We start from the raw sequence: 72,089 nt of genomic DNA, 5'->3' as shown, positions 1-72,089 counted from the left end.
CAGCATTATATTATGATGGTCTATATCAAAAAACAACCCTTACTTCTAGAGAATATGTAGATTTAATGGATAACAATCTTGAAACAAAAATTGATGGTAAAATACAGAATAAGGCTGATCTTAGTACCAATAATGAACAAACGTTTAACAGCATAATAAATGTCCCGAATTTCGATCAAGGCTATAGCAATATGTCTAACGTGATGAATAAAGAATATATTGACTCCAGAGACGCGCTTAATAAAACATATGCCGACAATACATATTTAACGAAGAAATCAGGAGGTGTCTTAGCTCAAAGCCTTCAAAACAAAGCAGACAAATCGTACGTTGATAACACTTTTTTAAAGAAGGTCGTAGGACGCGTTTTGACTCAAAAAATTCTAAGCAAGCTTGATATTCACGGTAGTAACATGATGCAGGCAAATCTCGATATGAACGATAATCGCATAACAAATCTAAGCAAACCAATATATGGAACCGATGGTGTAAAAAAATTGTATGTTGACAGTTCACATATTACCTCTATTGATAAAGGAAACGTTTTCAATAATATAATGATTGACAGTGATAATCAACTTAGTGAAGAGAATGATATCGAGCTTGGAGATTTAATTCATCATCCAAATCCTGTTCATCAAATCAATAAAAAGGTAATAGATACAAAATTACTTCTCGATAGTTCGAAAAATTACTACTCAAGCAGATTAGGTATCAACATGTACCCTATACCAATTAATTATTATACAATGGCATTTGAACTCTATTTTCCAGTTGAAATAGATGAGAATAGTGTTGATATCAGTGTTGTGTCATTGATTGATACTGTTAATAAAGTAACTACACGAGTTTATAACGGTTATAGTCGAACAATAGCTCAAGTTCATAAGTATCAACAACATAACAACAACTATCTCTATGTCGATATCGTTTTAAAAATGAAGTCAGGACACTCGTATGTACCAAAACTGCAAACTTATATTATAATATATGGGATTAAGAATTATGAAAGTAATGTTGAACCCAGTATATACGATCAGCTATATTATGTTGAAAATGATAGAATAGCTTTCAATGCATCAATTGATATGAAAACACAGGCCATTCATGGTATTGCAGAAGGTACTACGGATGATCAAGCTGTTAATTATAAACAGTTGGTAAGTCAAATCAATATTCTCAAAACAACTCTTGAAAATCAGATTAAATTATTACAGTCCAAGAGTTTTTATAGTGAAATATTTGAGTACTATTTCGATCTAACGGATGCCTCTAAATTCATTATGTCAGATAGCAACGGAGCTGTATTGTCTGGATTAAATGATAATTTTGTCTTTAATCCCACAAAATTGTTAGCAGATTTTGATCCGAAGAATGGTTTTTTTGGTGTTTTTAAAATTAATTTAAATACAAATATCACTCACTCCGATAACTGGACTATTTATATGGGATTTAAATATGACTATAAAACTGGTGATAATAAAAGAATTAAAATTGAATTTATCGAGGGTGATAGCTTTAGTTTTCCGTGGGTTAAAGTGGAGCATAATAAGCTATTCATCGATTATGATCTAGATTCATATACAGAGCAAATAAGAGGAACATATTTTGATAAATATTTGAATCTCTGGTATACTAAAATAGGGAATCAATTTAGAATCGCTGTTTGCAATAATGCTATGAGTATTGATCAAACATTGTCTGGGTTTAATAACAATGCATCCAACATTAAAATCAGTTCAGATTACTATGTACAAAGAATCGCTTTTAGTAACACAGCAATGTCAGTGAATAGTCGAGAGTATCACAAAGTCCAATTTTTAGATAAAACAATGGGTATATTCTTCGAATAAATTATCTAACTCACTATTATATGAAAACTGCTGAATTGATAACTGAGATACTGAAAAGTATTGATCGATTGATTCAAAATATCAGGAAATTAATCAACTCAATGAAAAAAAGAAAATCGAAAGAAAAAAACATAGTCTAAGCATATAATATATATGCCGAAACAACGCAAAAATATATTCGAATGGAACCATATTTCAGCCAAGTTAAATGAGGACCAAGTCACAGAATTAAAAGCCTATTACAGCGCCTATCATAGAAAATGCTGGGCTTACAAGCAGGCCGTAAAGCGCTTGAAAAGACTGAAATTACTGGGCAACTCTTTGTCTATTATCTTTGCATCCGGCTCCCTTGCATCAAGTATTGCTACAGGAGGTATTAGTTTGGTTGCAATTAGTACAATAGCGCTTTTAATACAAGGCTGGATGCATCATCAAAATCTCGATTTAAAAATTCAAAATAGTACATATGCATATCAGAGCTACCAGCATTTACTCAACTCAATTAAAAACACGATGAGATGCGGTGATTACAATCCGTCTAGCGTCATAATTTCAATGAAGAACATTGACGATTATGTGACGGATACCGGTCCGATAATCGACAAGTACCTACGAAAATATGATAAGAAATTTATTGGATGATCCGATTTATTTCGCCAAATTTTAATTCTAAAATCTCATTCCAATACAATTGATAAAAGGCTAACGTTTTCTTGCTTTTGCTAATTTTGATAAATTCACAAGGTAGATTCATCATCAAAAAAAGCTGTTTAATTATGAATTTGGTTGATATGAGTCTTTTTCTACCTTTGTTTACAACAGGAATAGCGGATTCGATAATATCAAACACTTTATAAATTCGATTCCTTTGATCACTAGTCAATTGTACCCTATTTCCATAGCATATGCTAAATAGTATATTTTCAATATGATACTTACGATGATATACCGATTTTCGGCGTATTTTATCCATATTTGCATAAAAATCAATGTACTCATTGTAATAAATAGAACCATGAACCAAACCGCAATTAATACAAACATTTATACCGTTTTGATTTGACATATCCTGCTTACTACAGCATGGCTCAGCATCCTTGTTACCTTCTATCAATAGTTGATCGCAGAAAGGGCATATAGGTTCTTTTAAAATTTTTAATTCATCGTGGATTTCAGAATTACAAACCATTATATTATATAACACATAACTTCACGGCACAGCTGTGTTTGGCAGTAAATTTCAGAATAAACTTTTTGAGTAAACTTTTGAGTAAACTTTTGAGTAAACTTTTGAGTAAACTTTTGAGTAAACTTTTGAGTAAACTTTTTGAGTAAAATTTGTTGAAATATGATTGGTCAATAGAAATCACGTCATTAAAAACATTGTACTCATTAATCATTTATAACTTATGGCTAAAACCGTAAACTGAATAATTATGTATTTAATGTTGATCCTTACGAGGCCTTCCCCGTCGTCGTTTCTGGTCTTCAGGTATATTTAAACGTACATGATTTTTGTCTTCATTTGATATGTCTGAAGATAGCATTTTAATAATACAAATATTTGTTTTAAGGATGCTCTGAATACAATACATTTTATTAATGAAGGCTATATCATTCGAGCTTTGATCAGATTCTAAAAGGTGTTTGATATTTAATGTTATATCAGTCATTCTATATATATATTAAAGAAAATAATTATCTGTTTATATCTAAACGCACTATAATATATAAAGACAAGTTATGTAACATATATTGAAGAAGGCTATAAGGCTGGTTACACAGTATTGATATGATACTGTTATTGTTGTTTAGGCAACCAATAATATTTTATTACTGGTTATTTTTAAACGCACAATATATTTTTACTATAATCGACTTAAAGAAATAATATATAGTATATATTAATGGGGAGAAATATTAAATACGATAACGATGTTGATAGAAGAAACGCTATAAAAAATTCTAAAACAAAGTACATGTTAAATAAACTATGGAGATGTGAGATATGTGATTACGATAGTTCATTAGCAGCTAAATGGACGCATTTAAAATCAAAAAAACATATCAAAAATGCTGTTATAAAAGCAATAGAAGATGATGACAGATTTGAAATAATTGATAATAACAATACACAATAAAACACTTTCATGCACTTTAACAATGACTAAATATACAAATATATCTAGTTATTCAAAAACATGAAATTAAAAAAATATAAAAAAAATAATTTTACTATAAGACACTTAAAGAAATAATAATTTTATATAGTATAAAAAAAATGGAAACAAAAAAATTATCAAACGTCAAAACCCGCTCTCAAAACTCGCTAAAAAATAATACGATCTCACCAGAACTCGTATTATTTAAAAATATATTCTCTAATAATATTAATATGAATAAAACAAATCAAAGCTATTTGAAAAAATTATCATCTCAATATTTAGAAGAGGCCAAAGCTTTAGGTCATAAATGGAAAGATTTATTAAATAAAAAAACACGTCAGAATGTAATAAACGATATCAAATATCACAGAAAGATAAAACAAACTATCGGAACAGAACTAAAATTAAGTAAAATATACAAAACACAAAATACTCTTTTCAACAAGAAATACAATGAAATTATCGAAAAAGAAAAACAACACAGACATTACAAGCCTACACCAATGCCAACTCCTCGTAAGAGTGTAAAACAGAGGGTTCAGGATTATGAAGACAACATAATTCTTCCACCATTAGAATTTAGGGATGATTACAAACCTGTCCCCATGCCAAGGACCAAAAAACCAGTTCCAATGCCAAGAACTAATGTCTCAAATGAATTCAATTTCGATGACAACATTTTTGATACAACATCTAATGATCAACCTCTATTCAAAATAAGTGAAATTGGGAATACGGTTAATAAAAAATTCAATGCTTTCACTAACGAATTTCAAATAAATGTACGCAAAAATTTCACTGGTGATAAAAATGATGTTTTCAGTGTATTTGAAAAAATGGTTGAAATGACAATAAAGAAAAGGCAGTTAAAAGGTAATGATAGATTCAGATTGGTAATTTTAAATGATGAATTAACTAATCCTATATCAACAAAAATGATAAAAATTTCTGATTTCAAGTTAAATCAACTTTCAGATATAATCAATACGTTGGAGTATAAAGAAATAGATTTAGAAAATTGCAAAATAATTATTCAATCTGTTAAAATACCTGCAGGAAAAGGGCGGTTATATTTATCAAAACAAACAGTGAATAGAAAACAATGTATTATTACGATAAAAAATAATGATACATTATGCTTAGCAAGAGCCATTGTAACAGCTTATGCTAATTTACACCCTGAGAATTACACCACAACTCAGTTGAAAGATGGATTCAATAAAAGTCGAAAACTACAACAAATTCAAGCCAAAGAGCTTCATAATAATGCTAATGTCGAAATAAACGATTATGGGAATTCTTTAGAAGATGTAAATAGCTTTGCATCACATTTAGATGTAGAAATAAATATAATCGATAGTGAGCAATTCAATGAGATTATATATACTTCCAATAAGGGAAAAGCTGATAAAATTTATCTATACAAAACACGAAATCATTTTGATGTTATAAAATCAATGACAGCTTTTTTAAATGTAGCATATTTCTGTCATTCTTGTAAAAAAACTTATACGAAACGTGATAAACATAAATGTCCTCAGAAATGCTTATGTTGTTTTAAATACTTTTCAGATGGTAATAAATGTGATGGTAAAGACGTAACCTGCAATCACTGCAATCGTGTTTTCCATGGTAATAGTTGTTTTAAAAACCATACTAGTAACCGATCGAAAAAAGATGGAAATGATTCAGTATGTAGCAGTGTAGCAAAATGTTTAAAATGCAATCAAATTATACTAAAACCATACATTAAAATACATAAATGTGGTTACAAAATGTGTAATAATTGTAATAGCTATTGTGAAAGCAAACATAAATGTTTCATGAAAAAGATCAAGTGTAAGGGTGGAAATTGCATCAAAAATAGCAAAAAACCATGCCGATTAAATAAAAACATTCTCAAAAAAGATTATTGCTACTCATGTAAAACGTATAATGAAAAATATTTATTTTTTGATTTCGAATGTACCCAAAACACTGGAATACACGAAGTCAATTTAGCTATCTGTCATGATTTCGATGGTAATGAAACAATCTTCAATGATATTAATAGTTTTTGTAATGGAATTCTCAATGAGAAATATAAAGGATATACACTTTTGGCACACAATTCCAAAGGTTACGATTCCCATTTTATTCTTAAATGGTGTATAGATAATGGGCTCAAACCTTATTGTATTTACAATGGTGCAAAAATTATGATGATGGAAATAGCACAGTTAAGGATCAAAATAATCGATAGTTTAAATTTTATTCAGCAACCATTATCATCGTTTCCTAAAACGTTTGGTTTAAAAGAGTTGAAAAAAGGGTATTTTCCACATTATTTCAACAAAAATTGTAATCAAAACTATATCGGAAATATGCCTTCTAAAAAGCACTATGGCTATAATCAAATGAAAACACAAGAAAGAGAAAAATTTTTACAATGGTATGACGATCGTGTTAATGAAAATTATGTTTTCGATTTCAAAAAAGAATTAATTGAATACTGTAGGTCAGATGTTGACATATTAAGAAGATGTATGTTAAAATTCAGACAAGATTTCATAAACCAAGAAAATATTGATCCACTAAAATACATCACAATAGCTGGTGTTTGTATGGCTATTTATAGAGGTAATTATATGCCTAAAAATACCATAGCTGTGGTTGATAATGTTGTTCAAACAGAAAACCATAGTGCAGTTAGTATTGCATGGCTTGATTACATAAGTAATAAAAATAAAATTAAAATTCAACATGCCTTGGAAGGTGGTGAAAAAGTTATCAAATGCAACAATAACAAATTAAAAGTAGATGGTTTTTGTGCATCTACAAATACTATTTATGAATTTCAAGGCTGTTTCTGGCATGGCTGTCAAGATTGTTACAAGCCTGATATAATCAATAATAAGAATCAATGCGATATGGGCACTTTGTATAATAAAACACAAGCTAAAAATAACAAAATAACATCTGCTGGTTACAATCTTATTGAAATGTGGGAATGTAAATTAAAAAATGATAAATGTTTCCAAAAATATTATAAAAATGATTGGAATAGAGAAGTGGTTACCCCACTAAATCCTAGAGATGCATTTTTTGGAGGTAGGACTAATGCTTCCAAGCTCTTATACAAATTCAAAGATGGTGAATGTGGTAAATATGTTGATTTCTGCTCGTTATATCCAACAGTACAGTTCTACAAAAAATATCCTATAGGTCATCCTAAAAAAATAATAACACCTGATAAATACGATGATAAATATTATGGATTCATAAAATGTAAAATTTTACCCCCAAGAGAATTATACCATCCTGTTTTACCTCAGAAAATAAAATGTGAAAAATCTGAAAAATTGATGTTTCCTCTGTGTTTATCATGCGCGAAAACAAAGCAACAAGAAAAATGCCAACATAGTGAAAGTGAGCGAGCATTTATAGGCACATGGACAACAGATGAACTAAATAAGGCCATTGAAAAAGGCTATAAAATTATAAAAATATATGAGGTTTGGCATTTTGAGAAGTCATCCGATGATCTATTCAAAGGTTATATAAAAAAATTCATGAAGCTAAAACTTGAATCAACAAAATATAATTTTAAAAATAACAATGACGAGATGATTTTTAGAAATAAAGTTAAAAAGAATTTAGACATTGAATTAGGTGAATTACATGAAAATTCAGGTTTACGAGCTATTGCAAAAATGTGCTTAAACTCACTATGGGGGAAATTTGGTCAACGAAATAACATGAATCAATGCAAATACGTAACTGATATAAATGAATTTTATCAAGTAGTTCTCGACGATACTATTGGTAATTTAAACATGAATTTCATAACTGATGAGATGGTACAGATGAGTTACACTTATAAGGATCAGTTTGTTGATAATTCCTATAATACAAATATCTATGTAGCCTCTTTCACGACTAGCAGTGCACGGTTAATGTTGTATGAAAAACTTGACTATTTGGATAAACAGGTATTATATTTTGATACAGATAGTATTGTGTATATCGAATCCCAGAATGGTAAGACAATAGAAACAGGCGATATGCTAGGCGATTTAACAGATGAGTTAGACGGTGAGGTTATAAAAGGTACCTTCGTAAGCGGTGGCCCTAAAAACTACAGTTTCATATATGGCGATAATAAACAGAAATGTGTTATTAAAGGTTTTTCTCTTAATCATGAAAATTCACAAATACTAAATCACACAAATATGATTAAGATGGTTAAGGGCGATATCAAAGAACTCACATTAGTAAATGAAAATAAGATAACCAGACAGAGTAAACAAATTGTTAACAAATATGAGGAAAAAGTATACAGCTTTGGATATGACAAGCGCACAATAAAATACATATCGGATAGCTGTATAGAAACATATCCTTATGGATATTAAAGACAAACTCATCTGTTTATCCTAGGTTATGATCCTAGGTTTTGATTTTCATAATGTCAACGAGGTTTGTTTTAAACGCACTATAAAAGAGATATAAAAAATAATGTATAATAAATATTATAATGACATCAAATTACATCAAAGAAAAATTCGTTGAGATGATGAATATCATAGAAAAACATTGCATTAAAGACAATACACTTTTCTTACAATTAAGTGAAAAGGAACAATCAAATAGATTAGTTAACATTTGTACTGATCTCGGTATTATATCAAATATGATCCTACATAAAAACATGTTCAAAAATCTGATAAAAATACAAAAATATTATATTGAAAATGTAATATAAGACGTTCATTTTAAACGCACTATAAAACATCACATAAGAAAATAAAAATATATAAAGTATTTGTATAAATGGTTAGATTTCAAAGATATTTTTGTGAAAAAGATAGACAGGATGCTATTAGGAGAAGCAAGACTCGTTACATGCGGTATAAATCATGGGTATGTGATATATGTGATGGATATGACTACAGATTGGCAGGTAAATGGAGACATCTTTTAACACAAAAACATATCAACAATAGCATTATCCATAACATAGATACTGACAATAGAATTTTAAAAGCATAGAATAAAGAATTTTGAAAGGTATAAGAGATTTTTTTAAACGCACTAAGATGCAAGATTTTTAAAAAAGAGTATAAGAAGTTTTTTTTAAATATTGTCAAAAATAATCAAAGATTATTTTTATCATTTAATCAAGGTTTAGTTTATAGATTTGGCTTCAAGGTTTGGTTTCCATTTTTTGACCTTGGGTTGACCTAGGGTTGATTCTGAGATTTGATTTCAGTTTAGGTTTTTCACTTTGGCTTCAGATTTAGTTTTTCAGATTTAGTTTTTCAGATTTGGCTTCAGTTTTGGTTTCAGATTTGGCTTCAGTTTTTGGAACCCAGTGCTGATAGTAGTTATGTACTAAATCCTCTGAGGCAAAAAATTTTTTGCCTCAGAGTGTAGTACATTACTACTGATGATCTCGAACAGTATTCGAGAAAAATTCATTGCAAATAGACGGAATACCTGAAGAATGCTACACGTCCACAGAAGAAGTGGTTTTAAAAGTGGGAAATGCGCTCAACGTCGAAATATCACCTCAAGACATTGAGATCTCGCATAGAATAAATCGCCGTTGCAGCAACCCGATCATAGTGAAGTTCATTAGCCACAAAGTCAAGACACGTTTGTACAAAGAAAGAGTTAAACTGAAAAACGTTAACTTGAAAGATCTAGTGATGCCTCCGATGAATGTTATAATCTAGTCACGTGCGATTCATGTTATCGGTAATCGGATATCCCTGTTGTGCAATGTACAATTTCAATTCTTTCTTCTTCGTGATTATTAAAGCATGTAGATCTACAATATTCGCGTCCTTGGTTTATTACATTGGCGACGAGGAAAAACATGGCAACCTTCGGGAACGTAGGTGAATTTAAGGAGTCAGAGGAATCGTGGACTCAATACGCGGAAAGGCTCGAGCAGTACTTCGCCGCAAACGAAATTAAAGACGAGAAGAAACAAAGAGCTATCCTGCTAAGCGTTTGTGGAAGCAAAACGTACGGGTTAATTCGCGATTTGTTACAACCCGAGAAACCGGGCGAGGTGGATTTAAAAGAGATCTTGGAAAAGCTGGAGAACCACTTCTCGCCGAAGCCAAGTGTGATCGTCGAGCGATTTAAATTCCATAGCAGGAGTCGCCTCGAAGGGGAAAATGTTGCAGAGTTCGTCGCAGGACTCAGAAGGCTTTCAGAGCATTGCCAGTTTGCAAAACAAGAGTGCTATCGCTGCGGTGGAAACCACGATCCCTCGAGCTGCAAGTTTAAGAATGAAGTGTGCTACAAGTGCCAAAAGAAAGGCCACATGGCTAAAGTGTGTCAAGGAAAGAAAAAATCGCAAAAACAAGCCAAACGTGGGCGCCGGCCAGATGGCAAAAGAACGCATTTTGTCGAAGAAAGCGCCGATCAAGATGATGTCTATGCCATGTATCATTTGTCCAGCGATCGGAAGAAATCGTTCAAAGTGGATCTAGAACTTTGTGGACGGAAAAACACGATGGAAATCGACACGGGTGCGTCGAAGACGATACTAAACGAAGCAACTTACGAAAGATTGCGTGACGCATTGGGTCCACTTCAAACATCAAAAGCAGTCCTAACTACTTATACAGGAGAAAGGATTCCAGTACTCGGAGCAGTCATGGTTCCAGTGAAATATGAAGGCCAGCACAAGAATTTAAACGCCATCATTGTCAAAGGCGACGGACCAAATTTACTTGGTCGAGATTGGTTGGAGAAAATCCGCTTAGATTGGAACACAATCTTTCACGTGGCAAGCGAGATAAGCCCCCCATCGGCAGTTCAAAATGTGCTTTCGAAATACCCCGATGTATTCATGGAAGGATTGGGCACGCTAAAAGGAGTAAAGGCGAAGATCTACGTCGATCAAGACGCCGAACCCAAATATATCAAAGCAAGATCAGTGCCGTACGCATTGAAAACTAATGTCGAACTTGAACTCGAACGATTGGAGCGTGAAGGGATTATATCGCCGGTGGAATTTTCCGAATGGGCTGCACCCATTGTACCAGTCGCTAAGCCAAACGGGACTGTAAGGATCTGTGGCGATTATAAACTCACAGTCAATCAAGTGTCCAAACTGGACAATTACCCAATACCGAAGACAGAAGATCTTCTGGCTACTCTGGGAGGTGGTGAGAAATTTACCAAGCTAGACATGTCGCAGGCATATCAGCAAATGACGCTAGATGAGGAGTCACGAAAGTTTACCACCATAAACACTCATAAAGGGCTATTTCAGTACAATAGACTGCCTTTCGGAGTCTCTTCTGCACCTGGTATCTTTCAGAGGACAATGGAAAACCTCTTGCAAGGCATTCCTCATGTCATTGTGCGAATGGACGACATTCTCATCAGCGGGAAGGACGACAACAATCACATTGCCAATTTAGAAGCAGTACTCAAGAAGCTATCAGAAGCTGGGCTGCGGTTGCGAAAAGAAAAGTGTTTCTTCATGGTGCCGGAAGTCACCTATTGTGGTTATGTGATCAATGGTCGTGGTATCAAGCCAGTAGAAGCTAAGGTGGAAGCAATACAGAATGCCCCAGTGCCTGAGAATGTTACACAGCTGCGAGCATTTCTGGGAATGCTGAATTATTATCATCGTTTCTTACCAGACATCGCCACAGTACTTGAACCACTGCACAAGCTCCTTAGACAAGGTACAAAGTGGTCTTGGAAGACCGAGCAGCAGGTGGCCTTCAACAAATCCAAGAAACTACTTCAGTCTGCAAACCTCCTGGTGCATTTCCAGCCAGATCTGGAACTGATGTTGGCGAGTGATGCCTCCGATTATGGAGTAGGGGCGGTACTTTCCCACCGGATGGCAGATGGAACAGAGCGCCCAATTGGTTATGTCTCAAGATCGTTGAACACAGCTGAGCGTGGTTATTCCACTATTGAAAAAGAGGCTTTGGCCATTATCTTCGGAGTGAAGAAGTTTAATCAGTTCTTGTACGGTCAGAAGTTCACCATACAGACTGATCACAAGCCGCTGGAAGGGCTCTTTAACGAGAAGAAAGGAGTACCTCAACAAGCCTCTCCGAGAGTTCAGCGGTGGGCCCTTACCTTGGCAGCATACGAGTACAAGATTGCCTATAAAGCAGGGAACACAAACGCCAATGCGGATGCATTAAGTCGACTTCCCTTGTCCAAGATGCCAGAGTCAGTTCCTGTACCTGGAGAGACAGTTTTGCTGTTAGAACATCTGGACCACACCCCAGTCAGCTCACGACATATCCAAGAATGGACAAGGCGCGATCCTGTTCTCTCAAAAGTGCACCAGTTTACACTTAATGGATGGCCAAACCACTGCCAGGATGTACAGCTACACCCATATTTAAGCCGGAAAGCGGAGTTAACCATAGAAGGTGGATGCGTTCTATGGGGGAACAGGGTGATAGTTCCACCTCAAGGACGACAGCAAGTCATAGCCGAGCTTCACGAAGCCCATCCGGGCATATCAAGAATGAAAGCCCTTGCACGTGGTTATGTGTGGTGGCCAAATATGGATCGTGAACTAGAAGATGCCGTGAAGAAGTGTCAGCAATGCCAGCTACACCAGAAGGCCCCAGCAGAAGCACCTCTCCACCCATGGGAGTGGCCCGGTCAACCCTGGTCAAGAGTGCACATTGATTATGCAGGGCCATACAAAGGCAACATGTATTTAGTGGTGATCGATGCACATTCCAAATGGATGGATGTCCAGATAATGCGAAGTACAACATCAGCCGCCACCATTGTGAAGTTAAGGGAAATTTTCGCGACCCATGGTCTCCCAGAAACCATCGTCAGCGACAATGGGCCCAATTTCACAAGTGCAGAATTTGAGAATTTCCTCTCAAAAAACGGCATCAAACACACTAAAGTAGCACCATACCATCCAGCTTCGAATGGCCAGGCAGAGCGAGCAGTGAGAGCCTTCAAAGAAGGGATAGAGAAGATGGAAGAGGGAACCATGCAAGACAAGTTGTCACGTTTTCTGCTAAAGTACAGAACAACGCCACACACGACAACAGGGGTTTCACCAGCGGAGCTGCTGATGAAGAGAAAGCTGAGAACTAAGCTCGACCTCATAGTTCCCAACACTGCAAGTCTGGTGAGACAGAAGCAAGAAAATCAAAAACAGACCCACGACCACCATGCCAAACACAGGAATTTTGAAGCCAGTGATCCTGTGTTCATAAAGGACTTCAGTTCCCCCAAGTCCTGGCAGAAAGGAACTGTGGTGCAGGCAACTGGCCCAGTCTCAGCCCTAGTAGAATTACCGGATGGTCGAGTTGTTCGACGACATCAGGACCATTTGCGGAAAAACCACAATCAAGACCCAACAATGACAAATCCTGAGATCTTGGTACCAGGAGTGGTGCCCGAGGCAGATTACACGGCAGACACAACCCAACCGAGTAGTCCTCCCAAGCCGGTCGCCGCGAGTTCGTCTGACACACAAGAGGCTGAACCATCACGCCCAGTCCGTAACCGACGTTTACCGGAACGTTTCAAGGACTATGAACTTTAAAAATTTCTGAGACATTGCTCATGAACATTGATTAGCAATCAACGAGAGTTATTGCGTGACATACATTGCGTGAAAATCATTAATGATTGTTTTTGTTATACTTCAGTTCAGCGTTTTTGTGTACTTTTTTAAATGGAAATAGCAAAAGTCTTAAGGGGGAGGAATGTTATAATCTAGTCACGTGCGATTCATGTTATCGGTAATCGGATATCCCTGTTGTGCAATGTACAATTTCAATTCTTTCTTCTTCGTGATTATTAAAGCATGTAGATCTACAATATTCGCGTCCTTGGTTTATTACAGATCTATTCCCGAGCTATGCCAGTGCAGCAAGAGGCGAGAGCACAAGAATCTTCATAAATGAAAACTTGACCAACTATAGACGATTCCTCGTCGGAACGGCGAACAAGATGAAACGTGATGGAATCTTTGTGAGTGTATGGACAATCGACGGTAAGATTTTTGCAAAAACTTCGCCGGATGGAGCCCTATCAAAATCCGATGCGAGGAGGACCTTGAGGCAATTTAATCTGTCATCGTCTTTGAAAACTTTCAATTTTAACTTGTGTTTACGATTTTTTGAACTATTTATAAATATATCAATTAGACACTGATCTTACTCGTTGTTCAGTCTAAAAAGGATGGGGACAGGCTTAGGTGAAGGAGGTAAGAGGCTCACAGTAGACTTTTTTTATTACTCCATTTTCTATATAAGGTATATAGAAATAATTATTATTATTTTCCCCGTGTTTTTTTTTTTTGTCCTTGTGATCGGTTTTTGTTATTGTCGTTTTTGTAAACATGTGTAGCAAGCCAGTATGCAGAATCACTCCTTCAGTTAGTAAAAAAGCGACCTTTAAAAGGAAACCCAAAAAAGTGTTTGTACCAAGGTTTCAAAGGTTTAAAAAAAAATATTGCGTTGCGAAAAAGATCTCGGCTGGAACTGTCAACAGAGATTGGGATGTCAGCCAGAAATTTGCAATGGAAATTTAAAACACAGAAATGTCACGTAAATTTAAAATCATTTCTCTAAATGTGAGAGGATTACGAAATCAGAACAAAAGAGGAGCGATATTTTCCTATTTGAAATCACAAAAGGCAACCTTGTATTGTCTTCAGGAATCTTACTCTCAATCTAATGATGAACAGGTGTGGTCCCTGGAGTGGGGCGGACAAATGATCTTTTCTCACGGGACTGCACACTCAAAAGGTGTGTGCATGTTACTAAATCCCAATTCAACCTTTCAGCTTTGCAATATCCAAACCGATCCCCAGGGGCGATATATAATTGCAAAAATTACAATCGACGAGCTGCCCTTTTTTGTCGTTAATATTTATGCTCCTAATGACAACCGCGAACAAGAAAGGTTCATTCACAATTTAACCGAATACATTATATCAAAGTCAGATACCTCTAGACTTATTGTCTCCGGCGATTGGAATGTTGCTCTTAATCAAACAGATAAACGCGGTGGCCTACCATGGAAAGCAACAGCGTACAGAAATGCCGTTGTTGATCTAATGGACGAACTTAACCTAATTGACATATATCGACATTTACATCCGAATGCTAAAACATTTACATATGAATCAAAACCTTTAAAGTTAAAATCAAGAATCGATTTTTTTCCTTGTCTCTCATGCGTTATCTCTCGATGTGCTTAAATCCGAAACCCGCACGTCCATTGCTTCCGACCATAAATCAATATTTCTATGCTTAGAAATCAAAAGTGATTTCAAAAGAGGACCCGGTTTGTGGAAATTTAACAACACTCTGTTAGATGACGAAAGCTATAAAGTACTTATCGAATTTAAATATCCGCTGATACAAGCAAAATACTCTGAGCTTTCAGACAAGCAATTATTATGGGAACTAATACAAATGGAGCTCCGATCCGCAACCATTAAATATTCAAAACAAAAAAGAAGTGAACTAAAGACCAAAGAGCAATCTCTTCAGAAAGAATTACAAGAACTTGACTTTAAAATTTGCAACGACGATGTGCTAGATGAGGTCATATACTTGACAGATACGAAACTGCTAAAGAAGAATTGAAAAAAATTCACGAATCCAGAGGAATTTAGAGAAGACTAATTATGATAAAAAATGTATCCGCGAGATTAAATTAGAAAATGAGGAGATCACTTCGAATTTCACGATGATAAACAAGGAAATCGAAAACTTCTATAAAAATATGTATACTTCAAAGGTTGATAATATACAAACATCGCAGCCAAGTTAAAGTTTCAGCGATTACATCTAGGATATTAATACACCCCGATTGAGCAAGGAAGAACAAGAGGATCTGGATCAAAGTTTATCATGTCAAGAACTAAAAGATGCACTGAACTTTTTTGCTGAAAACAAAACTCCAGGTGAAGATGGCTTCACAAAAGAATTTTACGTCGCTTTCTTTGACCTTCTATGGTGCGACCTTCTTAATTCGTATAACGAAGCTTTCAGCAAAGGCATACTATCCATCTCCCAGAGAAGAGGGACAATAACACTCCTTCCTAAAGGTGATACTTACCTGATAGATCTGACGAACTGGCGACCTATATCTCTTCTAAACATCGACTACAAAATTCTGACTAAGATTCTGGCATTGAGACTAGAAAAATATTTACCCAAGTTGATTCATGGCGACCAAACGGGATTCGTTAAAGGGAGATACATAGGTCAAAATATAAGACTCATGAGTGACTTAATGGAAGAACTAGATCAAAAGAATCTCTCTGGAATTTTTCTATTTATCGATTTTGAAAAGGCTTTCGACACTTTAGAATGGAGTTTTATTCTGGATACTCTCTTAAAGTTTTTAACTTCGGTTCAAACTTCATCAAATGGTTCTCTACTATTTATAATGGCTCTCAAAGCGCCGTATTGAATGGTGGCTACCTGACAGATTACTTTGAAATATCTAGGGGGATAAGACAGGGCTGTCCTCTAAGTCCTTTTCTTTTTATTCTTGCGGTTGAGTTACTAGGTTTAAAGATCCGTCGAGACCCAACTTGCACAGGCATACTACTCCCAAATAATACGGTTGCAAAAATTTCACAGTTTGCGGATGACACAACTATTATTGTCGACAATACGACTTCTCTTAAGTCTTGCTTACAAATTTTAAATTGGTTCGAGTCCCTCTCTGGACTTAAATTTATTTAAAAGAAAACTCAAGCAATGTGGCTAGGATCTATGAAAACAAAGTAATTTAAAGATTCTTGATTTTAGAACTACCAAGGATCCGATTAAAGTTCTCGGAGCCTTTTTACCTTACAATCAAGGAAAGAACATCGAAGCTAATTTTTTCGCAAAAATCCGGAAAATGAAAACCAAATTGAACTTGTGGCTATCAAGAGGTCTCACCCTTTATGGAAAGTCACTTCTAGCTAAATCACTAGGTGTCTCTCAACTTATATATGCAGCATCTATGCTTTCTGTCCCAGGGAACGTCATCAAAATGGCTCAGTCTCAGTTATTCTCTTTTTTGTGGAACAACAAAAAAGATAAAATCAAGAGAACTGTCATGTACCAACCGCTTAAGCATGGAGGTGTAAATTTTGTCAACTTTGAAACTGTTGTTAAATCCCTCCGCCTGGCCTGGATTAGCAGACTATTGAGTAACTCTGAAGATGTATGGAAAGCAATCCCAAATCACTACCTTTCACAATATGGGGGTTTGTCATTTCTTCTCCGTAGTAATTTTAATCCTGTCTCCATAGACAAAAAAATGCCTCTCTTTTACAGAGAACTTCTGTTTTACTTTCAGGAATTAAAACAAGGTAAAGGCCTTTTCCCGTATGGCGAATATATACTTTGGAATAACGAGACTATAACTATAGAAAATAATCCTTTATTTTGGAAACCCTGGTTTGACCAAGGGATTTACTTTGTTCAAGACCTCTTAGACTCAAGCGGAAACTTCCTGTCTTTCAGCGAATTTCAAAATAAATTTCAGATTAAGACAAACTATTTACACTACTTTCAGTTGATTGCAGCAATTCCTTCAAATTTAAAAAAGAAAGCTAAATACTATAAGCCGTCCTCAGATAGTCTGTATTCGACCATCATAGCTCTTTCTCCAGCTGGGTCGGAAATAACTGTAGATTTAGCAAACATGCGCTGCAAAAACTACTATAAACTCTTCAATGAAAACTGCAACATTGTACCTACCGGTATCAAAAAATGGAAAGATAAGTTCCCTGAAGACTTTTCTGAATGGAAGAACAAATTTTCCTTCATCTATAGATCTTCACGAGATAACAAGCTAAGGCAGTTTTCCTTCAAACTACTACATAGAATAATCGTTACAAAGAAAGAACTTAAAAACTATGGTCTAGCCAATAACGCAACATGCATTTTTTGTCAAAATCCCGATTCCGTCACTGGTGAGGATATGGACAATACGCCGCTACGGTTCCGGATGTAATTTCGTATGAATTCGATCAATAGACCATTTGCATTATGACGTAAATGCGCAAAGACTAGGTAGTTGGTAGTTGTAGTTATGTTCGCGGGAAATTTTGAATCGTCATCAAGCCCGCTTGGCCAAGAAATCGTGATGGAGATAAAGAAAATTACCCTCGCCGAAGAAGACGTCCCTGTTGCTTCATTTAAAGGGCAAAAAGCAAGCTCTCATTATAAAACCAAGTCCGTTAAAATGAAAAAAGTTATGCAAGATATCGTTTTATTTGCTTGGTTGCGTTTTGTAGTGAAGTTTCAACGAGTGTTTCAAATTCCTCCAGTGGAGTCTCATGTCGCGCGGTTATTTATTTAAGTTCCTAAAACTTTTTCTTGCAAGGTAATATGTATATTTTTTATTTTCAAAAAATTTACGAAGACGCAATATTTTACCCTTTCTAAACATAGGGAAGTACATGATGTCTACACTCGTTAAAATCTTTGAGGCTCATCGTTCGAGTCTCACAAGTAATCACTCATCAACAAAATTATGTAAATAAAATTGTATTGCTCAGCAGGGCCCTCGCTCGTATTGAAACCACAACTCCTAATCGACGAGTCAGGGGCACCCATCGAGAATATAGTTCAAAACCACTTAAACATAGCACCGTTGAATGTATTTTAGTAGTTAAACGGTAGATATAGGCATATTTTTATCCCCTAAAAATTTTTTATCTGTTCGGATTTCCTCGCTGAAAGTCTAGTGATCCGAAAGTTAAAGGGATCAAAACTTACCTTTTCGAAAAAATTCCAACCAGAGAAGGGCTCCCGAAAATTCTAGGTGACCTTTTTAGAGTAAAAAGCCGTTAAAAATGAACAATTATACCATATTTTAGATATTCGAAAATCCTAGGAAAGGCAGGCAAGCAAAAAAAATTACAATGAATGTTCCGAAAATTCTACATCTCAAATCGTCTTCCGAACAGATATTTTAACGAAATTTTCCGTTGGGTGCCCCTGACGAGTTGACATTTCCTGTACAAAAAACAAGAAAGCTTCTTTGTTAAAGAATATTGCAATTACAGTTCTAATTTGACGAAAAAAAAGAAATACAATTTTAAGATAAAAAACAAATAATCTGTACTGTCACCTGCAAAGGGAAGTTTTGATTGATCAGCTTGAAAATCCTTTATGATTGACCCTTCATGATTCATCGATGAAGCTCGATCGAAAGGGGAAAATTATTTGACTCGTTTCTCTGTCTCACTGCAAAAATAAATTAAACTGACCGTCCCGCCGAGTCGACGCCGAGCAATCATGATATATGGTAAATTTTCTAAGCTTTTCAGTCAAGAATTAATACACCTGCGATCGATGGAAGCGATCGTTTGTTGAGCGTCTGAAAATAGATGATGAACAAAGTCAATGGCTTGCCTTCCTTTCACTTGATTCCACACAAATTTAGTCATATCCTAGACTCGCCCTTTCAAGCATTCTGTTTCCAGTGCGCGATTTTTTGAAGCTGTGATTTTAGGCTAAAATTATTTACGAAGAGAAGTTGTCGGCCGGGATGAATGAAATTCTACCAAGTCAACTCCGCCACACAACGTACATAACTTACTTCAACACGAACAACATTTGCCAGTCAATTGTCATTCCAAAGCTATCATCCTGTTTTCTATATTTTTGACAGGTAACTGAAATATAAATGTATAAGCAAATTTCGAAGCGACAAGAGCGTAAACTTTAGCAGCTCAGCTTCAAATAAATGTCCACCTTCCCGCTTGGCTGCCCTTAGCCAATCACAAGCCAGAAATGGTTTTTCCCGCGAACTTAAGTACAACTACCAGAAGTCTTTGCGATTTTACGTCATAATGCAAATGGTCTATTGGCTATTTTCCAGTATAACACTTGCGTCTACATAATAATAACGATTCCAGAAGACTTTTCGCACAGAAACACAAGTAAAACGATGCAAGTAATGGAATACGCTTACAAGTATGTTTGCTAATTTCCACTGGTTGGAGCCTTTACTATAGATCGCGTTAGATAGTATTTTATTTACTGATATCTACTTACTTTTACCATTGACTGTAACCTCCACCGTGTGACTTACAGTTCCTGCAGAGTTGGATACTTCACATTCATAACTCCCCGCGTCTTCAATACTAGCGTCATCAATGATGAAGTCAGTTTTATTGATGCTACTTTGAAGCACCTTGCCATTTTTTCTCCAACTAACATGCGGTGTGGGAGAGCCCTCAGCTTGACATACCAAGAAAAGTATGTTTCCTTCGACAACAACCACTTCACTTTTGCTTTTCTTATATATTGTTGGTGGCGCTATAAACAGCAAAGGAACGTATTAAGAAATATAAAAACTGCATGTATTTGTCAGCCAAAGCCAATCATCATCAAGAGAGTTAATTCCATTTTATTGAAACGCATCTGGTAAGTATCAGACAACGCTCGCTTTATTTTGACAAATAATACGGTGTATATATGCAAGATATCTCCTATGTTTGGAACACTCCAATCTGTTAGAATCATTCATTAAAATCTGATTCCTAACGTTTTTTGTATAGGTGCAGTTGACAGAGACATTTTGCCTAGATTTCCAGGGGGTCTAGCGATTACAAATACTCCAAAGTGAACCATTACTTTTATAGAATTTATTTCAAATTTATTTCTAGTGTTTCAGTGACGTTTTTAAGCGTATACTACTCCGGGCGTTAAAATGGAACACACCTAATGTCTTGATTCTCTGGATCTTTCCGTCTTCTTTGCGACTTTCACCAAATTCGTTTGTCGCAGTGACCACAAATTCATATGTCTTGCCTTTCTCCAACTCAACTTTTAATTGTCTAACTGAGTTATCAGTAATTGTCTGTAATTTGTTCATTGGCCGACAGCCACCACGTGTTCTGCAAGTAACCTCTATAGAAATAATGGTCTGCCTGTTTGCATTGCCGTCCGACCGTGGTCGTACCGGTTTAGTCCTGCTGAGCCGCACATGAATTGCGATATGAGTACTGACATTTGAACAACAGTTCAGAGCTTAAGGCAAGTTTTGATGTTACTAATAAGCCGGCGATGTCTTTTTTTATATTCATCTTGCATTGAACTACGCACCGTCTACATTCTTGTGTTGCAAGAAGTCTTATATTTATTCAAAACGTGTTCTTCTACTATAAAACAATTGTCTTGCTGAATGGTAACGAATAACAGAAACCATACTTTCTGTGCACTCAATTTGTCGTTGTACGGTAGGTTGGGAGGATATATACTTTGAAATGTTTTTTTTTCTTAAAAAAAAGTGCTAAAATGTTTTCTCGTTTAGCGAAACGTTTCGGGAATAACTCCTTCATCAGTCGCAAAGTAAAAACCGTTGAGCGGTTTTTACTTTTTCAATGACGGGGATGATCGAAGGATTTTTTTGGGTTTGAAATTTTCGATTCCGGGATTTTTTTGGGTTGGAAAATTTGGCAAGTATTTTTTTGGGTGACTTGATTTAGACAGGGGATTTTCTTGGGTATTAAAAACGAACTAAAGTGCCTTGGCGCGGCCTTGGCGTATTTATGGTATGATGAATAAACAAAACGAGCGTTTTCTGTGTTATGTTATTGCCCCTCCTGGCAATTTAGGGGTAATTTGACAAGGGATTTTTTTGGGGGGTTATTTTTGGTCTAGGGATTTTTTTGGGGTAATGTCAGAAGACTAAGGGATTTTTTTGGGGTAATTCGCTTTTTTCACGATCCCATAATACATCTTGTTTACCCCCCAAATTTTTTACATAAGCATTGTTTTCAATTTCTCCTGGGACGATTGTACGTCATTGTAAATCCCAAGAGAAATTGAAAACAATGCTTATGCAAATATTTTGGGGGGTAAACAAGATGTATTATGGGAACGGTGAAAACAGCGAATGTCAGAAGACTTAGGGATTTTTTTGGGTCCTGAGTTTTGCCTCCATTCGATCATCCCCGTCATTTACAATCCGGAGTACCCCCCCCCCCCCCCCCTGGGAGTCGCGCGCGTCTATTCAGAACACAGTACTCATCGGTGGACGTACGTAGCTTTGTGTGAAGTCGGGTTCTAGAAAGATTGATCCAGTAATTTGTCTGTATGCGTCGGTTTTCTGTACACTGCTCAAAGTCCGCTGTAAAGTTCGTTGTTTCGTGTAGTCGCAGTTTACCAACAAGTCTAGGGAGTTTTCATTTACTTCAATCTCTCAATGAAACTGGATGTCGGCGTTCTGTCGTTAAGGTGTTTGTTCATGAAAAATGTAACGTCAGTCTTATCTTTGTGTACGGTAAATGTGTCGTTAACGTTGCGAAGTCAAAGCGGTATTAAATGAAACTCACCTTCAACTTCCAAATACACAGAGTCAAATACTCGACGAGAAAAAGAATAATATGGATAAATCATACAGCCATAAAATCTTTGATCACTCTGTCTGATTAGGCTTAGGGTGAAGATGACCTGACCAGAGGATACATCACCACTTCCACTCACACGTCCACTGTATGCTGAAGGGGCTGTAACATAACCTGAGCCTCCTCTGTATAGAGAAACCAGTATTCCACTATTCTCAAAGCCATTTACTCCATCTTTCTTCAGTCCCCAGTAAACTCTCATAGCATCACCAAAGAAGCTCCAGGTGAAGTTCACAGACGAGCCAACCAATCCTGTCACAGTCTTTCCGTTATACTTTGAAGTGAAACTAAAACGATAAGCTGAAAAATACACACCGCAACCAAAATCAATTCTTGTACCTCACAGCAACTGACAAGGAAAATACCCAAGATATTGTTTCGCGTTTATCTTCTTCCCCCAACTCAATCATACGAGTTTTTAATCTATATATAGGAAATGACTGCTTATGAGAAAGGCTCTCGCGCGCTAAAGACGCACTTGAGCCGAGCGACATACCTAAAAAAAGTTGGTTATCCTGTCCGTATGTACGTGTGTCAGACCATCCGTACGCCACTTGCGCTGCGCGTGCGCGAGTTGAGCCCGTAATTAAACAGAAACATTTTGGACATTTCAGATTGATCTAAACGAAGCGATTATATGGGGCTGTTGCGGAAAAGTTTCTGACACGACGTGAAGAAAGCGAGACGTGAAGAAAGCGAGCAGAAGAAATATGTCTACGTTAATATTTCTTGCCCTATATTCGTTTGACACATGATTTAGGTTAATGGGAAGATCCGAAATAACTACGGAGCTGGACCATGAACGTTATTGTAACAATCTTGGCATTAAGGTGGCTTGTAATGGTTCACACATGTCCGTCTTTAGTGTTCTATCGCAACTATACCAATAATGTGGAGGATAATCTTTTAGACCAAAGTTGTACTAAAGAACAAGGAACAAAGTTTTAACAATAAGCAAATTGAGGTCGCTATTTCGTCAAAATTCGTTACCATGGCAACGTCAAAAGGGATCTAATATATAGAGGATAATAAATTGTTGCTTGGAGATATGAAATTTATCTTCTTGTGTTCAAATCGATATCTCACGAGTGAGCGCAGCCGAAGATGTTTCGACTTAATGGCTGCGGTCACATCTACGCTACTAACTATTCTTAGTTTTCACGTTACGTCATCAAATTTCTAAAACAAAGAAACGCAAGAACCCTAAGTTTTTATCTTTTACTGGCTATTAGACGTCCTCAATACATCTCTTGTTGAAGGTTTCTAGCTTGATAGCACTCGCCGTCTTCAAGATAGAGCATTTTGAGTTTTAGAGTTTCACGCCACAAGAGATCAAAGATGGCCGCCAGAACGCTGTCACGTTTTCTTAGAAAAATGCCTTATCGGTCGATTTTTAACAATCTTAACAGTTGAGGTTTTGCGAGAAGTGTTTATGTGAATGTTTACTTGTTCATCAGGGTGATCTGACCGCTTTTTGTAGCAAAATTTAATGCCAGATGTTTTCATTGATTTCCGGCCGCCATGTTGGAGCCCAAGCAGTTGGGCTCCAACATGGCGTTTCCATACTGTGCTCTCTAAATTTGCGTGAAATATTTTGACGGATAACTCGAGTACGGAATAACGTACAGACCTGAGACTTAGACAAGTAGTTTATATAGTAGTTGTCTACAACCTGGAATATTCTTGATTTTTTTGACTCAATAGTTTTGGATTTATTTTTCGCGGCGTGACAGTGGCGTGACAGCGAAAACCACCTATAAAGTCAAGACGGGGATAACTACAGTTAGCTATTTCGGTAGTGTGACCGTTGCTCTGTTCACTCTATCTATAGTTAGAAAATTAACGCCTCGGTGATCCAAAACAATACAGACTAACTAAAGTTATACTCAAGCAGGGTTCATGGGTTAGTCTAAAGTTTACAAACGAACAACCAATCAGAATGTGACAGCTCTTTTCGCACGTGCGAGATTTTTTAAATTTAAATTTTTAAATTTATTACAATTTAATGGCAATTAAAACTAAGTCTAAAGGCATACAGACAAGCAAAGCCATAAGGATAATCTGTAAAAAAGTGGAACACTCCATGCGAGACAGATCACCATGTAGCTAATCTAAATAAGTAATCATGTAATAGCAAACAAGAAAAAAATAGAATAATAATAATAATAATAATAATAATAATAATAATAATAATAACAATAATAATAATCTGGATAAAAGCAGACAAACTACTATTTTTAAAAAATGTACAACAACTTTTAGTTTGCAAGACATGTTTCGATCGTTCCAACGATCATCTTCAGTTGTGGGATCGTTTACAGTTGAAGTTGAATTTTTTACAAGCAATGGCGTAACATGCGTGATACGCAACATTCGTGATACATTTTAAATTTAACGTGCAGCATTTAAATGCGCGAGACATGGAACAATGCGCGCGAGTATAAATACACAACAAAGATATTAAACAGTAAAAATAACTTAGTAAATTACGTTAAATCAAATATTCATTCCTCAATTAAAAACTTCTTCATTCCCGACTTAAAAACTGCACAACTAGGAGATAATTTAATATCTAAGGGTATCGAATTCCACATCTCAACAATTCTATTGAAATAAGTGTTTTTAAAGTTAGTCGTTCTAGCAAAATTTGTCTTCAATGAAAATGGACATAATGAACATAAATATGCAAAATAAAGCGTGAAGCGAGGGGAAAAAAAGAAAAAACAACATGCCAAGAAAATACAAATAACCAGTGTTAGCAAAAATAAAGCTTGAATTCTTTGGCGTCTAGCATCCGTTAAAAGTTTTACTTTATTTCGTTTTTTTCTACAACGCCGAGTTGCCGTACAAAACTTAAAAAAAAACTAGACACAGCTTTTGCCAGTCCACTTTTTTACATTTAACGGATCAACAACAAGGGCTGCCATGCAATAATTTTAATTCGAAATTATCCAAAGGGTAATCAGAACTAACTGTAGTTAACTGCATTGGTGTGACCCAGGGGGGGGGGGGGGGGGAAGAAAGTCGGCACTTTTCTTTGGAGACATAGCGGTGCCTGGAAACGGTGCGAGTCTGTATCAATCAAGCCGTTGCTAAGAAAGACGTCACCGAAAGTTTTGTTTTCTCAGAAAGATTTATATATCAATGACTGCATGCGTGTGAAATGCGAATAGTGGCGGTGTTTGAGTTTGATGTTTCACGCCACTGATTTCTCACACGTCACTGAGAATGTTTTGGCGGCGTGGAATACCAAGCGAAAAATTGGTCACGGTTGACATTTAACAACCAAAAAATGGCAAACCATTTCAGAATCATTGGAGTTAGTTTTAATTGGTATAATTCGCAGGCCCTACTTTTGCAAGACTGGACACCGTTATCACTGTTTGTTGTTGTGATGTCCGGCAAACTTCAAAAGAATACAAAAAATGCAAATAGCTATTGTGTTTTGTGCACGGTCAAGACCAAGACATGCGAACTAGACAATGACTTTGTCAAGCTATTCACTAAGCCCTTAGCAACCATTCGATAGCTACTGCTCACATTCGGTTGCCCGGCACCGCTATGTCCCCTTTTTCAGTCGTGTAACAAAGGGAGTTTCTCCCCCCCCCCCCCCCCTGGTGTGACCGCAAAGTCGACCGAAAGCACCAACTAAAGTTAGATATGACGTCACCTAACTTGAGACTAACTAAAGTTAAACTTTAGTTACGTCGTAGATGTGACTGCAGCCAATATCGATAAACTTTGGCTGATTGAGCATTGAAACATGGCAAACTCTGCGAGCTTATTGGACAAAAATGATATCACACATGTGTGGATATCATTTTTATCAACACATGTGTAATACCATTTTTATCGATTTGCTACCACTCGCTATACCACTGCAGTTTATAGAATAAACACTTTTTTTGACCTTTTTAGGTCAATAACTTAAAAAACTACGAGAGTGAAAGTGCTTGTTTTTATCTTACCGACAAAAGAGATATTTGTATTTATATTTTTTTATAAAATCTGTTGCCAGGATTCCGAGATAGCGGACGTTATTTTTTTAATAAAACTAAAGGTGGCTCTGAACCCTGCTTACAGAATTTGTAAAAAAAAAATTGTAACAGGGTTTGTTTTGTCGGTTAGTTTTTGTTCTTTGTTTGTTTGTGGACTGGAGGCAAACCGGGGAGCGCGGTGAAAAACCCTCGTAGCAAAAACGAGATCAGAACCAACAACGAACTCAACCCACATATGACGCCGGGTCCGGGAATAGATCCCGGGCCACATTGGTGGGACGCGAGCGCTTTCACCACTGCGCTATCCCTGCTCCCCCTGCTCCCCTATCACAAGGGAATGAAATAGCTTAAGACCATTTTATTTAGAAATTGTTGAAAATTATCTGTATTGGCGACTAAGCATTAGATGGTTTGCGACGCAGGCTAATGACAGTGCGGCGAGATATTTGAATAAATGCGTCTATCGAGAATCATACTAACTGTTAGCTGTCTGTAAGAACCGATGAGAAACTTTCAAGCACTAACAAGACTCTGGTAACTAATAATATCCGGAATCGATTGAAACTACAAAGTGTTGCTCGTTGAAATTATATTAACTTTTACTGCTTCTGCAGAAACATGTTTAACCGTGTTTCGTGAAAAAAAAATTAATAGAATATATATTTAGTGCTACTCGAGTGTCTGCTGAAACGCTTGGAATACCTAAAGATTGTTCCCGAATATTGTTTCAATAACGGCGCTTCAGTAAAAGTAATGTACGTAATGTACGTAATGTTATCTAAATTCGGTCGATGGCAGTGGAAAAACTAATATTTCTGCCTTATTATTTACTGGAAAACTTTGTTTTTGTGGTTTAAAAAATCTTCTTATAACGCGTAACAAGCAGATCGGATGGATTTCGTCAATTAATTAAAATGTGATGCTAAAATGCAAATTAATGGGAAATGTCGTGCTCTGATGCGGCACAATATACTTGTGGAACTTTCATAAGATTCATATAACCGTTAACTGTGGTAGATGTTGCCGATAAAAGCACTAGAAAGTTGCCTTTAAAAGCATTTAACATTAATCTAAGGATAGTGTAACCTCTAAGTAGTTGATGCGAAAATAAAACTGTGCAACAGTCTTTGATATGCAGCTCAGAATGATCCAATATCGCACACGAGTAGATACTAAAGAAACGCGACACATTATTGTAATCTTATGGGGAACTTAAGACACAGACATAAATTGACTTCTATGAATATATTTTACCAAGTATTTTATATTTCCTTACTCACGCATACTCAAGTCTTAACAAGAATTCTACAAAGTACATTTCATCGATTTAAAATTTGTAAAAATGATGCATGCATCATTTGAAACAGTATCGCATCGATAGCGCAAGCGGAACAGCCGAGCAGAAGGACACACGTTTGCTTGGACTAAAAACTGCTTAGTTGAAGTATATAAGAGAGATCAAGAATACTGAATTGTTTTCTTATTACAGGTAACACAATTAGGAAGGGATCATTACATGTTTGAATAAAGGCCCAAGATAGCCTGAAATATTGGATTTATAGAATGATACATACCTGCATGCGGAGGCAACAGCAAAACTAGAAAAACACAGCAGTATGAACAAATTCGTAGTGAGTTTGTAAAACTCATCTTATGCCTATCGAAGTTACAGACAAAGTAACAAAGTCGTTGTAAGATGTCTCATTAAAACCGAGCTATCAAGCACGAAATCAAGACTGAATTGGTTTACTTTGTGAAGGTTTGCCACAAAGCCATCGTGTGCTAAGCACTGGGGGAGTCGGGTAGGGGGTTGAGAACTCACTGAAGCATTTTATGCTGAGAGGCTTCACCTCAAACACTTTTCTTTCATATACAATTTTTGACAGAAAAAAGTGACCCTTTCATTTACCTCCAATAGAAAATGGTACCCCTTTCACATAACTACAGAAAGGATACTACCTCTCTTTTCTTAATTTTTCACTTGAACATGTTGAAAAACCCCTCAAAATACTTAATACAAAATGGTTGTTATGGATGACTTATAACCGTCATATCTAGGGCTCCCTTTGTATCCTGGGTTTAGTTTTTGGCCATGTTTGTTTTATTGGAGGTTGCCTCGATTTCAGTAGTCATGACCATATTTGGTAACTCACGTCACAGTCACGTCACGCACTGAACGTGCACTGTCCAAAAAAATCGACCTCTCATTGGCGGGATAACTTGGGGAAACTTGACCACCCTACAATACACCAAGGGTTTTTAATATACCTGGGAAAATTACGATTGTTCGTTATGATTGTCTCGCTAAATTCGTTACGCGTGAAAAACGTACTTGCCGCAGGTAAATCTTGTATTTCCCTAGCTAGGTAAAATGATCTCGTGTAACCGCAGCTATTACCTAAAAATGTTAAACAAGACTACGTTCTTGATTCTTAATATGGCTTAGTGTTTCTTAGACATAAGCAAAGTTTTATTGTTTATTCTTTAAAATCGGATTAAATTTTTTTTTAATCAATACAAATAAATCCAAAATCTAGCTAAGTGCTGAAGTAAAACTTGATTAATCGTCCACAACAATGTGGTACGATTTACAATGCAACCTTTTTTCCTGTTACTTCTTGTAAGAAAAGCACAAAATGACATTTCGCAATATTCATAACCTAAAAAAAATTCAGAACTGGGTCTCCGCACGATCGATTTTTTTCTAAAAATCTCAGTTTCTATATAACAACATTCAAACTATTTTCCCTTCACTACAGTTTAATTGCCTACCACTAGAATGAAGTAGATAAAGTGAATAAGAACTCTCTTTTCCAGCAGTGTACAATTGCTTCTCTGAGGTACAAAGGAAATCAGTTGTAGTAGATTCTTCTTGATATCTTCGGTAATAAACTACATTGTAAATATGGTTTTTAATTCTACATAATGTTTTGTTCGTGGGAGTTTTTGAGTGGGTTTAAATTCCTGGGCACTTTTTTTTGTGGGGAGGGGGGGGGGGTTATATACTTTATTTCTATACCTAATCTTAACATTAAGCTACATGATCTTGCGATAATAAGACAAGTTATTATTCAACAAATGCGCGCGCTGTCCATTTATGATCAAAATGTTAACGTTATCTGTCATCCGTACATAACAGATATCCTGCGATATACGTAGGTTGCGATTATTCGTCCGAATTCTTGTAAAGCGCTGCATAAGTTCAGTTTTTCTTTCTGCAGAATGTGCTTCGTTGGCAATTTGTTGAATAATAAAACAATTATCCTGCTCAATCTTGCGGAATATCGTCTGATTTTAGCCAACTCGGCCTACGGCCTCGTCGGCTAAGTATGAGGCGGTATTCCGCGCGATTCCGCATGATAATTGTTAAGTAACCGCGAAAGCGGAAACTGCAAAAACCAACCTAACGAGCTTATAACTATAACAAAGGTCCTGGCTAAAAGCTCGGTGCAGGATAAATGGAGAGGGGGGGGGGGGAGTGAGGGATGGATTAACAAGGATTTTTACAGTTATTAGCTTTCCTTTGAAAAATAACACCTTGATTACAAAATCAGCGAGTGAAAAAGTTATTCAGCTGAGATCTTCAATGTTGGCGTACAAACTGTTTTCATACTGTTTGAGGTTGACGTACGTCTGAAACAGAAAAACATTTCATATAATTAGTAAGCTCTCGTTTGTAAGGAGAACTTCCCACTTAACAGCTAAGTGGGCTGAAATGTTACGAAAAATGTTATATTATGAAATGTTAATAGTAAAATTATATTTTACGAGATAACAATACCAGAATCGTGTTTCAAATTTCTAACCATCGTAGTTCAAGGCTTGAATTTCCTACATGTAAAATTATTTTAAAAAACTGAACTCAATATGGAAATTTAAACTTTATCGAGTTTGAAATATTAAACATAAATTACATGTTACAAAAAATATACTTGTTACTGGGTTTACCCTGTGGTTTCTCTCCATGTCTTTCATCGTATCTTTTAGTTTGGCAAACGTTGGTCGATCACTTGGATTTTTTTCCCAACACTTCAGCATAATCTGGAATCTAGTAAAAAAAAATCATTAGCAACAATGAAAGAAAAAATATAAGTGTAATTAACGAGGCTCGCCTGGATTTTTCGAAAGCACACCATTTTAAATTTAAATAGCTGATAGCTATTGCTGATACGTTTAACTACCTGTCAGAGCTCTGTCAGGCTGGCCACTTCGAAAAACTCCGGAAGCGTTTTCAAAAATTTGGGTTGAATATTATCTTTCTGATCTTTAAATAATAAAATATTCGCGATCGCCTTACTTTGAATTTGATTTGATGTTTTTACAACATATTATACCTGCAACTGAAGACTACTGGATGATGAGTTTACGTAAAATAAGCATCACTGTTACGACTACATCAACTGAAATCGAATCTTACTAGTAAACTGAACAAAACGTCATGGGAAGTAATGCTTTGTGCCCTGTTTGCTTACATGAGCGCAGATACTACAAACAATCGAAAACAGAATGTGACAAGATATTTGTATATATTTACAGTTTGCTATCCACATGTTTTGGTTTTGGCATTCGGTATCCTTCTTGAAGTTTCCTGGCGATTTCTCGAGCGTTTATGTCCGGGTACGGAGATCCACCTAGATGAGATGAAGTGACGTTTCTATCATAAATAATTCTTAGGTAGAAAATCTGCACAAGTATTTGACTGCAACCACTAGCTAGCCCTGGGTTATGCTAATGACATTTCAATCCATGAAATAGTGATTGGGCGTTCATTTTTGAACCCAAACATAAATATCGTAAAATATTTGATGGACTACAAGCATAATAACTAACCTACAGTGAGAATCTCGTACAGCAGGACACCATAGCTCCAACTGCCAAAAAAGGAATTGGACGATATCAAGTTGTTATTGACGAAGGAGCAAATATTAATAAACTTAATTATTGGAATTGAAGCAGTAACATAAGTCAATCAATCAAACTGTAGTAAATTCTCCTTTATCTTACTGAGCATTACAAATAGCCATACATGTTGAAAACTCTTCTATAAGGGCCGATTTACATCAAGGAAAGTTGTTTCTGCCAAGCGAGCCAAAAATTAACCCGCCCGATTTCACACATGCTCTGTAGTTCCAAAAGTGTTCCTGGTAGGCGAATCAGCATGAGCCAAAGTGTTTACATAGAAAAGCGTTGGCTTGCCTCCCAGGGTCACCCTATCTTTAAAGGGAACCTTCACTCTTACAACAAGTTGACGTTGAATTGTTGGCAATAATGCCTAAATTCCAAATTTTATAGGACAAGGGATAAATAACATTTAATAGAAACAACAAGCGGAAAATATTTTTCCCGCGCGCCGCCATTTTGGATTTTATGACGTGTGATGGTTGCCCAATTGTTTCTAACAATAGCGGCAACCGTTACACGTCATAAAATCCAAAATGGCGGGGCATCGGAAATTTAATAGCCATAATCTTTTCCACTTTTTGTTGCTATTAAATGTTATTTTCCCTTGCTATTAAATGCCATTTTTCCTCGTCCTGTAAAATTTGGAATTTAGGCATTATTGCAAACAATTCAAAGTCAACTTGTTCTAAGAGTGGAGGTTCCCTTTAACGAACCGCCCCTTTGTGAACCTTCACAAAGGGGCACTGTACTGGCTTACTGCCAACTTTAAGAAATGTATGAAAAGCTCTCCTCCTGGATGACTAGCCCTTCTACCAGGGATAATGTTTTTCTATATACAATCAGACCCTAAGAAAATTACATTTAAACTCCCGTTTTAAAGACCTTTGCATTCCGTTTCAGAAAAAGCACCTATTTTCTTGAGTCGTGAGGTACTTACACGTCACTTTGTGTTGTGTATGTTCCATATAACAAAGCTTCATAAGCAGTCCACTTGGCTGGCAGTCGACCCTTATTAAGAAAAAAGGCGGCAATTGAAAGCAAAAGCAAAATGCTTTGATACAATTTGTGGAAGCAGTAAAACTGTTATTCCATGAAAATTCTTACCCGACTTCGTTTGGTGTAAATATCATCCTGGTGAACATTCCTCGCCATCCCAAAATCTGTCACCTTACACTTCTCTCCTTCACCAACAAGAACATTTCTGGCCGCCAAGTCACGATGGATTATCTGAAGTGAAAAAATATTCTTATGCATTTTTATTTCCTCAATACGACAGAATACAACCTATGCTAGCTAGCTTTTTTCCCAAAATTTAAAAGGAAGTTCTCAGAAAAAAAATCTAAACCTCTTCAAAACTTGCACGTTCCACTTTTTCAATTTAAAGAAGATCTAAAAAACTAGTTTATACTGTAGGAGTTTAACAGATAATAAGATAAGCAATAAAGTAGAAAAAACAATAACAACAACAACCAAACCTTTTTCGAAGACAAATAGAACATTCCATCAGCAACTTGCCAAGCGAACCTAATCAACTGTTCCGCAGTCAGACTGGTTTGCGGTTTCACATCCGGGTCTTTAAAGTATGTGTCGTTGAGTCCTCGACTCTTCCTCAAGTATCCCAGCAGATCACCGAACGGCACGTACTCAATAAGGACAAGCATCGGATCTGTGGTAAAATGCAAAAAAAGTTAACACTATTTAGTAGAAACTCAGCTGTGTTCGATTGGAAATCCGCGAACTTGATTGGTTCTCCCATTGTTTTCTGTTCGCTGAGAGAACACGATCGCGTGCGCGTTGCTATTTAAAGGGACAAAATCTTTCTTGATTTTTGGCTTAAAATTACATAAAATTGTGAGTTTTGGACGGCAAATCTTTAGAGTTTCTACTAAAACAATTAGACTACTCGCCGTCGTTTTCTATGAGCGATAGCCAACTCGGCTGTGTTCGCTTCTCGGAACAGATAATGCCCGCGGAAAAATTGTTTATATATTTATTATATCGTTGCATTGATATATTACATTTACATATTATATTATAATAATTATTGATATCACTAAATCAGTGTTTTCTTTACCAGTCTCAGTAACACATCCCATCAGCTTGATAACATGAGGATGAGGTTTCAATTTCTTTATCAACTCCAGTTCTGACAGCAGGTCCTTTCTGTCTGATTCCGCCGCATTCGCTACAGATGATGATGATGATGATGATGATGATTATGGGATAAGGATAGGGATAAGAACAATGTTAGTGATAGCCATAACGATAATAATGATGATGATAATAAAAATAACATCACAAATTTCTTCATTCTCAATCATTTCGACAGCTGAGAATCAGAGATTCTTAATCGCACCTTTTAACATTTTGACAGCAACCGTTGTGTATTCCCCGTTACCGCTAAGGTTCCACACTTTTGCCTTAGCGACTCGAGAGAAGGCTCCTTTGCCAATAACTTTAATAATTTTGACTTGCTCTCGATTAATTTCCCAGCTTGGTACTGAAGGCTGAAGGGGCATGTAGATTCCGCTGCCTGGATCTGTGTAGTTCGTGGAGTCACCAGACGGTAACATGCTAGAGTTCTGCTGTCGAGGTTCATGCACAGGCATAGGATTCTAGTGAGAAATAACAGTTGAATATTACCGGTATTTACTGCGTAGACATTGGCAATAAAACATGTTTATTTTTTTATAACATTGTTTTCTTCTTTTGTTTGTGTGTAAACCCATAAAGAACTGTTATTACTGCTTTTGTTTTTGTTTCTTTCAAGGTTCTACGACATATCGAAAGGTATTCGTTGTTTTCATCTGACATCATTAAAAATTCTAAAATCCAAACTGTTAATCCTACAAAGCTGTTCTTTTAACATTTTCTAGAAAAAAAGAGCATTAACCCTTACGCAAATTGTGGTGTCGATTCAGCATGCAGTGCTTTGTTTAGGAGATAAAGCGTTTTGAAATTTGTTATATCCCAGATGAACGTGTCCCATTTTTTTTCGTAATAATTCGGTCGTGAAAATCGCTACAGAGTTTTAATTTTGAGAAAACATCTATTTCTGCCTGCTCTATAATCTAAATGTTTTCTGTTGTTGTTTTTTTCTGTGCAAACAAACAGTTTGTAACACTGATTTCGTTTTAGTGGAACAAATAAGAAACAAAACTACTGTGACCACGTGCCAGGGTACTTTCTCCAGTCTCGATGTAACCCAAACTATGCAAAATTGCACCAAGCATTGAATTGGGCAAGGTTTCCCTCTATGAGACGCACCAGCAGGGAATTATGGTAGTTGAACCTGTCCTTGACTTAGAAATGCTGACTGGAATACAACTACAATGATTCAATGCAAGCGTCTCATAGAGGGAGTTCGGTATTATATCGTCATATATTGTTTTCAGTAAAGATCAATTTTGTATGTTTGTGCTTTTTTAATTTACTTACCATCACAACAAGTTCTCCGCCGCATCCTGCACATATGTTTTTACTAAAATAAAACAAAACTTGTTCACAAGCGTTATTTTTACCTGTACTGAAAGTTAGTCTTAAGCCCGGGCCAAACGAGGATAAGGGTTGATGAGAGAGGGTTTTCGTCAACTCTCATTGACAATCTTCAACTCGGGCCAAACGATAGAAAACTCTCATCGACTCTCGTGAAAAATTTGAGCACGCTCAAAGTCGATGAGAGCACATGAGAAGAGTTGATGAGTTTCAGGCCAAACGAGAGCGGGAGTTTGAACTCTCGTCAACTCTCGTCCTCGTTTGGCCATGGGTTTACAGCTACAGGAAAGGTTTAACAAAAGACTGTAGCTGATAAGTTGAGTAAAACACGGGCCTTATTTATTACCACGAGTCCCTCCTGTCTGAAACCAGGACTACAAAATATTTACTTCATAAAATTCCTTTACTAAGATTTCAATTAGCGAGATAGTTTTAAATTTCTATGCTTTTTCAAAAAACATTTAGCTGTTCACTGCTGAAAATGCGTTTTTTTTTCTCGATCATTGAATGAAAGATGGTTCGCGTGTTTTTCTTTTTAAAAAAGATACTCCAATCCCTTCTGTGTCTCTAGAACTTGATGTCTTTACAATTTAATTGTTCTCTGTGTTCTTCTTGCTGGTTTTCCTTGGACCGAAATCTAAGAGATAACTTTAAGGCGACAAATATGATCGACTATAGAGTGACTTTGGAGGCATGCCATTTATTTACCATGATTGCACAAAAGGTTTTTCACGCAAACCGATCTTTGTATTAAGTAGAACATCCCGCAAGGTATGTTACATAATGCTCTCTAGACGTTTCTTTAGGTTTCCTAGACCCATTACCCAACAAACTGAACCGAATGGCGTAGCTAGGGGGTCCAACAACAACAAAGAAAACCTTATAATTCAGGTGGCGAAAACACGCGTATCCGAAGAATCAAACATGACATAAATCTGTCTTTTCCAGTGCTTGATACCCCATTTATGCAGCAAATTTGGAAGCTTGCCCCTCCCCGTCACTCACTACTTATCCATAAAAAGTCCGTTTTAGTAAAACATTGCGTGGATGACAACATGACAATTTGGTAAGCACCCTGGGTTTGACACAGTGTGCACCCCCTCTCGAATCCGCCTAGCTACGCCTCTGAAATCGTGTACGAAAAAGGGTAAGTAAAACAAACTATAATCACTTGCCAACTTGTATGTTAATCATCACGATCATAAAATGAGGCTAAAAATTACCGAATTTTACTTACCGATTTGTTTTAGAGATTGCTGAAAAGAAAAACAGAGGGTATTTTTCAGCGTTATTTCTCTTTAATGAAATGGCGTGTGTTTACATGGTCTGATGCAAACACGACAGAAAGCTTGAAAATTTGAATTCTACCAAACGTTCGTCTTCTTTTGGTGTAAAGCACTGTAAACAGGAAGCTCCCGTTTTCTAAATTATTTATAAAATAAGGCAAACAAAATTCAATGAAACAGCGTAACCGTATTCACATAGCCAAGTGTAAAGGGACTAACACAGCCAATCATAACGCGAGCTCGCCATATATAAACCATAAATAGGTGTGCTGTTGCGCCAGAAAAAGTTGTATGACTGTCGCTTTAAGGTGGCTCAACTGGATTTTTTAGGGGTAACACCGCTCAAGTTTGAGAATTGACGACGTCGCCAATAACAATGCTATCGAAAACCGATCACCACAGTTGTATTAGATAAAGATGAAATTTTTTTATGACCAGTGTTATATTGACATCGGAGTTGCCATAGCGACGAAATGACGTCATTACGTTTTTTACTTTCAATCGTATTGCTCGGCACCAGGAGATTTTTTCGAAAATCGCTCAAAGGAGCTTGTACCACACATAGCTGCCTCGATGTTGGCAAAGTTTGAACAAATTATATGAGAGCGTTTTCGAAATATTTGGGGATGAAGTTTTCGGGCCTATAAATACAGTCAAAAACATACTAACGAGAAAATGGGATAATATCTAAAGAAAATGACGCGCCTGTGAATTGAAATTTCATCTTATAGTAGTTTGATTCCATTTAAAATCGTGTGTAAAACAGTGGTGGGAATTGCTTTGGTCGATTGCGAGAAAAAAGAATTTGATGAGCGTGCGTTCAGGTGCTCTTGTTGCCATTTTTGTTTATAATTTGGTCTATGCCTACAAAAAAGACAATAAATTAAAAACCGCTCGATGAATTTTTTTAAAATTTGACAAACAAGAGGTTTGTCATCAATTGATATAGCTTGCAAGTTTCAAGCTCATTGAAAACATTTAAGGCAGTAAAATTGGGCCTCCAATGTACTGATTTTTTCTCGAAGATTTCGTGTTTACAAGCGAGTGTCCTCATTATTCACGGGTATTGTTTTCAAGTGTCATATCTACGTGCACCACTCCAGGAAAAAGATTCATTTGCATTAAACAGGACGCTCGATTGCTTTCCGAAAATTTTTCCGAAGCATGCTAATCTGCCTTGGGGTGAGAATAGCAATGACAATATATGCAGAATAATAGCTTTCGTTTTCTGGACAGAGGCTCTTGATATCAATATCCCTACAAATGCTGTTACAATTTTTTAAGCAAAAAAAGCATGTTTCGGAAAATTGTTCGGAAAGCAGTCGAGCGTCCTATTTAATGCACATGAATTTTTTTTGTGAAGTCGTGCACGTGGATATGAAACTTAAAAACAATACCCGTGAATAATGAGGACACTCGCTTGTAAACACAAGATCTGCGAGAAAAAATCAGTACATTGGAGGCCCAATTTTATTGCCTTAAATGTTTTCAATGAGCTTGAAACTTGTAAGCTATATCAATTGATGACAAACCTTAAGTTGTTAAATTTTTAAAAAAATTCAGCGAGCGGTTTTTAATGTACTATCACTTTTGTAGGTATAGACCAAATTATAAACAAAAATGGCAACAAGAGCACCTGAACGCACGCTCATAAAATTCTTTTTTCTCGCAATCGACCAAAGCAATCCCCACCACTGTTTCATACACGATTTTAAATGGAATCAAACTACTATAAGATGAAATTTCAATTCACCGGCGCGTCATTTTCTTTAGATATTACCCCATTTTCTCGTTAGTATGTTTTTGACTGTATTTATAGGCCCGAAAACTTCATACCCAAATATTTCGAAAACGCTCTCATATAATTTGTTCAAACTTTGCCAACATTGATGCAGTTATGTGTGGTTCAAGCTCGTTTGAGCGATTTTCGAAAAAATCTCCTGGTGCCGAGTAATACGAGCGAAAGTAAAAAACGTAATGACGTCATTTCGTCGCTATGGCAACTCCGATGTCATTATAACACTGGTCATAAAAAAATTTCATCTTTATCTCATACAACTGTGGTAATCGTTTTTCGATAGCATTGTTATTGGCGACGTAGTTTATTTTCAAACTTGAGCGGTGTTACCCCTTGAAAATCCAGTTGAGCCACCTTAATTAAAAAAAATTAGACAGTTCTAGTTTCGTTCTAGACTATATTATTTTATTCCTATAGGACGAATATTTTGTGAAAAACTTTGTAAAGGTTCACCTTCTCCTTCATCCCTCCTCGTTTTCGTGTCGTTTAATTGGAAGTAATAACTTCTACCGGTCCTAATCGCAAGATCGTTATCCCAGAGGGAGGACTCGGGTCATTAATGAAACGTCCATTTGGAGTATGCCACCTATGTTAGTTCATTCCGATTTAACCAATGCGAGTTATAGTGTAATTTATAGGGGTTCTGTGTCTATATGCTGATTTCATTCAAAGATTATTTTGTCGTTTAAAGGTAATAAAATAATTCGTCATATCTAAAAAAAAATGCAATCCTGACCCAAATGTAACTTACCCGCACCACTGCGCATTCTCCAGAATGTGAAAATCAGAACAAGGATAAAAATCAACAACAAAACGATGACAATGATATAGACGATGTGAAGAATTGTCTCGTTAGACGACGAACCTGAAATGTGCAATATAAATATAATTTAGATGGCTATATATTTATTTGTTTATAGTTATAGTAGAGGGGACCATACTTTGAGTACTTAGCATGGCGTTTTAGGAGAATAAAAGAACTTTCTTTTTATGTAGTTGAATACCGCTTCCCTTATTTCTTAGAAATTCTGCATGGTTTTATAACTTTACGGGACATTTTCCACAGAAACACAATATTGAAACGATGCAAGTTAGAAAGCACTCTTTATGATACCTAACATCAGTTGGACGCTCTACTGCTGAATACAAACCTGTGGAAGTTACGTCATTAAATTAAGCTACAAAATAATTGATGTTACTTTGAAGCTCCTTTATTTTCATTCTTTTTCCAAGTAACAAGGGGTGGAGAATAAACCTCAGCATTGCACATTAAGTAAAGTACGTATCCTTCGGCAACAGCGACTTTACCTTTGCTTTTCTTGGTTGCCGTTGGTGGCACTACATGTAAATACGGCAAAGAACAAAGAAATTAAACCTGATTCCTACATGTATTGGTCAGCCGAAGCCAACCGTTATAAGATGTATCACAACATATCAGACATACAATTAAAGTTACACGGTAAATACAAAATATTTAAATCGATATCATATCTCTACAGCTACTGAAACTTGATTTCTAAGAGTTGTCTTTATACCAGTGCAGTTAAGAAGGGCAATCTGAGTCTGGACTAATTTCTCGAGTGTGGATCATAAGTGTCTGAACGTCCCTACAGGGCCGTGGGTACTCAAAAATATTTTATACGGGGAGGCCCCACCCCAAGGTCCAAACTCTTAACTTTTTTATACGCCATTTTTTGCCGGAGAGGAAGTCTTTCCTATACCTTTGATAGAAAATGGTACCCCTTTCACATAACTACGGTAGGGATACTGCTTCTCTTTTCGACATCTTTCACTTAAATAATCAACCGTTGGGTCTGTTTGAGATAATTTGAATTCCCTAAAACTCCTATATGGCAGCTTTCCCTACATCTTCATCAACCCTTTTGTATACTCCATTTCGTAAAGTCCCTATAATTTTGTATACCTCCAGCCTGAAAAAGGTACCTTTCGAGCCGAGCCAACCCGAATAGTCCCGTAAAGTGAGTAATCCTCCCCTACCCGAGTATGAACAAGCGACATCCCTTTGTTAATTGAGAATTATAATTGTACTGAAAGACAATCCAACTAATATAAATCAAATTGTATCTCAAGTCCTTCATGAACGTTTTTTAAGTGTAAGGCACTCCGATCCTAGCGTTAATATAGAACATACCTCCTGCCACTTTGACTCTCCTGATATTACTGTTTTCTATTAAACTTTCACCATGAACGTTTGTTGCAGTGACCACAAACTCGTACATCTTGCCTTGCTCTACCTCAACGTTCAGTTCTCTGTCTGAGGTATTAGTAATTGTCTTAAGCTTGGTCCATTGTCCTGGTTTACCATCAATCACTATTCTTTGGTACACAGTGTACTCATTTATTTCTCTTCCATAGCTTTGTGGTTCTTTCCATTTAAGCGTAATAGTACTGTCCGTTACTTCACTAGGTGTGTCATCCATTTCCACAGCAGCTGGGACTCCTGATGCTTTGACTCTCTTGATCTTCCCATCTTCTTTTAAACTTTCACCAAAGACGTTTGTGGCAGTAATCACAAATTCGTACACCTTGCCTTTCCTTAACTCAACTTTCAATTCTCTAACTGAGATATCTGTAATTGTCTTTATTTTGATCCATTCTCCTGGTTTACCATCAGTCAGTATTCTCTGGTACACAGTGTACTGTGTGATAACTCTTCCATTATTTTGTGGTTTACTCCACTTCAAAGTAATTGTATCGTCTGTTACTTCACTGGGAAGATCGTCAATTGTCGCTGCTGCTGGAACTCCTTGATTGACCAAAATACCATGATCAGTGCTGTTATCAATAACAAGTTATAAGTCTTCATTTTGGCTTTGCAAAATTTCTCCATGTGAACTCCAAATGACTACCGTAAAATTCCGGTTATAAGCCCCCCCCTCCCCTCCCGGGTTATAAGCCCATCTACATGGAAAAAAAATGCATCAGATTATAAGCCCCCCCCCCTCTGCTAGATGACAGTACTGAAAAGGACTAAATATTGCTTTATTATGCGTTTTTAACTTAAAAAGGTATTTCGATCAACACTCCCGTGGTTCGTTTCGAAACTTTTTTATTATTCCGCTTATAAGCCCTCCCGGATATAAGCCCCTCCGCGTACAAGCCCACACAAAACCCCTTACGAAGTTGTATAAGCCCAGGACTTATAACCGGAATTTTACGGTATTTGATCCTACTATTAGATAAAAAGTCCCCCAAAACTCATTATTTTGTCTAATTGCGTTTCTCCATGTCAAATCTCAATGTTATGTGGCTTGACATGTCGGGGAAGGATTATTTTCATTACCAGTGGAGTTCTGGAATGGTTTACCAAACAGGAATGAAAGGACTATTTGCTTTGAATTTAATGTAGCTAAACGAGGCTAGTCAATACACTGCATTTTTTATTTTCGGTTTTACACATGACATACTGTGCATATCATTATTGTGGATCCGTAATCAAACAACTACCCTTTAAATAATTCAAGGTCACATTTTTCTAAAGTAAGATTTTATATACATTCCTATGTCTGGTTTTACTTTAGTGTTTTATTCTCCATTGTTTAATTCGTTAATTATAAACAGTTATTGAGAAAGGGGGCTTACATTACACCAAATAACATGCCAGAATCATGAAAAAACCTTGCGCTTTTTTATTTACCTTCATACTTAGTCTTCACTGCCTTTTCTCCGGCAGGTCCCTCAAACACAGCATTCCTGGCAAACACCTTCACAGTGTAATTGGTATCTCTCTCCAGACCTCCAATAGACAGACTTGTTGTACCCGGGTCAGTAACATTCTCATTCTTTATCTCAGTGCCACCCTTTAGTATGACCACTCGGTATGCTGTGATAGGACTCCCTCCATCATCAGCTGGTGCAGTCCATTTTACGATCAGTGAAGTGGCTTGAATGTCTGATTGTCCGATGACGACAGTCGGGGCGCCTGGTTTCTCTAGACAAAGTAAAATAAAACGGCGTAAAACGATTGGAAATATGCCTATTTTATGTTTTCTATAATTATTATCACTGAGTGTTGTTAATTGTGTTTTCAATAAAAAATCACTTTACCACCTCACTCTGTAAGAATGGTTTGAATCTGATGAATGACAAAATAAATGAGAATAGAGGAATTCCAATATCGAGTGCCGAGTTTGGCAAGGTACGTGCAAAAACACACTGACTTGTACATCTCCTCTAGGCCAATATGCAAAATTCAAGTGGATATCCAGACCACCCTTTGGTCTTGTCCGGCGCACTTTTGTGTTTTTTCTTTCTACAATCTTTCTCGAATTAGCTGTATACAAATTATGTGCACGCATCCGCCGACTAAAGCCTCGTTTTGTGCTTTTAAGTTGGGCGGTATTGGCTTTCATTTCATTTAAGGAACATGTGGGTAGCTGCTAATAGTATGTTTGATTGGGAGGAGTCTATTGTTAGCTTTACAGTCGGTTATACCAGAAGGTTGATAAGCAATGAAAATGATGTTGAAGTTTTGCGTCCAGATCCAGCGACACAAGTACTCAAATGCAAGAAATGTACTTGAGTAAACTAATTAAAAACAAAATGCCTAGAAAATCTCTTCTTCCAACTACTAGCCAAACATTAGCTTAAAAATTCAGACCATTGCAACCACCAAACCCCCACCAAACAGAATTCTAACCAATAGTGGTTTCTCGCAATCCCAATTAGAACCAAAAAAGACAAAGACCACTTACTTATCTGTTCTACTTTCACTATCTTGAAATCAGCAGGCGTGAGTCCATTGTCAGCATCACACTTGTAACCACCAAAATCCTGGTCTCCTTCCATCTTTACATCCACTGTGTTCTGTGTAGCTGTGACTCTCTTGATTTGACTTCCATCAGGTTTGTACCAGGTGAGTGTTGGTGTAGGAACACCATCTGACACACACTTCAACGTCACTGTCTGACCAATCCATGACTTGACAGCTGATGTGGTGGCTTCCTTTATTGTAGGGGGGTCTGAATGGTGATTACAGTAGAACATCTTGAGCTGCCTTTATAGTACAGAAGCCTCTATTACACGGACCCTCTTTACTGTCATAAACTTTGAATGTAGCTCTTTTTGTAAACCATGACGAAACAGCAAATGCATGACAAACATTTAAATGTCGTGTTCAGTCTAATTAGTTTTGAGCTATTAAAAAATATAAAAGCTCCGTTTTGTTTATATCAATTTTCACAAAGAAAAAGAAATGAATGACGTTTAATTATTGATAACGAGAAGCCACCGGTCACGTTTTCTCTGTGTTTGCCATTCTTGCGGAAAATGTCGCATACCATCGAAGTTCATTTGTAAGAACACAAATTATGATTAATACTTTCTTTAAGAGTCTTCTACTATAAAACAGTTGTACCAAAATGGTCATGATTTGCAGTAACCATGCTTTTTGTTATGCAGTTTCGCTTTTTGTGCGTTAACAAAAACAAGAATGCGTTGTTTTTAGACACCTCGTGTACGCGAGGTTGTGAGGTTAATGTGGGACGATTCATAAAAAAGAAACTTCACTTACATGAACCACAAGTGTCACTTGTTTTTCATTATTTCCTGCTGAGTTGTTGGCTCTACAAGTATACAGTCCATCATCTGCTCTGCTTATACTACGGAACGTCAAAAACGCTGCTTTTTTCCCAGAGCTTCTCATTATTCCATTTCTGATCCATTTTACATGTGGTTCTGGTGTCCCAGATGCTATACAGCTGATATTCACTGAGGATCCCTCATTGTAACTTGCTTGTACTGATGATATGCTTATCTGAGGTGCCTCTAAAAAAAGAATGTTGATAAAGTCAAAGCTATTAGCTCACTGTTACACATTGTGTGGATGAGCTTGCATAAAGGCTCGAGTTTGAAGCTGTGTCCTGAATTGCGTGAATTCTGTGAAAATGCCTGCTCTCTTCCTCAGTGTTTTGCCAAGCTAAGTTTGCTGTTCGACCAATATTCTTTATTTTGGAGTCAGTGTAGCCTCCTACGTAGGTATCATTGTGACTTGTTACGTGATGAAACGTGTCTTATACGCTATAAATGCATGTTTATATATCGTACATACATTTTATTTCATTTGAAAGAGACCGACAAATGGAAAGAAGCTTTCATTTCAGCCAGCGCAGAAGGCGCAAACAGTGGACGGAATACGACTTGTGCTAAGAACAAGGAAACAACGCAAACTGGCAGCGATCCGTCGAGGACAGGACGGATCGAGGAATGAGGAGGGCCTCTTCGGCTGAGCCAGATAGTGGAGGTCTCCTTGGCTTGGCATGAAAAATTGTGGGTGGGTCAAAAAGGGTGGGTCAGGAAAACTAATGCACTGCATAAGGGATGGATCATGGTTAAATTATTCATTAAACTATTGACTGTTGTAATGACGGCATCTATAACAGTGCAAGTCAATGATGATGATCGCTCGTTTGTCTTCAGCGTCCCTCGTGTTAAGGTGTCTATCAGTTATTTTTTTAATTTAAGGCCAGGTTGTAGGAAAATTAATCAAGTAAATTGCCAGAATGCATCCGTTTTCTGTAGACTGAAGGGCGCTTTGAAGTTCGTGGTTTCTTGTTGTCGCAGCCTAACAACAAGTCTAGAAAAGAAATGTTTCCATTTTCTTCGATCTCTCAGATAAACTGGATGTTGACCCTTAGTTAGAAAAGGTGAAAAGCAAGCGTCAATCGATTATTTTCCTTGTGTACAGAAAATGTGTCGTTAACGTAGTGTAACCAGAGGGAAATAAAACATAACTCACCTTTAACTGCAAAGTACACAGAGTCAAACTTTGAAGTATCAAAACTATCCGTTGGAATTATCCTACAGCCATAATGCCTTTCATCACTTTTTCTGATTGAGCTTAGAGTGAAGATGACGTAACCAGAGGATACGTCACCATTTCCACTCACACGTCCAATGTATGCTGAAGGGACTGTTACTGAAACTGGACCGCTTTTGGATAGAGAAATCAGTATTCCACTATTCTCAAAGCTATTTACTCCATATTTCTTCAGTCCCCAGTCAACTTTGTCAGCATCACCAATGAAGCTCCAGGTGAAGTTAACAGACGAGCCAACCAATCCTGTTACAGTCTTTCCGTTATACATTGAAGTGAAACTAATCTGATATGCTGAAAATATAAGCCGGAATCAAAGTCAATTTTTATAGCTCAAAGCAACTGTCAAATACCCAAGACATTGCTTTTCTTGTATCTTCTTCGACAACATAATTTTACGAGTTTTTATTCCAGAAATTAATGCTTATTAGTGGGGCTCCCGAGCGCGCCGAAGGGGCGCTTGAGCAGAGCCCCATACCTAAGAACATTTGGTAAACCCGTCCTTATGCACATAGGTAGGTTGATCAGTCCGCCACTTGCTCTGCGCCTGCGCATTGAGCCCGTAATTAAGAGTCACGCACGAACATTACACAGGAACATTTTGGACATTTCAGTTTGGCCTAAACGAAACGAAGGCGGAAAAATTGTTGGCCCGTTGTTCACTTTGTAAGCTAAATGAAAGACGCGAAAAAAGCGAGCAGAAGAAATATATGTCTTCGTTTATACTTCTTGCTCTATATCCATTGGACACACGATTCTGGTAAACGGGAAGATCTGGAATAACTGAAGAGCTGGATCATGAACGTTTCTGTAACAACCTAATGGCTCGTAATGGTTCAGACATGTCCCGGCGTCTTTAGTGTTCTATTGCAACTATACCAATAATGTGGAGGAAAATTTTTTGGAACAAAGTTGTTTAAGTTTCACCAATGAACAAATTGAGGTCCGGCGCTATGACGTCAGAATTCGTTACCATGGCAACGTCAAAAGAGGTCAAAGATACACTGTTTTGACCACTACTCGGTGACAGTTCTTGTTTTATAGTTTTGCCTTTTTTTAAAAAAAACCTGTAAGCAGGATTCCGAGCTACGTTGTTTTTTTCATTAATTTAAAGTGGTTCTGAACCCTACCTGCAGATTTTACCTAGAGAACTAGTTTGTTTTGTCGGTTAGGTTTTGTTTGTTTTGTCGTATTCGCGAGCATTCAAAAGGGACAACCATATAGAGCAGTTTGAGGCATGTCCGGCTGCAACGCAGGCTACGCAGCCAGTCGAACATTTTTAGCAATCGAAGTCGTGTATAAATAGAACTAGCGTCAGTTTTCCGGGAATGGCGATGTACATCACCGGGGCATTACCAAATACTTGAAAATCATTTGGATAGAACCAGACGGACTAGAAAACTTAGGGTTTCAAAATAAGATGTATTGTTTTCTTACTAAAAATGTCTAAACGCTGTCTGCGACGCAGGCTATCGACTGCGGCGAGATAGATAAATACGTACAGCTGGAAATACGTCACGCGAGAATCATACTGCCTCTTAGAACCGAAGAGGAACATTCAAACACTGACAAGACTCCGGTAGCTAATAATATCCGTAATTGATGGAAACTGCAAAGCCTTGCACGTTGAAACTACATTTACTCTTATTGATTTCCGCAGAAACATGTTTTAGTGTTTTAATTATTTGTTAAAACAAAAATTAATTAATAAAATTAATCCTACTCAAGTGTTTACTGATACGCTTGGGATACTTTCAGATTGTTTCCAAAGATTGTTTCATTAACGGTGCTTCATTGTTCAATAGAAGTGATGTACGTAATGTTGTCTCAATTCGGCCCATGGCAGTGAAAAGAGTAATATACTTCTTTCCATTTCATTTCCTGCTAAAGTTTGTTTGGTAGTTTAAAGAAAATCTCCGAAAAACGCGTGAGACGCGGATCGGATGCACTTTGTCGATTAATTAAAATGTAATGTTAAAATGCAAATTAACGAAAAATGTCGTTCACTGATGCGGCACAATTTACTTGTCGAACTCTCGTAAAACAGTTATTTAAGGTAGACATTGCAGATAAAAGAACTAGAAAGGTTGCCTTGAAAAGCATTTAACTTTAACATAAGGTTAGTATAACCTCAAAGTAGTGGCAACGAAAATGAAACTGCGTATAAACAATCATTGACATGAAGCCCTATATCATCCAAAATTGCACACGAATCGATACTAATCAAACGCAAGACACGATGGAGAACTTAGGACATATCATGATTTGAGCTCTAAACACCCAGTATTCTAGACGTCACATACTCAAGTCTTTACAAGAGATCTACAAGGTACATTACATCGATTCAGATATTCCTGCAGTTAATGGACTTCATGATACGACGCTAGGTGAATCATTTAACGGCGGTATCGCATCGAGAGCGCGAGTCGAATACCCGAGCTCAAGGACGCAGGTTTGCTTGGACAATAAACCGCTTTGTTGAAGTATATAAGACAGCGCAATGATACTGAAATGTTTTTCTCTGATCACAAGTAATGCAACCAGGAAGGCATCAATACACGTTTGAATTGAGGCCGAATACAGCCTAAAAGATTGGATTTATAGAATGATACATACCTGCGTGCGGAAGGAACAGCAGTGCCAGAAGAACACAGCAATAGCATGGTGAGTTTATAAAACTCATCTTATTGTAATCGATTTTTTTGGAGAAAAAGTTGCAAGGTCTTTGTAAGATGCCAGATCAAGCTTGAGTTATTAAACATGATGTTATAATTAAGAAATGTTTCACTTTGTGAAGGTTTGTCATAAATACTTCGTACGCTCAGCCCCGGGGGGAGTGGGTGGGGGTACTAAAAAATATTTCATATTGGGAGCCTTTGCCCCAACCCCTTCCCTTTCATATAAAATTTGTGACAGAAATGTAACCCTTTTATTTTCCTCCGATAGAAAATGACACGCATTTGGCATACGTACCTACAGAAGGGATACAGCATCTTACCCTTTTTTAATTTTCACTTAAAAACCTTTAAACTGGAATACTTAAATGAATTGACTGTTCGTTGGGTCTGTTCGAGAGATTTTGCCACATCTCTAGTAAATGGCCCATCTCACCCCTCGTAGCCCAGTTGGTTAGAGCGCCCAACCGGTATCTGGGAGGCCATGGGTTCGATTCCCGTCGGGGACATTGTTAAAAAGTTCGTCTTCATTAACTATCAAAACGTTAGGAAACACAGCTGTAAATCTGAAATAGCAATGATGCTCAGGGAAATAATAATACACTTGTAAATTCCAATTAGATCAGGAACAGTTGATGAAGAGCCACTCTGTGGAAATGCCACTGCAAATTCCCATTTATTTATTTATTTTTTAATTTATTTTACAAGTCGACCTCACGAGTTAAGCGAGGAACGAAGTTGCGAAAGGTCTACGTTCGGGCGGGCCATAAGTACCTGAGACCAATGCTAGGACTTTATTAAACGTCTAGAGGCCTGGCTAAACTAGGAAACATTGTTGCAGAAACATTGTCCCTTGTCATGTTTACTAGGTGGCTATTAAAATTAGCCAGAAGCAAGGAAAATGTTTTGCTGCCTGGGTGGCTAAATGGGTCGAATCTTTTTTCTAAAAATATATCTCAGTATATGTATAACAGCAATCACACCATTTTCCCTACACTACAGTTTAATTGCCTAACACTTCAATTAAGTAGATAAAGAGAATAACAAATTTTCCCTTCCAATAGTGTACAACCACTTCTCCAAGGTACAAAGGAAATCAGACGTTTACTAGATTGTTCTTGATATCTTTGGTAATAAATTACATTGTAATTCTGCAAGTTATTGAGTGTTTTTTTTGGAGGGGGAGGGGGGGGGGGGGAGGGGGTGTGGAGAGAAGGAGGGAAGCAAGTATACTTAATTCTTATTTGTATTTGTAATCTGGATTTTTAGTATTCTTGATCTAAGAACTTCTTCGACGTGTGTTTTGTGTGAAAGATTTTGTATGCTGAAATGATTTTTGCTAGGATAAATTCCATAAAAATAAATTTGTGCTGATATTTTATGTTCTGTGGGAAATGTGTTTACTAACCGCGTTTACAAGGTTGCTACGACAAAAATCCATTTTCGAATTCTTCGTTTCTCTAGGAGCAAAGCATCCTTGTTATCTCAGATCAATGATCCAATTTTTGATTTTCCCAAAGAAACGCACCCTAACACGTCTAAAACAAGGTAACTGCGAAAACAGCAACTGCAAAAATCAACCTAACGAAGTTTTAGCTTAACCAGGCTTAAGGGTCCCAGCTTATAGTTTGGTGCAGGACGGATGTGTGTGTGTGTGTGTGTGGGGGGGGGGGGGCAATGAGGGATGGGTTAACAGAGATTTTTACAGTTATTAGCTGTCTTTATAAAATTAACTTCTTGATTACACAGTCAGCGGGTGATACAGTTATACAGCTGTAAGATCTTCAATGTTGGCGTACAAACTGTTGTCATATTGTTTGAGGTTGACGTACGTCTGTAACAGAAAGACATTTCACATAATTAGTGACGTGTCGTTTGTGAGGGGAACTTTTCACTTACAACTTAGGCCCAGGCCAAAGGTCGAACTTCACATGAGACGAACTAAATTGCAATTTTATCGACCCAAAAAGGTGAAGCTCGACCATTGGGTCAAACGTCAAACATAATTCGTCAAACCGATCGTCGAAGCAAAGTCAGAGCAGCAAGAACGAATATCGAGGCTAATTATACATTAACATACAAATTATCAATTTATTCAATAGGTTCGTTTTATGAAAATATCGTCGTTTGTCACGCAATCGATCTTCACACGGTCTATCCGTCTAAAATAGACAGATAGAACATGTTGGTCGATCCTAATTCAATCGGACGAACTCAACTGAGTCAAACGTCGAATTTATGCGTGAACAGTTTAGTTCGTTTTATGTGAAGTTCGACGTTGTTACCAAAAATGCTATGTTATGAAATGTTATTAAAGTGAAGCAAAAGATAAAAATACCATAAATAGAAATACAAAATAATAAAAAAAAAATGATTGTGTCTCAACTTTCTAACCATCGTAGCTCAAGGTTTGTATTCCCAGATGTTAAAATATTTTTAAAAAACTGAAATAAATATGGAAAAATAAACTTTATCAAGTTTGATACCCTGTGGTTTCTCTCCATGTCTTTCATAGTTTCCTTTAGTTTGGCAAACGTTGGTCGATCACTTGGATTTTTTTCCCAACAGTTCAACATAATCTGGTATCTACAAAGAAAATAAACAGACATTCGAAACAACGATAGAAAAATAAATATAATTAACGAAATAACGTAGCTCGCCCAGGCTAAGCTCGCCTAGATGTTTTTAAAGCACGTCCCTTCAAATTTGAATTGCTGATACTTTAACAATAACAACAACAACAACAAAGTTAATTTGCATGACCATAAAAACGTAAAGTATTAAAAAAGCATACAACTTAAAGGAACTGTGTCACTGCTGAGTTAAGTTTATTAAGTTCTGCCTAATATGCGCTATGAAACTTAATGTTTCCGAAGAAATTACTTCTATGGATCTAAAAGACAAAACCATAGCTTAATTGCAACCAAATGTGTCTCCTGGACGTTGCAATTTAAAGTTCCAGGTACACTCCACCACCACGTATCTCTTCAGACCTCTCAAACTTTACATACTTCCTTAATATTTATCCCTTGTAATATGCAATCATTCTTCCAAATTGCACAGTGTATGCATGCAAATTTCTGTAGCACTTTCATAGCCCTGGCTATACTATTTTAAAGTTACAAGCAAACGAGATCACCTTTGAAAACTGTTCAGCCCAACAATATTTCAAAATCCCATATCGCAATCCGTTTCAATCTTCGTCACTTTTCGCCATCTGAATTTTCTTTTGTATTTACTGTGTTATTGAAATGGCCCTTCACTGCTTTAAGAGGTTATTTTTATATTTCACTGAGTATGACAGTCTGAGTATGACAGTTTCCATGCCTAAATTTGGCTAACATCTGGCTGACACAGTCCCGTTAACTAAAGCAAAGACTGATAATACTCGAAATCACGTAACAATGAGTTTTAAAGCAATGCAATGTAACAAAAAGCGTTTTCGAAAAAAATAGGTTGAATATTGTCTTAGAAAAGTAAACACCAATTTTTTTTTAAAGACATAAGACTTTTTTTCCAGCATGATGCATTTACGTAAAATAAGCATCATCGTAACGTCTCATCAACTGAAATCAAATTAGCGAACTGGACAAAACGCTTTTAGAAGGTGGTGCTACATACGCCCTGTTGGCTAGAAGTGACGACTCTGTACACTAACAAAAACTATGCGTAACAAGATATATGTATGTATTTACAGTTTGCTATCCACATGTTTTGGTTTTGGCATTCTGAATCCTTCTTGAAGTTTCCTGGCGATTTCTCGAGCTTTAATTCCCGGGTACGGAGATCCACCTAGAAGAGATGAAGTGATGTTCCTATCATGAATGACATAAAAACAATTCCTAGATCGAAAATCTCTTCTAGTATTTGATTGAGACCACTCGACTCTAGGTTATGCTTATGACATCTGGATCCATGAAATAGTGATTGTGCGTTCAGTTTTTAGTAGTAAACAACAGATCATTTCGGCGAATATCTGTTCGGAAGACCTATAATGGTCTACGATTCTCGGTAAATTATAAGTCTGAAAGTGTGAAGAGAAACTGGAGTTTTCTTTATCTCAAACTTTCGTTATATGGGAAAACGGTAATGCCTGTTGTTTACGGAGAAATAAAAGTGTCGTTTTAGGTAAAAGGCCAGCTACGGTTTTCGAAATGGCAACAGCGGCTCGTAAACTCAGGTGAGAATATTTCACTCCCCGAATTGTTCTGAAGTTTGAAACTTTAGCTAGCGTATCCGAAGAGATACATTTTTCTTAGCGTTGAAAAATAAGTTTTTATTTGCACAGAACGGACACTTTTAACGTAGAAACTGCGGTTTGACCATTATAGTAATATTTTCTCTTCGAGTGCCCCTGAGTTTTGATCCAAAACCTAAATAACCTAAAATATTTGATGGACTACAACTGATGAATTATGGGTAATTATGGTTAGCTCACCTACAGTGAGAATCTCATACAGTAGGACACCATAGCTCCAACTGCCATAAAAGGAATTGGACGATATTAGTTTTTATTGACGAAGGAACAAATATAAATAAATTTAATTAATTAGTTAATTATATTGAGTCAACTATTAAAATTTTAGTAATGTTCCCTATATTTAATTTATTTACTGAGCATTACATAATAACCCAATATGTTTCACTTTTTTATGTATAAACACTCTTTTATAAGGACTTGTTTACATGAAGAAGAGTTGTTTCTGCCAAGCGAGCCAAAATTTAACCATCCTGGTTTCACACATGCCCTGTAAGTCCAGCTTTGTTCCTGGTGGGCGAGTCAGAAAGAGCTAAAGTGCATGTTTACATAGAAAAGCATTGAACCGCCTCCAAGGGTCACCCAGCTCAAGTGACCTTTCACCCAGGGACACTGTACTCCTTACTACCAACTTTGCGATTTCTCATCAGTGTACAGAAATCTATGAAAAGCTCTCACCCGCGATGGCTCCATACGGAGATCCTTCTACCAGGGAAAAGGTTTCTCTATATACAAACAGACCCTAAGGAAATTACATTAAAACTTCTTTAAAAGACCTCTGCATTTATTCAGGAAAAGTACCTATTGAGTCGTAAGGTACTTACACGTCACTTTGTGTTGTGTATGTTCCATATAACAAAGCTTCATAAGCAGTCCACTTGGCTGGCAGTCGGCCCTTATTAAGAAAAAAAGGAGGGAGGCAATTGAAAGCAAAAGCGAAATATTTTAATACAATCCGTGAAAGGATCAAAACTATAATTCTATGAAAACTCTCACCCGACTTCGTTTGGTGTAAATATCATCCTGGTGAACATTCCTCGCCATCCCAAAATCTGTCACCTTACACTTCTCTCCTTCACCAACAAGAACATTTCTGGCCGCCAAGTCACGATGGATTATCTGTAGTGAAAAGCATATTCTTAAGCATTTCTATTTCCTCGATACGACAGAATACAACCTATTGCTAGCTAGCAATAGGTTGGGGGGGGGGGGACAGGGGGTCTGAACCTCCCGCCTCTCGTACCTTTTACTCCCGCTTCCCGTACCTTTTACTCCCGCCTCCCGGCCCTTTCCATAGCTGTTCTCTCCTGTTTGTTCCATGTCTATTGCGAAATATAATGAAATGTTACGAAATTTCACTCGTTTTCTTCTGGATCCCGCCATCTTAAGAATTCCGTTTCCCGCCCTCTCTCCTCCCGCTTCCCGCCCCTTTTCTCCCGGGCTCCCGCCACTAGGTTGAACTCTTCAGAACTTGCATGTTCCACTTGTTCAATTTAAAATTCTAAGAAGGTAGTTTATACTGTAGGAGCTTAACAGTTAAACTAAGCAATAAAGTCGAAAAAACGGCAGCAACAAAAACCAAACCTTTCTCGAAGACAAATAAAACATTCCATCAGCAACTTGCCAGGCGAACTTCATTAACTGTTCTGCAGTCAGAGTTGTTTGCGGTTTCACATCCGGGTCTTTAAAGTATGTGTCGTTGAGTCCTCGACTCTTCCTCAAGTAACCCAGCAGGTCACCGAACGGCACGTACTCAATGAGGACAAGCAGTGGATCTGTGATAAAATGCGAAAACGTTAGCACTCTAAAGGTGATGAGCTACAGTAAACTGTAAGAATATAACGATTCAGGCATCAAGGCCTTGCACAATGAGAAAAAAGTTTTCAGAAACACTCGTAGCGTCTTTTTTTCCCAATGTTTCCCAGTTTTGCTAACCGAGAAGAATTGCTTCCAGCGTTTTTTTGTCTCCAAAAAGCAAACTCTGCTTTTCCAACACGGCAGAAACATTACGTGTTTCCGATCGGCATGGAACCATGACAACACGAGGAAAATGTTATGGAAAATGTTTCCAAAAACATGGTTGTCTTTCCGGGAACATGGTTTGTATTTTTTTAATTATGAGCGTAGCGTTTTAAGTAGGTTTTTAGTTAATTGTTTCTTTTGTATTTTTTAATTGTAGCTTCTATCAATTTTAGGAGTTAGTTTTTAATACAGTCCTTGATTCCTAGGTATATCTTATTTTATCGTATATAAACTTATTTAGCAATTTTAATCTTAGTAAGGGCCTTTCTGAAAACCACTGTATTATAAATGAATGCTTCCTAATAAAATGTTATTATTATTACTACAACTGAAACGTTCACAAAATTGCTGGTTGCGCACTAACCTGATAACGTGGAGATAGATTTCAGTTTCTATCTTCACTATTGCATAATTATTTCTATCATTATAATATTTATACTATGATAAATTATTATTATATTATTGTAACATATGTTTTTTTTTATCGTAAAAAATTGTGGTTATTCATCGTGGTAGAGTACAATAATAAATTATTTTTCGTTTGTCTCACGACGTAGTCACGTGTGATGGAGATCGAGACGTTTCGACTGCACACTGCTAGTCACAATAATATCAACAGGGATAATGGAATTGAAATTCCTGAAGCATGGATGCCCACGATTAAAAAACACAACAACAGGAGAACTGTGCGGCAGCGGACCGCTGAGGGAACAACAGGACACAGAAACAGCGAGGATCGAAATGCACCAATCACAGCTGTTGAAAACCAACCAATCACAGCACAGCAGCGTGCTTTATAAGTTCACACACAACCAGTCGACCTTATCGCCTGATAAAGACTAGCAGTGTGCAGTCGAAACGTCGCGATCTCCATCACACGTGAATATGTTTTTTTTTATTATAATTCAGTTTTATAAGTATTATTACATTTATATTCATTAAATCATTGTATTTACATATTGTATTTTTATGTTAAACTATTGTACTTATATCACTCAATCAGTATTTTCTATACCAGTCTCAGTTACACATGCCATCAGCTTGATCACATGAGGATGAGGTTTCAGTTTCTTCATCAACTCCAGTTCTGACAGCAGGTCCTTTCTGTCTGACTCCGGAGCATTCGCTACAAAATAACAATAACAGTGATAAAAACAATAGTGATAATGATAATGTTAATGAAGATGATTGTGTTAATAATAATGATTGTAATAATAATAACATTGATCACACCTTTCAGCATTTTAGCAGCAACAATTGTGTGTCCCCCGTTACCACGAATATCCCACGCTGTTGCCTTGGCAACTTGAGAAAAGGCTCCTTTACCAATAACTTTAATTACTTTGACTTGCTCTCGATTAATTTCCCAGCTTCGTCCCGACGGATGAAGGGGCATGTACATTCCGCTGCTTGGAACTGCGTAGTTCGTGGAAGCACCAGACGGTACCATGCTGAAGGACTGATTAGGTTCTGCAGCGCTAGCTTTAGCATTCTGGTGAGGAAAGACCACAAATTGGAAACGTTACATCACTGACTATGTCACTTTATTTCATTAAAATCCATTTCGTTCTATCGTCTATTTCATGATGGACAAAGTCACGTAGCAGGGTTTTGCAAAGGGCGCACTGGGTCATTCTTGAGCAGGCGCCTGATACTTGAGATGGAAACGGCCAGACTGATTGCATTAAAGGTTGTAGACACTTATCGCTAGAAAAATTCATAGTACCCCCAATAATCAATTAAATGAAGGGAGTACATAAGGGTATTTATTTTGTCAAAATATTTACTTATCATTTAGGATAAATCTACCTGTCCATATTTGTCAGTTTGTGGTTTTCTGTTCTTCCTCTTCTTTTTAGATCGTTCCACATTTGCATAAGTAGGCTCGGCCGCTGGACCCGAAGCTTGCAGACTCTGGGCAGCCTCTCTGCTGAGAGATTGATGTCCATCTTCTAATACATTAGAATACACGCTGCCACTACAAGAGATACAGTGAACATTGAATCCTCTTGAATACCGCAAAATTCCAAGGCGTTTTTCGGACGTGGTTGGGGAGCACATCGTCGATCGAAAGGAATTTCACATTTGAACATATTTGTAATACATCAAAGAATACGCTGTGTTTTCTGGTCGCACGTCCTAATCACGTAGCTTCATGTGCAAATCAGATCTCGCTGCCAATTTCTTACAGTTGGCGCTTAAAAGTCTATTATTGTATCCACCCTTCGGTAGAAAAAGTTGACGTTGAAATTTATAGATCCCAGGGGTCTAGAAATACTGCTTATTTCAGGGGGAGCAGCCGCCATTACGTAGGCAAACATGCCAAAATAAGTAAAGTTTCAAGAATAAAGTTAAATACAGTATTTCTACACCTTAATATTCCACGGAAACAAAACTAAAACCTCTATTGCGCTGACAAAGCAATATCATTTAAGCTATTTTCAGTACTTACAGCTCGCCCGCAGAAGTTTCGTCTGAAAAAGATAGCAAAAACACAAGATCAGCTTTTACTGAGGAAATATATTATAGGCGAAAGTTAAAAGTTGTAATAGTCAGCGAGATGTTTTTTTATAGCTAACGAAGTTGTTTGGGGAATGGGGATTGCGTAGTGGTGAGCTTGCTCACCTCCCACTAATGTGGATTCCGGCCAGTTGCATAATTATGTGGGTTAAGTTTGTTGTTGGTTCTCGCCTTTTTCTTTCTTTTTTTTTTTCGGGGTTCTCCGATTAATGTGGCTTTCTTCTCTAAATATTATAAATTAACTTAAATACGTTTGTTCAGGCGCCTGAATGTCGTTAGGTAAAAAAGTTCACTTTACTGGCAAAAACTTCTCAACTGTTATAACATCACTGCTAGAATGTATCGTAAAGTTATGGGAAAACATTTAATAAATACCAAGACTTGAAGGCTTTCTTCGTCTCCAAAGAATAATTATGACAGTAATACCAACAATGACCACAACAACAGCTGCAGCTACTCCAGCGTATATAGCAGCGCCCTTTCCTTTATCTTCACCGGCATCACCAGATTGGATACCACCACCACCTTCTGGTTCTAAGCCACACAAGAACACACAGCAAATAACTGATTAGTGTCAGGGCCACAAACTAGGTTTCGTCGCTGAGCACGTAAACACTGTAATTGGTGCAAATGCTTTCTTAAACTTGATACAAGTCTTCCAAGTCTTGATATAAATGATTTGTTTATCAGTTGTAATACCGAGATATTTTGCCCACCGAACTTGCTCGTTTTTAGTTAACGTTTGTTTCTTTTATAATTTAAAATGCCATATTTTCTTATATTCATGTACACGAAGAAGGGAAAAGTCTATGTATAAGATACATTGCCAGTCATCATATCAGCTTTTAATGGCACATGACTGTAAATCGTAAAAAAGTTACACGCATTAATGAGGAACATACCTCCTTTCACCTTGACTCTCTTGATTTTACTTTCCTCTTTTTTACTTTCACCATGCACGTTTGTTGCAGTTACCACAAATTCATACTCCTTGCCTTTCTCCAACTCAACTTTCAAATCTCTAACTGAGGTATCAGTAATTGTCTGTATCTTGGTCCATTCTCCCGGTTTCCCATCAGTCACTATTCTCTGGTACACAGTGTACTCTTTTATTTCTCTTCCATAGCTTTGTGGTTCTTTCCATTTAAGTGTGATTGTACTGTCCGTTACTTCACTAGGTATGTCATCCATTTCCACAGCTGCTGGGACTCCTGATGCCTTGACTCTCTTGATCTTTCCATCTTCTTTTAAACTTTCACCAAGTTCGTTTGTCGCTGTAACCACAAATTCGTACTCTTTGCCTTTCTCCAACTCAACTTTCAATTCTCTAACTGAAGTAGCTGTAATGGTTTTAAGCTCAGTCCATTCTCCTGGTTTGCCATCAGTCACTATTCGATGATACACAGTGTAGTGTGTTATAACTTTTCCATTATTTTGTGGTTCACTCCACTTCAGAGTAATCGTATCGTTTGTTACTTCACTGGGCAGATCTTCAATTGTTGCTGCTGCTGGGACTCCTTAATATTAACCAAAATATCAAGACAAGGGAGTTTTTTTTAAAGTTAGCAATAAAAAGTTCTCTTTGAAAATCTTTCCATGTCATTAATGGAAACTTATCGACCATTTGGAATTGAAATATTTGATGAAACTCATCATTTCGAGTTATCTTGTATCGCTATGTCACTGAACCTCAATGGTATGTAATTTCAAAAGCTAGGGAAAGATTATTTTCCCAATACAAGTTTACGACGGATTTCTCTGAGACAGAATAAAAGACCTTTCGCTTTGAATTACTGTATTTATGTCCAGTTTCACACATGACATGATATGCAAAGCATTATTATGGGTCCGTAGTCAAACATCTTGTCTTCAGTAATATAAAACAAGTCAAGCTACAGGTCACCGTGATATTAAACGTAATAATATGGTTTAATTTATTCTTCATAGTTTCTTTAATTATATAATGATTACTGAGAAAGACGTCTGACGTTACATGGTTGAAGCACGTTATCACTGAAAGATGATTTAACAGCATTCATTTACCTTCATACTTAGTCTTCACTGCCTTTTCTGCAGCAGGTCCCTCAAACACAGCATTCCTGGCAAACACCTTCACACTGTACTCAGTATCTCTCTCCAGACCTCCAACAGACAGACTTGTTGTACTAGGGTCAGTAACGTTCTCATTCTTTATCTCAGTGCCACCCTTTAGTATGACCACTCGGTATGCTGTGATAGGACTCCCTCCATTATCAGCTGGTGCTGTCCATTTTACTACCAGTGAAGTGGCTTGAATGTCTGACTGTCCGATAACGACAGTCGGGGCGCCTGGTTCCTCTAGACAGTAAAGAAGAAGTCAAAGAAAATCAAAAGAAATTGGCGAGAAAATCCAAACAGAAATTGTTTATACACATCATCAATGTGCACGTTAGATGAATTGTGTTGCCAGCTTCCTTATGGTTACTTTTGTCATTATTCTTATTTGAGTTCTTCACGTTTTACGCAACACACAACACAAGCTAAGCATGCCACTGAAAGATCTAAAATTCATGAATACATAAGGAACAGTTTGAACCTCTTGAATGAAAAAGGAAATCAAAAGAGGAATACTTGAAAAACCAAAATCGAGTGTCTTCCATGCACGCACAGCGGAAGGTGATGAATCCGCTGACTAAAGCCGCGGTATGGGATTTTAGGCTGGGAGATAATGGTTATGACTCCAATAAAAAGAATGTGAACGTACTGAGTTGCTAAAAGTCCTGGCAAACGAGGAAACATGTTTCCAAAAGCATGCGTAGCGGGCACATGGTTGCTAAATGTTTTCTAGTTTTGCCAAACGGGAAGCATTGCTGTCAATTTTTATCTCTAAGAAGCAAAATATGCTTCTGGTACAAGACAGAAACATTCCGTGCTTCCGCGCGGCATGGAACCATGTTCCTCGATGTTTCCCGTTTTTTACACGATTGGCAAAAGTTGTTACTCAGCAACCAACGCTTGCTTTTTCTTCAGGGCTTCCCGCCAAGGAGAAGAGAATATAGTGGCCTGAAATTTAAGAAATGTCGAAGGGGAAAACTCGAGGGAAACTTCTGCTTCGAGTAAGAAAAAAAAGAAAGATGAAAGGTTACGGACAGAAAGTAACGAAGAAAGGAAATGTTCATAAGACTTCACCAACAACGAATACAGCTACCGAGACCAAAAGCCGTTGGCATTCATCAACATGTATCCAAGTACAGCGAAACAAGTACTCGCGTAAACTGAGCAAACATTTTAAAAACCTAAGCCCGTGAACTTCCACTTACAATGGTTGCCAAACGTCCGGTTAAAAAATGGACACCACTTCTACCATGAAATCCCCACCAAAACACAATTCTAACAAACAATTTTTTTTCGCTACACCAAGTTAAACCAGAAAAAAAAACACAAAGAACACTTACTTAAAAATATCTGGTTTGTAGCCAGCCATGATAAGATTAAAAAATATTTGATAAAAGTTGACACTGGCTTAAAATATGTACAGGACGTTTCGGCTACTACTGTAGCCTTCTTCACCAATATGTAAATTTAAAACGGCGTCCCTGGTGTTATAGGAATAAAAACTAAAAAATGCAGAAAACGGTGACAAGGAATGTACTGAATAAAATTGGGGGTGGAATTCTAAAAATGCGACTAAAAAGGATAGAATAGGGGGTGGTATGCAATTAAAAATTGTTAAGTTTCTTATAAATGTTTGGGAATGCTACGTGTTCATTAATAGCGTTTCCATCTCGGACTGAGTGCCACGCTTCGAGGAAAAGTCTTTGTCTCCAAACTGAAGACCGGTCGATAATGTCAACATTTTCCAGATCAATTTCATGATCGTTGAGCAAATGGTGTTCGGCCAATAGGGAATTTCTGTCCATTGTTGTTATCGCTTTAGCATGTTCTTTGATGCGTGTTTTGAGTGCGCGCGAGGTCTGGCCAATGTAAGCGAAGAGTCGTCGAAAGGTAATGTATATAAAATCAAATGCAAAGACTGTGCGTGTGTTTACATTGGCCAGACCTCGCGCGCACTCAAAACACGCATCAAAGAACATGCTAAAGCGATAACAACAATGGACAGAAATTCCCTATTGGCCGAACACCATTTGCTCAACGATCATGAAATTGATCTGGAAAATGTTGACATTATCGACCGGTCTTCAGTTTGGAGACAAAGACTTTTCCTCGAAGCGTGGCACTCAGTCCGAGATGGAAACGCTATTAATGAACACGTAGCATTCCCAAACATTTATAAGAAACTTAACAATTTTTAATTGCATACCACCCCCTATTCTATCCTTTTTAGTCGCATTTTTAGAATTCCACCCCCAATTTTATTCAGTACATTCCTTGTCACCGTTTTCTGCATTTTTTAGTTTTTATTCCTATAACACCAGGGACGCCGTTTTAAATTTACATATTGCTGAAGAAGGCTACAGCAGTAGCCGAAACGTCCTGTACATATTTTAAGCCAGTGTCAACTTTTATCAAATATTTTATAATCGAACACTTACTTATCTGCTCTATTTTCACTATCTTGAAATCAGCAGGAGTGAGCCCATTGTCAGCATCACACTTGTAACCACCAAAATCTTGATCCCCTTCCATCTTCACAGCCTCTGTGTTCTGTGCAGCCGTGACTCTCTTTATTTGACTTCCATCAGGTTTGTACCAGGTGAGTGTTGGTGTAGGAACACCATCTGACACACACTTCAACAAAACTGTCTGACCAACCCACGACTTGGCAGCTGATGTTGTGGCTTCCTTTATTGTAGTCGGGTCTAGAAAATGATAAGTAATATTGAATCAGACAAAATAACAAGGTCAATTAAAACAAATGAGAACGGGTTGATTGAGCACTGCAGCGCCACATTAACCTTCAAATAATGATTACTGTGGCTGTAAGAATTGTAAGTGAGATGTTTATTTTTCCAGAGATGATCCACAGCCATTTTATTCTAAGTGCGATACTTACGAAGCTAAAGAACTAAAAATGGAGAGGAACTGATGTCTAAATAGAACGCCTTTACTTCTCCTAAATCTTATTGAAGGCGAGTTTCGCAGTAGCTAAAGAACACCAACGATATTAAGTCGTCTCGAAACATCTTTTTCTCGGACCATACCTAACATTTGCAATCATATCATATCGAAAAAGGCGGAAGGCCTTAGCTTTGTGATACTATTCTAAAACAAACACATAAATAAGAGCTAAGTGACTAAAATGACTAACGGTAAAAGCACTGTCATCGATTGCTTTCATCCACGAAGAAATGTTATAGATTGCATGATAGTTCTATTGAAGCCAACAACAAAGACGTTACGTCAGTTTATTTATTTCGAATGCAATCCCTTCAAGATAACTTGATTGGTAAAACATTGGCGTTCTGTCCCGAACACTAGATTACTAAATAGTAAACTCCGAAATTTACAACCCCATGTAAGAGGACGATTATCTCCGCTCCTTTTAACATGGGAGACTCCCCCGAGATATAGACTTACATTGCACAATTACATAAACTTTCGCCATCATATCTTGACCCACTCCATTGCTTGCAGTGCACACATACATCCCGGCATCCTTTCTGTCACTGCTTTGAGTATTCGGGTCTTTAGACACAGCTGTGCCTTGCACATATTTTTTCCATGATATAGAAGGTGTTGGAATACCTGACGCAGCACAGCTCACAACAATAGTATTTGTTTCATTAACTGTGACGTTTTGTGGCAAGACGGTGAACTGTACAGGAACTAAATAGGAGAAAGTCCAGCAACATAAATTGGGTTTTTACGCCTCAGGCAAACTTGAATGTTTTTTCATACGTGTTCTGCAAAGAAATAACTTTATGTACCTTACGTGCTGGAAATCACACATAAATGTCATAAATAACGATGACTGATTGATGTTTGCACGTTATTTAAAATGTAGTCTACGCTCACACATAGCTTCAAACTACAATTTTGCATGAAATTTACTGTTACATTGCTAAATTGACAGTAAATAGGATGTGTGCGTATATGGGACCAAGGAGAGGCGTTTTATTGGAGAACAAGGGTGACCACAATCACAGACATCCATCTGTTCCAGGCGATTGGTTATTGGGGAACGGCGCAAAAAGAAAACGGCAAGTGAAAATTGAAAAAAAAAAGGTAGCGCCGTTCCCCACTACCCGAACGCCTGGGACAGGCTAGCGTCCGCACTGAATGTCACTCACCATTTACATTTAGTGTCAAACGGGCCTCTGGTCCATCTCCAACATCATTGTGTGGTACACATTTGTACTCGCCATAGTGCTGAGATCGCTGTACATTGTTGATGGTGTATTGACTGTCATTACTGTCTTTGATGAGAGTGCCATTCAAATAGAACCTGTACTGTGATACTTGAGGCTCAGCTGCCGTGACGTGACAGGTAAATGTTGCACTGTCTCCTTGTGTGACGGTATTTGCAGCGGCACTAGTAATTAGTGTTGTACCTTCAGGTTTGTCTAATAACGAAAAACCAATGGTGAATCTTAAAATTGTGGTAAATTTTAAAGTCATGACCAATTTCAACTCGACCAGACTTATCGATCAAATACTTCGTGCATATTTTGCTCGCGTGGTATCGAAGGAATTGGACTAAAATGGAGGGTATGTTAATAGACCATTTGAACAACAACATAAGATCTTAAAATGAAAGATAAACAACTTTGAACAACGTGTAAGACCATAAGATTGTCTCAAGACTCAACTGTAAGCTAACCTTGCAACTAGTGTTCGCTACAGAGTATGTAAATCTATTTGCCTTTAAGTTAACAGATGCAATGGTGTCAATAATTATGTCAAATGCATATATAGGCAAATTATAAATGCTGTGGTTTTCTAAATGTTTATTTTTAGATTAATGAATGAATAATGGCTTGGCTCTGGTATGTTTAAGTCCAGATTGTCTTTTAGAAGTTTCTATTTTCATAATTTTACAAAAATAACAACAACAAAAAAAAACATAACAAGACTGATTTACCACATACTGTTTCTGTCCATTACTGCTAAACCACACATGGCTTGCGATATGAATAGAGATTTGAACTGCAGCTTATAGACCAGACACCCTTTGTTGTTACTACAAATAAGCCGATATCTCTTTGTCATTTACTTTCGGCGAACGAGAGCGGAAGAGCAGGGCCTGTTCGCAGGCTACTAAATGGTTACGATTGAATAATTAACAAAAACCGTACTTTGCGAGCACTTAATTAATGTGTTTTTGTGCACTAAATTGTGAGGATACCTTTGGATAATTTACAAAATGAGAAATGTTACTTACAGTGAACAACGAGTGCCACGTGATGTTTATCATTTCCAGCTGAGTTGTTGGCTTTACAAGTATACTGTCCATCATCTGCTCTTTTTATACTATTGAATGTCAAAAACGCTGTTTTCTTCTCTGAACGTTTTACTATTCCATTTCTGATCCATTTTACATCTGGTTCTGGTGTCCCGGATGCTATACAGCTGATATTGACCGAAGATCCCTCATTGTAACTTGCTTGTACTGATGGTATGCTTATCTGTGGTGCCTCTGCAAAAATGAATTTGGTTGATGTCATAGCTATCTCACTGCTATGCACATGATATGTGGATAAGCGCGTGTAAAAGCTATAGTTTGTTCTGCATTAGAGGCTGACGTCATCCTACTTAAAATTATGGTGTTGTTAGGTCACAGCTGAAGCTGTGCCCAGAATTGCGTGAAATCTGTAAAAAAGCCTCCTGTCTTCCGGTCTCAGTGTTTTGCTAAGCTAAATTTGCTGTTCAACCAAAATGCTTTATTTTGGAACATTTCAGTCTATGTCCGAGTCAGTGTATCCTCCTATGCAGGAATTATTGTGACTTGTTACGTGATGAAACGCATCTTATACGCTAATGCATGTCCATATATCGAACATACATTTGACTTCATTTGAAAGAGTTAAGGTCGCGCGGGACACTTGCCAAACCGACAAATAGTAAGAAGCTTTCAATGAATTTAGCCAGCACGGAATTAAGGCGCAAACAGTGAACGGAATATGACTTGCGCTACGAACAGGGAGAAAACGCAAACCGGCAGTGATCAGTCGAGGGCAAGACGGATCGAGGATCACGGAGGGCCTCTTCGTCTGTGCCAGATAGTGGCGGGCCCCTTGGCATGGCCGGTTAGCATGGTGACACCGTTCCACGGAATTTATGGCTCTCGTATCTCGTTCTTTCATATCTTTAACGACTATCAAATTTCAATTTTCCAGAGACCTTACTCCTCACTGTTGCTAACCAGTTGAAAAGGAGATTATTGTAATGTGGTCATCGAAAGCATAGGCACAACCTTTGAAAACTCGAACTCGTACTCAATCTAGTACTCGTACTGCGGTCGGTTGTTGGTGACTCGCGTTTCAACAACTTGAAGTGAAGCCATCTTCGCAGTGTAGTGGAACGTTGTTGGTCAATCGATGGTTTTAAGTCTGATCCTTGCAACTGATTGGTTAGTATTGCCATTGTTATTGACTGTAAAACTCGCATAATAAAGAGGTCGCCCCATCCTCGTCAAAAGTACTGATCGATGGTCGCATACTTTATAACTTTGTAGGAATTCGGGTTCGAGGAAGATTTATCCAGTAATTTGTCAGTATGCGTCGGTTTTCTGTAGACTGAAGTCCACCGTGAAGTTCGTCGTTTAGTGTTGTTGTAGTTTACCGCCAAGTTTAGAAACGGAAGTTTTCCATTTACTTTTAGGTAAACTGGATGGCAACGTTCTGTCGCTAAGGTGTTTGTGAAAAGCTAGCGTCTGTTTTGCCTTTCTTTATGGTAAATGTGCCGTTAACGTTGTGTAATCAAAGTAATATATTAAACATAACTCACCTTCAACTGCCAAGTACACAGAGTCAAATTTTGGCGGATACAAATCAGTAGTCTTGTCTATTCTACAGCCATAATATCTTTCATCGTTCTTTCTGATTAAGCGTAGAGTGAAGATGACCTGACCAGAGGATACGTCGCCATTTCCACTCACGCGACTACTGTATGCTGAAGGGGCTGGTACTGTCACGTGACCATTCGGCTTTATAGTAACCAGAATTCCACTATTATCAAAATCATTCACTCCACCTTTCTTCAGTCCCCAGTCAACCATTTCAATATCACCAGAGAAGCTCCAGGTGAAGTTAACAGACGAGCCAACCAATCCTGTTATAGCCTTTTCGTCATATTTGGAAGTAAAACTAATCTGACATGCTGAAAAACATAAGCCGGAACCAAAGTCAATTTTTAGACCTCAATGCAATCTTTTTTGCCAAATCAATTATATGAGTTTTAATTTTAGAAATGAATGCATGAGTGGCGCTCCCACTGCGCGCCAAAGGCACGCTTGAGCAAAGCCCCATAGCTATGAAAATTTGGTAAGTCCGTCCATAATTATGTACTAACGTTCGTCCAACCACCTACCGCTTGCACTGCGCGTGCGGGAGCTAAGCCCGTAGTTTTAGAGTCACACACAAATATTTACGCAGGAATATTTTGAACACTTCATTTGACCAAAGCGAAGTGATTGTATGAATATTTAAAGCGGCAAAACTGTTGGTGCGTTGCTCACTTTGTTAGCTGAATGCCCGGGGGAGGGGCACTCGTTATAAGGGCTTAATGGGGACGTGCGGCCCGATAAGTTATGGTTTTCAGGCTTTCGTGTCTTAAGGACGTTCGCGCGAAAATCTTCCAACATTGCAATTTTTCTTAAAATTTCACCAGAGCTAGTTTATAAGTTACTTTTATTAGAAATGTAAAAAAAGTGGGGGTCACCGACTTCGTTTCTGAGATACGATAAGCTAAAGCGGGCGCGTATTTGGATAAATTTCACTTCGTCATTCGATATGACCTCAGCGGCTTCGGGCGACAAAATATTTTAAATTAATTGATGTAGGCTAACTTTCTTTGTCTGAATTTATTTTAGTGGGTTTATTATACAAATATATTTTGGTTTTGAAGTCCCTTAAGGAAAATCTTGCCTAAAGAATTGTATTTGCGAACACTCGAGACTGGAAAATGTGACTAATTTGATCGCGCGCGAGGGGAGAAAATGAAAAAATAACAAAGTTCCAACATTAGAAATTCGCTCATTTTTTGTCAATCAGTACAGATTTATCGGTAAAGGTGGTATATCCCGAAAAAAGTGGGGGTCACCGACCGTTTAAGAGAGGAAACTGCAAGCGAAGTTAACGCAACGGCTACCAACCCTATGCGTGTTTGGAAAGTTTTCTCAGCGCGCGCGCTCGTGCATGACGTGGCGTGACGTTGCGACATGAATTACGTGCGCAGTAAGGATGCGCATAAACAACTAGCGCGAACGTCCTTAAACGGGGTGTATATTTCACCCCTTGTTGTCTTAAACATGAACAGGGTATCTTTACATGGACCCATGTCAAACAGGATAGGCTTGTACGCCTGCAGAGGGGTAAATGTCGAGTTGTCACAAATTCTTCCTTATTGTTGACTTTGCTGATATGGGCACTGATTAGCTTAATTCACTTTTATAATTAAGGCATTGAGGTAATTTTTATGTCTTTGACGGGGTATCAAAAATTGGCATTCTGTTTTTAACAGGGTAGGAAAATCCGAGGTTTGTGTCTTAAACAGGGTCAGGGTGACGTGAAGGTGACTCGTAGTGGTTTAGACATGTCCGGCTTCAGTGTACCATCGCAACTATACCAATAAAATGGAGTCAGCTCGCTTTGACGTCAAAACCCGTTACTATGGCAAAATCAAAAGAGGTCAAAGAAACCCTATTTTGACCTTTTGAGTCTAAAAAACTTAAAAACTACTAGGTGAAAGTTCTTGTTTTATATAGAAATTTAAGGTGGTTCTGAATGCTACCTACAGATCGGTTAGGCTTTGCATATTTTTGTCGAGTTCGCTAGCACTCAAAAGGGACAACTATATCGAGTATGTTTCGTGTTCGGCTGCAACGCAAGCTACGCAGTCAGTCAAACATTTGGTAATCGAAGTCATGTATAAACTGAACTAGCACCAGTTTTCCGGGAAGGGCGATGTACATCACCTGGGCGATAGTTACCAAATTCACTTACACAATTTTATTTCGGAATACTTTAAAATCATCTAGAAGCAGACGGACTATAATTTTGAGGGTTTCAAAATAAGATATATTGTTCTCTTTCTCAAAATTTCTGTCTGCGACTGTCTACTGTCTGCGACGTAGGCTATTTGTCTGCAGCGAGATAGGGTGTCGTTAGTACTAAAACCAGGAACGGCGGAACGCCGCAACGCCGGAATACTAAAACCAGGAACGCCGGACTACTGAAACCGGGAACGCATTAAAAAAAAAAAAAACGGGACGTTCGATTACTCAAACCAGGAACGCAAAAAAATAACCGATACGTCTGCATTCTAAAACGGGACTACCTTATTACATAAAATTTCGCAACACGTTAATTTCGCGATTTTGAGGTACGCGTATTTCGCGACACTTAAATTTCGCGATTTTGCGAAAATTTTGTGACTTGAATCGCTTTAATTTCACGATTTTGAGTAAGATACAATTTACATTTCTTTGGCAATATTGTTTAACATGCCTTTGAATTAATAAAACGACTCCATCAAAGGAACAATGATGTCAACATTAACAAAAACGCAAGGGCGGGACTAAATCTCGGCAATAGCAACAACAGAGTAGTTCTCACAATGTCTACAAGTAGGTTATGCTTGTACGTGAATTAATTTTTTTAATTTTAAAACAGTCTTGTTGTTATTGACAATAATTTTTTTCTGCAAAAGATATACAAGTAATAATTTTTTTAAAAATTTTCGTATAGATCTGTAAACCGTTTAGTTTAATTCGGTTTCCAAACACAAAAGCCTTGAAATTGAATGTAATGTATCGAAAAAATCTTAAAATGTCTGTGCTGTGTAATAAAGTTGAATTTCACCAAGTTTCTCTTCTGTTAGTTAGTTAGTTAGTCTTCTGTCGGCATAAAATTTTTTGATCGCCGGTTAAACTTCCTGATTATGATCACGAAACGACATTTCAAACTTTGATTGACAAAAGTCTTGCAAACGTTTCCGCGGGTGTTTTGATTCCTGAAGTAGCGTATCAATGCAAACGATGGTAACATTTTTGAATTTTTTCCCGCACCTTTTTTTATGCGTTCCGGGTTTCAGTATTCCCGCGTTCCTGGTTTTAGTATACCGACATTCCGGCGTTCCGCCGTTCTGGCTTTTAGTACTAGCCTCCCATTTCAAACAGCACGTCGAAAGATGGATGTAGAAAGATTGTTGTGTACGTAAATTCTCTTGCAGAGTAAAGAACGAATAGTTCCGCGATCAAAGGAGACCCGCAGTGCCTCCGGTAAAGATGACGTTAACACTTGCTTCATTTCCTGAACTGTCCAATAAATTATGACAAAGCAGGAGAATCGATAAAGCATACATTCCAAAAAAACTTTCTTCCCTGCTATTGAAAAAGAGACAATTAAAAGACTATTGAAAGAGACAGTAACGTGACATTTTTATGTAAAAATCCCTTCGGCCGTCGTGTACTCAACATAGAGTCATATTATCAATAAAAATAATCCAAAGATCTGATTTTTGCAATTATTTCTGCATTTTTTTGTATTTTTGTATTGATTTATATATTTCACATTTTTTTACCTGTTGAATTTTTTTTCCCGTTACTCTGTTTCTAGTTACTTCGTTACTTGTTACTCCGTTACTCTGTTTAGTGACACCCCAACAAGAAATATGAATATGTACAACTGGAAATCAGTCACGCGAGAATCGTACTATCTGTTTCATATATATCTGTTAGAACCGAAGTACTTTGATCATTCAAACACTAACAAGACTCGTGTACGTAGCTAATAATATCCGGAATCGATTAAAACTGCAAAGCCTTGCTCGTTGGCGTTATAATAACTCGTATTGATTTCCGCTAAAAACATCTTAAACGGTGTTTTGTGAAGACATCAATTAAACATTAAAATTCATGCTATTCAAGCGTTCTCTGATACGGTTGGGATACCTTTAGATTGTTCCCGAAGATTGTTTTATTACGTATTGTCTAAATTCGGTCGATGGCAGAGGAAACCTATCTACTTAAAAATAAATAAACACATAATATTTCTTTCCTTTTCATTTCCTGATAAGCTTTGTTTTTGTTATTTAAAAATCTCCTTAAAACGTGTCAAACGCAGATCGGTTGCATTTCTATAATTAATTAAAATGTAATGTTAAATGAAAATAATGGCAAATGCCGTTCACTGATGCGGCACAATTTACTTGTCGAACTTTTGTAAAACAGTTATCTAAGATAGATATTAATTATTGCCGATAAAAGCACTAGAAAGGCTGCCTTGAAAATCACTTAACGTCAATATAACTGAAGGCTAGTATAACCTCAAAGTAGTGGCAACGAAAATGAAACTGCGTAACAGTCTTTGACATGAAGCTCTATATGATCCAAAATCGCACACGAATCGATACGTATACTCCCAAACGCAAGACACAATCCAGTAACGGAGAACTAAGTCACAGTCATAATTTTAGTCCTAATTACCCAATATTGTAGATAATACATACTCAAGTCTGCAAAGTACATTACATCGTTTCAGTTATTCCTAAAGTTCATGATGATCCATGATACGAAGTGCATTTGAAACGTTGTCGCTTCCGGTCGCTTTCCGGTCAAGTCACCGAAAGCGAGCTAGTGAGAGTCGAACACCCTAGCAGAAGGACACACTTTCGCTTGGACTGAAAACCGCATAAGTTGAAGTATATGTGAGAACACACGAATACTAAAAGAGTTTCTCTAATCACAGAAATTACAACCTGGAAGAGATCAGTACACGTTTGAATTGAGGCCGAAGATAGCCTGACAGATTATATTTGTAGAATGATACCTACCTGCGTGCGGAAGTAACAGCAATACCAGAAGAACACAGCAGTATGAACAAATTCCTAGTGAGTTTATAAAACTCATCTTATTGATAACGATGTTACAGACAAAATTGCTAGGTCTTTGTACAGGTATCTGGTCAAACGCGAGCTATCAAACACCGAGCGCTGTTGTGACACTGAAAAATGCACGTGACTATTGTAGCTTTATGTATTATATAATCTGTAGCGGAAATAACAGGTCGGGACACGCTACATTATTCTTGCATATTATTATTTGTTTATAATTTTAGTTACATAACAAAATATTTTAGTGGGTTGGGGAAAGTCATAGTTCACAAAAAAGTCCACGTTATTATGAAATTTGATCAAACCTTTACTACATTCGCCGGATTTTGAGATCGCGCTCGCTAAGAGAAAGTTGTAAACTTAATGCATGAAACTATTCCGAGTGCGTATATATTCTTACTGAGCTAACGAAACACATAATACCGATGTTACAGATATCTTTGTTAGATATGCACTGCACTATTTCAATCAGCACTTGGTAGGCTATTTTCTAAGAAAATAGGCTTTGAAGTTGGCCAATAGAAAATTGTTCGTTTCCCGTCATGCAATCCAATTGCTAGAAGATGAGTATAAAACACCTTTGTTTTCAGGCTGCGCAAACCAGGAAATATTTCAGTTGTTACGGACACAAATTTTTCTGAAAAAAAAAAAATCAAACATTTTTTGCATCGACTACTGGAACATAAATTTTGTGTCTGCAACAAATATTGCGCGCGCGGACAAATAGTTAAACATTTGTGTCTGCAACAGTTTATCCTCCGACTGCCAGGGCCTTTATTTGGGGAAACTTGACCACAATACACCAAGCGTCAGTTTTACCTGGAGAAATTAGGATTGTTCTCTCACTCAACCAGATAAATCTCGGTAGATTTTCCCGAGCTAAACTCGTGAGACGTGTAAAACTACATTCTTTATTAAAGCAACCCTGTATTTCTCTAGATAAAATGACCTCATGTAACTGCAGCTTTTTCAAAACATTTTTAATGAGACGAAATGCCTTTTTTAATTGCAACACAGAAACATTCTTACAACAGAAACTTACACTACTTACATCACTAACAGTACATAATACATTACAATTACCTTACAATTACTTTTTTAACAATACTTTTCTATTAAAGCCTGTAAATTTACAAATAATTACTAAAAATGTTTTTTTAGTTACATAGCAAAACATAGCTTACCGTAATGATTCGATTTAGCGCCCTCCTTCCAATAAGGGCCCCCTTCCGAATAAGCTCCCCCCTTCGAATGTGTTTTTGTAAATAAGCGCCCCTATTCCAATAAGCACCCCCATTCTAAGGGCCTGTTTACATGGAAGGCGGGTGCCCCGGCTAACCGAGTTACCCGGCTAACCGAGCTACCCTGGGCGAGCTAACTTTTCATACGTTTCTTAAGAAAACGTTTTGAAGCCTTTACATGCTAGAAGGGCAACCCGCCTTGCCGGGGCACTCGGTCTACTTGCCCGGGGCACCCTTCTAGGCGGGATAGCTTTTTGCCATGTAAACGATTATGCCCGAGCTATCCCGGCTTGCCGGGATAAGTTTTCGCGCGTGTTTTTAAACTAAATTTGAAGTTAATGGCATAAAATGTATAAATTCTGGACCCAAACAGTGCTATTTGATCAAAATTAGTTTTATCGGTCGGCTGGAAATATTTCTTTGAGCAACAGCTAATTAATTCGAAATTTTCGTGGGAATGATTATCCTACTTCACGACACAACAAATTTAATTTCAATTTGGCGGCCAAATACGGTTGAATTTCGATTGAATTTCGCCAAAAATGAACGCAGTAAATTTCTGAGAACTTGCACATCAAATTAAAATAGGTTTGAAGACGAAAAGCCTTGATTATTCAGTAAAAAGTCATATTTTTCTTCAATCATTTGGAGCTACATTGTT

General features: G+C 37.3%; 2 protein-coding genes across 6 annotated transcripts in view; both read right to left on the bottom strand.

Moving 5' to 3' along the window:
- The window catches only part of LOC144662606 (proto-oncogene tyrosine-protein kinase receptor Ret-like), a 109,024-nt gene extending 88,160 nt beyond the window's left edge, over window positions 1-20,864 (bottom strand). The window contains exons 1-2 of the mRNA XM_078523454.1: window positions 20,719-20,864; window positions 20,056-20,313 (exon numbers count right to left, since the gene is read on the bottom strand). The gene's annotated coding sequence lies outside the window, so the exon portion shown is untranslated. The remainder of the gene's footprint in view (window positions 1-20,055; window positions 20,314-20,718) is intronic.
- A 7,968-nt stretch (window positions 20,865-28,832) lies between these two features.
- On the bottom strand, window positions 28,833-70,326 carry LOC144662528 (tyrosine-protein kinase receptor Tie-1-like). Of its 5 annotated transcripts, XM_078523352.1 has the most exons (21): window positions 70,128-70,326; window positions 65,082-65,453; window positions 63,517-63,771; window positions 62,426-62,698; window positions 61,713-61,961; window positions 42,601-42,867; window positions 41,544-41,837; window positions 40,038-40,652; window positions 39,194-39,223; window positions 38,637-38,750; window positions 36,039-36,057; window positions 34,745-34,787; window positions 33,663-33,921; window positions 33,381-33,491; window positions 32,782-32,972; window positions 32,411-32,533; window positions 32,244-32,314; window positions 31,235-31,275; window positions 30,939-31,035; window positions 30,353-30,452; window positions 28,833-30,037 (listed from the first exon to the last, which is right to left on the bottom strand). In XM_078523352.1, exons 1-21 carry the CDS (start codon window positions 70,201-70,203, stop codon window positions 29,975-29,977), a joined length of 3,663 nt encoding a protein of 1,220 aa, XP_078379478.1. In that variant the 5' UTR covers window positions 70,204-70,326; the 3' UTR covers window positions 28,833-29,974. The 5 variants fall into 5 exon arrangements, 4 of the variants coding, with proteins under 4 accessions (XP_078379478.1, XP_078379477.1, XP_078379476.1 ...); XM_078523351.1 differs by lacking the exons at window positions 33,381-33,491; window positions 33,663-33,921; window positions 34,745-34,787; ... (4 more) ...; window positions 41,544-41,837; window positions 42,601-42,867 and adding exons at window positions 54,691-54,801; window positions 54,909-55,167; window positions 55,485-55,653; ... (3 more) ...; window positions 58,239-58,532; window positions 60,728-60,994 and having other exon boundaries at window positions 28,841-30,037; window positions 70,128-70,320; XM_078523350.1 differs by lacking the exons at window positions 28,833-30,037; window positions 30,353-30,452; window positions 30,939-31,035; ... (11 more) ...; window positions 41,544-41,837; window positions 42,601-42,867 and adding exons at window positions 48,040-49,229; window positions 49,882-49,981; window positions 51,091-51,187; ... (10 more) ...; window positions 58,239-58,532; window positions 60,728-60,994 and having other exon boundaries at window positions 70,128-70,315.
- Between the last annotated feature and the right edge of the window lie 1,763 nt (window positions 70,327-72,089).

Source organism: Oculina patagonica, chromosome 8 (genome assembly GCF_052425735.1).
Source record: "Oculina patagonica isolate OP01 chromosome 8, crgOcupat, whole genome shotgun sequence".
Lineage (NCBI taxonomy): Eukaryota > Metazoa > Cnidaria > Anthozoa > Scleractinia > Oculinidae > Oculina > Oculina patagonica.
Note: the sequence above shows the minus strand (reverse complement) of the source record. Positions and strands in the feature narration are given on the sequence as shown.

Coding starts and splice junctions, on each gene's coding strand:
- LOC144662528 (XM_078523350.1), bottom strand. CDS start 70,203: ATGAGTTTTATAAACTCACTAGGAATTTGTTCATACTGCTGTGTTCTT. Junction 56,150..56,570: donor AAGAAAGCCTTCAAGTCTTG/GTATTTATTAAA, acceptor TATCTTTTTCAG/ACGAAACTTCTGCGGGCGAG. Junction 51,188..51,833: donor GTATGAGATTCTCACTGTAG/GTGAGCTAACCA, acceptor CATCTCTTCTAG/GTGGATCTCCGTACCCGGGA.